This window comes from Carya illinoinensis, chromosome 11, assembly GCF_018687715.1.
Source record: "Carya illinoinensis cultivar Pawnee chromosome 11, C.illinoinensisPawnee_v1, whole genome shotgun sequence".
NCBI classification, from domain to species: domain Eukaryota; kingdom Viridiplantae; phylum Streptophyta; class Magnoliopsida; order Fagales; family Juglandaceae; genus Carya; species Carya illinoinensis.
Window position 1 is genome coordinate 31,678,216 of NC_056762.1, and position 72,089 is coordinate 31,750,304.

Here is a 72,089-nt window from a genome sequence, read left to right on the forward strand (position 1 = left end):
TATAAGCCTGATATATAGAGGTTCTAGTCAGTGGGATTCCCAAGGTGTAACTCATCATTGATTTTACTCACAGGCAAAAGAGTTCTGGTGGTGAAGGTGAACGTCTCTAGGAAGCTACTAATATTAATAAATCTCTTTCGACATAGGGGTGTGTTGTTGCCAGTTTCATCTATAGTTCAGATTTTTTTTCATCAATGGTTGTTTAGAAGCCGGTTATTACAATTTGTTCATTATCTACAGGCTTGTGATCATGAACCTAGTGAATTTATCTAATGGAAAGTCTCTCCAGTCCATGTTCCTTACCGGGATTCTAAGCTAACTCTTTGGCTTCAGGTAGGTGGTGAAACCTTTGAGATGATAATTTAAGATGTTCTGCTACTGTTTTTGATAATTACCAAGAGTCATGCCTCTAACTTCTGTTTGGATTTTCTTTTAGACTCATTAATGAAAAGCTAAAGTATTTTTCAAACTGAATTATAAAAACTTGCCCCGAGGTTGAAAAAACTTGCCTATATAATTCAAGTGAGCAAAACACCAATATGAGGCACACCCAGGACCTTAAATTTGCCATATATTGTCTCAAAGGTCATGCCAGGCTGGTATTTATAGGACTTTCTAGTGTTTTTGTCTTCAACCAAATTATTGCAACTCATAATTAAAAACAATCCCAAATCAAAAATCAAAGCAACCCAGCAACTCATAATTAGTCAAAGCAACCCAGCAACATAGAAATCACCCAAGCATTCATGAACCAAACTAAACAAGTTAGAAATGAAAAAATAGCACATCATTCAAAACTCTAGTCCGTAATCTAGAGTTCCCATCATGTAAAAGCAGTATGAAAACATTTTTAAAAGAAAATGCTGAAATATCAGTTCCCTTAAACTTCACAGAACCATTCTAAATCTAATGGTTTTCACGCCCTTTGGATACGAGTAGCAGTAAGTTTTGTCAAGATTTGAGCCACTGCACTTGACACAGAAAGCCATAACCCTGCTCTCAATCTTTCTATTTCAGCAGCATCAATAGCAAAAAAATATAGTGACAACTACAGAGTAGCTCATTGGTAATCTAATGTATGTAATCTAATTATATGCTGCTGAATAATTAAGAACAGTACCACTAGTACCGATTTTAAAATTCAAACTTCGATTTAAAAAGAAAACTAATATGCAGGAGATCAAAAGGATGGAAATAACGCATGAAACCCAGATTGAAGTCATAATGCAGGACTTTCCCATGAAACCCATAATGCAGGAAGTTCTAGTGTTTCCTAATGCAGGACTTTCCCGATAGAAGTCAGTCAGTAACGCATGAAACCCAGAACCCATGAAACCCAATGAGTTAGCTGCCTTCCCATGAAAACCAGATCCCATCTTGACCCAAGAGAGCCTAGTGCAGTAAACATAACTCAAAGAAAAGCATCCTAACAAAGCGAAAATACACGTACGAAAATCACAATAACAAAACAAGAGAAAGAGAGAGAGAGAGAGAGAGAGAGTAATACCTATAGATTATTCCGAAAATCAGGTGTAGACTTGAGGGAGACCTTCTGACTCAGAGCAACGCCGATGGAGAGAATCACAGATTCACAACTATGGAAATGTCGAACCGAGCAACGCGAGCTGCACTGCACATTTTGGGTGGAAAACGGGTTACGGGTATTACCCGATAAAATGGAAACGGTTACGGTATAACCCGTTTCCGATTCTGCTTGTAAACGGGTAGATTTTACGGTTCGGATCAGGTCAAAAAACGGACGGGCCGGCCAGCCGGTTTATTTGTACAGCCCTAGATAGTACGGAGTCATATTGAAACTTCCAGTCTTCCAGTATTTTTTTCATCTTTTTTATCGGCTCAAACTTGCGTCATGGAGTAATTATTTAATTGAATAATGATATATGTCTTCTCATTTTGACTGTGTTATATGCTGTTATAAGCAGTAGTAGGAAGAAGAATTAAGAGAAGGAAGTCTGGAAGCAAAAGCAGCAACTGTGAAGAACTGGAGCAGTTAAGGCACGTGATAGCACATGATTCATTAAGAAGATAGAATTACAATTGTAGCCTTAAAGTGTTAACTAAATGTACAAGAATGCCCTCCCCTCAATAACAGAATTAGCGTCCTATTGTGTATAAAAAGGAGTCGAGCTCCTGATGTAATGCATTGAGAAAAGCAAATAGAATTCATTTTTTGGAGGAACTGATCCCTCGAAAATCAGATATTCAGTCAAACTCTCGAGTAGTTGTTACAATTGGTATCATAGCAGGTTCAATTTTCTGGAATTTTTTTTTTTTCAAATGGCAGAAGGAACTCGTTATAAAGAATTGGAGAAGGTGGTGGTTGGTTTGCGACAGAGCCAAGATCAGCAAGGGAAGAGTCTTGAAGATCACCAAGGAGCATTAGAATCCTTGAATTCGAAGTTGGATATGCTGCTTGAGGCTGTGAATGCTAATGGGAGCAGGTTGGGTCATCAGAATTCAGGGGGCAGACCAGATGGAGCAAATCCAGAACAAAGAGGTATGCAATTTCGTGCTATTAAGATAGACTTTCCAAAGTTTGACGGGGATAATCCTATTGGGTGGGTTTATAAAGCAAATCATTATTTTGCTTTGTATCCTATGCCGGATGGACAAAAGATTTGGATGGCATCTTTGTATATGGAAAGAATTGCTTTAATTTGGTTCCAAGGTGCTGAAGAAACTGGTCTTTTTGTTTCTTGGAATGCTTTTGTTGATGCCTTACAATTGAGATTTGGGAATTCATCATATGATGATCCTATGGAAGCTTTGAAACGTTTAAAACAAACTTCTACAGTTACTGTATACAAAACTCAGTTTGAAGAAATCTCTAATAGGTTGACAAGATTGTCTGAAGATTATAAACTGAGCTTGTTTTTAAGTGGATTAAGGGATGAAATAAGATTGCCTGTGAGGATGCTGCATCCTCAGTCTCTTAACTCAGCTTTTCGTCTTGCTAAGATGCAAGAAGAGTACATCCACAGTATTCGTGGTAACTTTAGAGGGGGGAATTATCAAAATTCCTTTGCACCATTTTCTGTTGGAGGAAATGGATTTACTAATAATTTAACAAGGAAAGAAAACACTCTTGTAGAAAAGAATAACAGTTTCAAACCCTCTTTGCCAATACAAAAAGTTACCCCAACCGAAATGAAGGAAAGAAGAGATAAAGGGTTGTGTTATTTTTGTGATGAGAAATGGAACCCCAGTCATAAATGTGAGAGGAAAAAGGCTAAGTTCTTTGTCATGGAAGGGATGGAGTTATTTCGAGATGATGACAAGCAAGATTGTGAGATGGAAGGAAATCAGGATGTGGATAAGATTCTGATTCCACAAGGTGAAGCTCCTGAGATATCTCTTAATGCTATAGCAGGGTATTTGAGTCCAAGAACTATGAGAATTCATGGTAAAGTTCAGGACTGTCCTGTTGTAATTCTTGTAGACACAGGTAGCATGCACAACTTTCTTGATCCCATGATTGCTGGGAAAGTGGGGTTAGGAATTAATATTGCTGAGCAGGTGGAAGTACATGTAGCTAATGGAGAGAAGATGAGAAGTGAAGGGTTGATAGAACAGATGCAGTTTCAGATGCAAGGCAATCAGTTTAACACTGATTTTTTCTTATTGCCTCTTGGTGGTTGTGATGTTGTAGTAGGAATGAAGTGGTTGAGAACCTTGGGTCCTGTATTGTGGGACTTTAATGGTTTAACTATGTCTTTCCAGCACAACAACAAGACAGTGACAATTAGAGGCATGAATGCTACTAAACCTGAATTGGTTGAGGATATTCAGATTTGTCAGTTGACTACAATTGAAAGAAAAGGAATGTGGTTACAGTTAGTTCAGCTACAACAGCCTGTTAGCAAAGAACCGATAGACAGTGAAGTTGAGGAGGTCTTAAAAAAGTTTGCTGTAGTTTTTGATGAACCGAAGGGCTTACCTCCAAAAAGAAGCCACGATCACAAGATTTATCTTAAAGAGGGTACAATGCCTATTTTTGTTAGGCCATATAGGTATCCCTTTGTACAAAAAGCTGAGATTGAAAAGATAGTTCAAGAATTGCTTGAAGCTGGAGTTATAACATGCAGTCAATCTCCTTTTTCATCTCCGGTGATTCTTGTGAGGAAAGCTGATGGATCTTGGCGTATGTGTATAGACTACAGGGCTTTGAATAGAGAAACTATTAAAGACAAGTTTCCTATTCCTGTGGTAGATGAACTTCTAGATGAATTATGTGGGGCTACAGTTTTTTCCAAGCTAGACCTCAGATCTGGCTATCATCAGATTCGGGTGAAGGAGTCAGATATTGAGAAGACAGCATTTCGCACACATCAAGGCCATTATGAGTTTTTGGTTATGCCTTTTGGCTTAACCAATGCTCCTGCTACCTTCCAGTCATTGATGAATGAAGTGTTTCAACCATTTTTAAGAAAATTTGTTATAGTTTTCTTTGATGACATTTTAATATACAGTAAGAATAAGGAAGATCATGTGCAGCATTTAACCTTAGTGTTAGAAGTATTAGCAAAGCATACATTATTTGCTAAGAGAAGTAAATGCAGGTTTGCCTCTAAGCAAATAGACTATCTTGGACATTTGGTGTCTGCTAAGGGAGTGCAGGCTGATCCATCCAAGATAAAGGCCATGGTGGAATGGCCTTTGCCCAAATCCATCAAGTCCTTAAGGGAATTTCTTGGCTTAACTGGCTATTACAGGAAATTTGTAAGACATTATGGATTCATTGTTGGGCCTCTCACTGATTTGCTTAAAAAAGATTCATTCCATTGGAGTAATGCAGCTGCACAAGCTTTTTAAGCATTAAAGAAGGCTATTTCTCAACCACCTGTTTTAGCTTTACCTGATTTTACTAAGCCATTTTTAATTGAATGTGATGCATCAGGTCGAGGAGTAGGAGCTGTGTTAATGCAGAATAACAGGCCTTTGGCTTTCCTTAGCCAAACTTTGAAAGGAAAAGCATTGGATCTTTCTGCATATGAGAAAGAATTCTTGGCATTAGTAGTGGCTGTTAAGAAGTGGAGGCCTTACCTTGTGGGCTCTCAGTTTGTCATCAAAACTGACCAACAAAGCCTAAAGTTTTTACTAGAACAGAAGATAGGTACACCTTCACAACAAAAGTGGATTAGTAAGCTCATTGGTTATGACTTCAGAATTGAGTATAAAAAAGGCAAGGAGAATGTGGCTGCAGATGCTCTTTCCAGGAGAGATGATTCAGTAGGCAAAGAAGTATTGCTATCTGCCATAACTGTTTTGGATCCAATGTGGTTGCAGCAGTTGAAGGACTCTTATTTGCATGATGAAGAGATCTCGACTATATGTCAGAAATTGCAGAAAGGGGAATTAATGAATCAGTCCTTTACCTTACAGAATGGGTTTTTGCTGAAGAAAGGTAGAGTATTTTTATCTTCCAAGTCCCCTTTAAAACAGCAAGTACTGGAATTTATACATAGTAGTGCTTTTGGAGGCCTCTGGTTACCAAAAGTCCTTACACAGAGCGAAAGCAGATTTTATTTGGCTGGACATGAGGAAGGACATTAAGAATTTCATTAAAGAATGTGAAGTATGTCAGAAATGCAAAGTAGACAATCTATTACCAGCAGGGTTATTGCAGCCATTACCTATTCCTATGAAGTCATGGAGTGATATCTCTATGGACTTTATTGATGCACTTCCTAATTCAAAGGGATTTTCTGTCATTTTAGTGGTTGTGGACAGACTCACTAAGTATGCCCATTTCTTACCACTGTCTCATCCTTACACTGCAGTTTCTATGGCAAAGCTTTTTCTTTCACAAATTTTCAAGTTACATGGTATGCCTGCAACAATTGTTACTGATCGAGATGCAACTTTCACAAGTGGATTTTGGAAAGAGCTCTTCAGGTTGCAAGGTACAAAGCTTCATTACAGTTCTGCTTACCACCCATAATCGGATGGACAAACAGAAATTGTGAACAAGTGTGTGCAACAGTACTTGAGGTGTTTTGTTTCTGAGAGACCAAAACAATGGAGTTATTGGCTGCCTTGGGCAGAATGGTGGTACAACACCTCTTTGCATGCAGCAACTAAAATGACACCATTTGAGGCTTTGTATGGTGTACCTCCTCCCACCTTGTTACAATATGCAGCAGGTACAACTCAGAATGAAGCAGTAGATTCAGAATTAAGATCTCGAGAGGAGATTTTGTCCTTATTGAGGAAAAATTTGCTGGCAGCACAATCTACCATGAAACAACAGTATGATAAGAAGCATGTTTATAGGCAATTTCAAGTTAGTGACATGGTTTACTTGAAGTTACAGAAGTACAAGCAACACACTGTGGGAGCTGTTGTTAATCCTAAGTTGGCAGCACGATATTGTGGCCCCTTTAAGGTGTTGGAGTGTATTGGGACAGTAGCATATAGACTGGAATTACCACCAACTTCAGCTATACATCCAGTGTTTCATGTGTCCAGATTAAAGAAGCATGTGGGACCTTTGAAGATTGTTTCCTCAGCATTACCATTACAAGATTCACATGGTGCAATTAGGACTGAGCCTGAGAAAGTTCTGCAAAGAAGAATGACTCCTGTGGACAACAAACCATTTATTGAGTTGTTGATTAAATGGCGTGGGGCCTCTGAGGCAGATGCTACATGGGTTCCTGTTGAGCAATTACGATTGCAATACCCTGACCTTGTGGGCAAGGTCTTTTGAAGGGGGGGTGAATTGTTATATGCTGTTATAAGCAGTAGTAGGAAGAAGAATTAAGAGAAGGAAGTCTGGAAGCAAGGAAGCAGCGACTGTGAAGAACTGGAGCAGTTAAGGCACGTGATAGCACATGATTCATTAAGAAGATAGAATTACAATTGTAGCCTTAAAGTGTTAACTAAATGTACAAGAATGCCCTCCCCTCAATAACAGAATTAGCGTCCTATTGTGTATAAAAAGGAGTCGAGCTCCTGATGTAATGCATTGAGAAAAGCAAATAGAATTCATTTTTTGGAGGAACTGATCCCTCGAAGATCAGATATGCAGTCAAACTCTCGAGTAGTTGTTACAGACTGTTCGTGTATTTATTTAATTTTTTTTACTAATTAAAGAAATAATTATTAATATATTGATATTTTTTATTTTTTAAAAATATTTTAAAAAAATACAATTTATACTGAGGACACACCAAGTGGAGGGAACATAATAACGCTACCCTATTTAATTTGGACGCTTGGTTGATGGAAGGCTTGACATTAACGAAATCCACTAGTTGATGCTATTAACTTCACGTCACGTGGAAATGACAGTACGGAGTGCGTATTCAAACTTGGAGTAATTAGTTTGAATGCTGGGTTAATAAAAGGGCAAACATTAACATGAGATAAAGAGTAAAGAGGTTTCTTTTTATTAACACTGTACAGATATTAGTATTATCTTCCCTTTTGTTATTGGTAAGAAAATTAGTATAAATGTCATAGGATGATGGATTCTGCATCTTATGTTGTGGAGATCAATGTGCCAGCAATGAACCAACTTGTTCTAATTGCAAGTGGGGAAACATGCATTAGAAAAGAATATCGTGTGTACGGTCTTTTAATATCATGACCATGCAACTTCCATTCTTTGTCTAGATTCAAATTTCATTGGTGAGTTTCCACGCTACTTCTTTCCAACCAATTGCAAACTAGTCTAAACTGCAAAATATCTTCTGGATGTTGGCTTTTTGAAACCCAAAAAATATCATTATCCTGACTTGTTTTTGTGAAGTTTGGAATAATAACTAGAAACCCCCAGCATCAACATCAAAAGAAATTAAAACATGGTGACCAAGACAGATGAACTGAACCTGCTTGCCTCGAATTTTTGGGGTTTAGTGGGCTCATTAGTCTTCTATATCGACAAGTCTCTCATCACCAGCTTCTGAGGTACTGGCTCGCACACGCATGTTTTGAAGAATTCCAAGGAATAAGTCTCGCAATGCTTGATGTTGGAGTACTTACGCGGCGAAAGTACTTGCGACCTTTGTGCACAAAGAAATAAGATTTTTTCCAAACTCGACCAAACCCTTTTTCAGTTTGCTCCGCAAGATGTTAGATTTGCATTAAAAAATAGAATGCAGGCACACCATAGTAGGAAGAAAAGAACCCAATTTACGGTTAGCAAAGTTATGCTGAATTAGTAATCACGGTAACAAAAAAGCAGAGGAAACTGTCTCATTCTAAGAAACCTCGTTCTTAGTTGGAGAAGGCAACGCAGTCCAGTTAATTCTTCCACAAAACGTACGTGGGTGTATTACATACATGCTCAAACATATACGCTTCCATCACCCACTGAATTGTATAAGTATCGACTCTTTAACTCTTAAGGCAACCGTGTTTCGGCCTATATGAATTATTATAACGTTTATAGTTTATACCTTATTTATTTATTGCAAATAATCTCCCAATTAAATCGAGTTATTGGGTAGACTTTTCTAACATTTATTATTATTATTATTTATCTTGGAAAACCTCTTAAAAGCAGGCCACTTGGGACCCACCCTTGCAGGGTAAACACTAGGGGTGGGCAGATTTCCGAAATTTCCGACTCCAGCCGACCTCCGCTCCGATTCCGACTACATCGGAGTCGGAGTTTCGAAAATCGGAGTCGAAAATCGGAGGGGGTTCCTCTAGTTGAGCGGAATTCGGAGTCGGAGTCGGATCCAAACGTGGTTCCGAGTTCCGAACTCCGAACTCCGAAGTTTTTTTTAAATAATTACACAGATGCAAAACGACGTCGTTTTGCATCTGTGTTTAATGTTTACTATCTTAAATGACGCCGTTCCAATTAAATAGGAACGACATCATTTTGCTCTGTGACGGCCATACCTCTTGAGTTACAAACTTACAAGTACTTCTTACATCCGTCTCGGACCACAGTCCACACTCACCACAGTCCACAGTCTCATAGTCCACGACTCCACAGTCCACACTCTCGGCACTCTCTTCGTCTCTCCCACACAACGTCGCTGACTTGCACGGCTCACGGCGCACCATCGTAGGCTCGCACGCCTAACGGCCCAAAAGCTTAACCAGGTTTCTGTCGTCACGGACTCACGCTGCCCAATTCTTGCCGTCATCAACGGGTAAGTTTTGGGATTTAAATTCATGCCTTTTAGTAAACAATTTGTGATTGTGGATTTATAATCTGTGAATCTGTAATGGCTATTGATTTTGGATTGTGTAGATTCTAGGAAATTAGAAATATGTTTGTATCATGGTATGAATATGTGTTAAATTTTATCATGGTGTTTGTATCTAGAGCAGTGAACAGTGAACGGAATGTGTTTGTGAAAATGTCCCTATGAATATGTGTTAGATTCATGCTTATAGTAAACCCCCCTTAGTGAACGGAATGTGTTTGTGAAAATGTCCCTATGAATATATGTTAGATTCATGGTGTTTGTATCTAGAGCAGTTGACCCGTAACTTGTGTTTGCAACTTCTTTACGTTGTGAAAGCCGAAAGTCATCCATTTCAGCTCTCATTTTATTGCAATAATATTACCGTCTGCAAACTGATTTTAGAAAGTTTTTTAATAGACCTCAGAAATATAATATGACCAGTGATGGGGTGAAGGGACCGGACCGGCGCATGCATAAAGGAAAGTCAGTGATCGATTGTTAGGAGGATTCTCAGAACTTTCTCTGCTTTCACTTTCTGGACAAACACATCATTAGTCCATAATTCAGTTTTCCACTGTCCATACCAAGTTTTCCAGCATGGTAAAGTCCACTCTATGTATATTCTATACAAAGTACAATTGGAAAAAATAATTATAGAAACTGTTGGCCCACTTAAACCATGGGACCAACATTGTGTAATGATCGGATGGCTTTGAGAAGGGAAAAAGGAAACTAGCATAGCTAAGTAAGTTCTGTAATATTTATAATATTTAATTTTGTCTGAAAAATTCATAATAAAGTAACAGATATTGTAGAACCTAAGTGTGTTTATTTTTTACACTTAAATACTTCAAATTTTTTAATATATGTGAATAATAATGAAATAAATTGAGTTAAGATATTTATTAGATTTTGGAAAATGAGAAAAAAGACTGAATAAAAATATTATAAAATTAAAAAATATATATTTGAATATAATTTTTTAATATAATTTTAAAAAAATTAAAAATTTTGTATTACTTTTTATGTTTTGTTTGGGAGTTCAAAAAAATTATAATGATTACATGAATAAATTGTAAACTTGAAATTAAAAAATGTTTTGTGTTTAATGATATTTGTGAATGAAATATTTGAGAATGAGAGGTTTTACAAACACCGAGTCGGGACCTAGAGAAGTGTATTTCATTTTTTTACATGCCTTTTTTCAACATCATCAATGTTTTTAAAAAAATTATAATATTATTAAAAACATAAGGGTAAATGATGCCACGATGTTATAGATTATATATATATATATATATATATATATTAAAATATATATTAATGTTCTCTCTCGGGCTAGGACTTCTCTTAGGTAGTTGGTGCATGGTTATTATCATATATTTATATATCATATAAATAAACTTTATATATTTATATATCATATATAATTCTATATATATGTATGTGTGTTAATTAATAGGCCAAACTTTATATATTGTACATATGCAATCTATATACTTACTTGCTCTAATATCATATATACTTATTTGCTCTAATTTTATTTTATTTACAGTATTTACATTTTTTATTTTAGCAACTAACTTCCTGCTTTTAATTTAATTTTTCAGGTTCTTTGATCTCAAATAGTATGGATTCTACTGCTAGTAGAAGTAGAGATTGTGGAGACAAGGCCAGTGATCCTGCACCGGCGGAGGCTTCCACCCCGACGATGGCATGTACTTCCACTCCTAGAGCCCCATCTAAGGCTGCATCTAGACCAGCATCTAGAGCAGCTACTTCCTGTGCATCCAGTCGACTCCCAGTAGATATAGAAGGAGAAGATGAAGATATGTTCAATGAAGAGGAGGAGATGGCAGATGTGCCCATTGAGCAAGATCGACCACCACAGCCTTCTAAAAAACGGTAGTGGACATGGGAACATTTCACTAAAATTCATGGTGATAATATGAACCCTCAAGCAAGATGTAACCACTGTGGGCAACTTTGTGGTTGCCATTCGAAGAAACAAGGCACCAGTGTATTGATAGCACATCTTACCGGTTGCCAGCGGTATAAGATTGCGAAGGGATTGGCGGTCACTGGAACTGATCAAACCAAGCTGAGTTACGAAACTCAAATGGCAACTGATGCTGGCGGATCACATGTTAAGAAGCTTATAATCCCTCAATATAGTGAGAAGATGTTGCGGAATTTACTTGCAGAGATGATCATTACCGATGAGATGCCTTTTACCACAGTCGACAAGAAAGGCTTCAACAAATTTGTGCGCTGTCTTGAGCCACGTTTTCTCATGCCTTCACGGTATACAGTTATGCGTGATTGTTTAAAGAGGCATTTGAAGGAGAAGACGGAAATGAAGGAGATGTTTTCTCGGACTGGCCAGAGAGTGTCATTCACCACTGATACATGGACGTCCATACAAAATGTGGGCTACATGTGTATCACAGCCCACTTTATTGACAGTGAGTGGACACTGTACAAACGGATAATTGGATTTAAAGAGATTATTGATCACAAGGGTGCATCCATTGGTGCAATGATGGATGATTGTATTCAAGACTGGGGAATTAAAAAAGTCCTTTATATCATAGTTGACAATGCTAGTGCCAATGATACTGCAATTGAGTGGTTCAAGAGAAATACAACGGTAAAAAAAGATATCATTCGTGGACACGAGTTTATACATGTCCGATGTTGTGCTCATATCATCAACCTCATTATTTCAGAGGGGTTGAAGGAGGTTGATGATTCAATTACCAAAGTCCGCAACATTGTGAGATATGTGAGGGCTTCCCCCCAAAGGCTTGGCAAGTTTAAGGCGATAGCAAAACAATTTCAAATTCCATGTTCTGCTATGTTGTGCTTGGACGTTCCGACTCAATGGAACTCCACATATATGATGTTGGCGGTGGCGCAGAAGTACGAAAGGGCATTCCAGCGAATGGAGGTCGAGGATGGGGGTCTGAGGTATGCTTTGATGGAGTCTACTGGGGGGAGAAGGGGACTCGGTGCGCTGGATGCAGTTGATTGGGATCGTGTGAAGTCTTTCGTTGATTTTTTGAAGTTATTTTATGATACAACTATGCGAATATCTGGATCCAAATATTGTACTGCGAACTTGTACTTCGACGAGCTTTCGAGGATTCATGATCACTTGCAACAAAATTATGGTAATAGCGAGGGATTGTTATTTGCTACGGCTATGAGGATGAAATCAAAATATGAAAAATATTGGGGGATATTGTGAAGATAAATAGATTATTACTTGTAGCTACAATCCTTGACTCCCGATATAAGTTGGAAATTATACAATTTTTCTTTATTGACATCCTTGGGGAAGAGAAGGCTGAAGAGTTTATTAGAGAGCTGAGAAAGGATATTGATGACTTATATGGCCACTACAACAATAATAGTCATCCTACTCCAGCAAGTGGTAGCCGTAGCTCCTCACACCTGACCAGTTCGACATCTTCCGGTGATTACACTGCTTCTGCTGCATCTCTTTCATCACCATTGGTGCAGCGATATCATCAAAGACATGCATCGAGGAATATTATGCAGTGTAGATCTGAGGTTGAACGCTATTTGATGGAAGATGTCGAGGCACCTAGTGATGCATTTCAGTTATTAACTTGGTGGAAGGTTCATTCCACCAAGTTTCCTATTCTTTCCCGAATAGCCCGTGATTTGTTGGCTATTCCTATTACTACGGTTGCCTCTGAGTCGGCGTTTAGCACTGGAGGTCGTGTGTTGGATGCTTATCGGAGTTCATTATCAGCTTCAACTGTGGAGGCCCTCATTTGTACACAGAATTGGCTATGTGAAATGCCCATTGGAGTAGATATCATTGATCCCGAAAACTATAGGCTTGAATCAGGTAAATTTATAGTTTATATGCTTTTAAATGATAATTTAAATATTTATTATGTTTTAATTATTCAACTTCTAATTTTTATGATTTTGTAGACCTACTCGTGAACCCTAGCATAGTTGCAGATGAGTGATAATTGTGGATGAGTTACAAGTACATGGATGAGTGATGCTATTCAGGTACTAGATTAGTATTTTTAAATCATTTAAAAAATTATTGACAATTTCATAATTCATAATTTCATACTATATTTTTTTAAAATATTTTCATATGTATTATTTTGCAGATAAAACATTATGAGAATGAATACCAAATGGTAGTGGCTACTGGCTTAAACTTCAAGAATCAAGACTTTTTTCCTTTCTCGATATTCTTGAATCAAGACTTTGTTATTGTTTAATTACTAATTTACTACTATTTGGTTGTGTAACGTATGACTGTTTAATCAATGTCATTTGTATTTATGTTATTTAGGTAGTTGGGCCTAGTATTAAGTATGGACCTTCGTAGGTGGGCCTTCGAAGTCGGAGGTGGGCCAAAGCCCAAATATACTCAGAGTTCGGACTCCGTCTCCGATCGGAATTCCGACATCCGATAGGAATTCTGAATTCCGATCGGAATTCCGACCTCCGTTCGGAGTAGGAGTCGGAAAAAAATTTTCCTCCGACTCCTCTCGGAGTCGGAGTCAGAGTTGGAGCCCACCCTTAGTAAACACCAGTATTGTGCACCACACCCTCAAAAGTTTCGCTGGAGTTTTCTAATGTGTTAAAGACCATAATACGTGAAATGATGGTTCTTTATTTTTATTTTTATTTTGGGGGAGAGAAGAAATGCAAAGCCAATTTAACAGCCTGATTAAAGGGTCACATAGCAAATAGATATATATAAACCAGTGAAAGAAAGTTGTAGCATTACAGCAACTGCCAAATGAAACAGTAAGTTTCGAAGTAGTGTTAATAAGAAATCATATAAAATTACTCATTTAATACATCGTTTTCAAGGAGACGAAAAAGAATTAAATATGATTTGGAATAGCCGACATCATACGGCATGTTCAACAAATACCAACTCCGTAAAGAGGATCCAGGAAAACAATGTGTACGGTTCATCTTACAGATTATGCTAAGATAAATGAAATAACTTTGTATATTTCATCTTGCTGTTTACAATGAGGCTTGCCTCTTTTATACACGAGTTGCAGGTGCTGCACGTAATGCATGTGAAGGCAACTGAGTGCTGCAGCTAGTGGAGCAAGTGCTGCGCAGGTGCTGCATGTGATGCTGGTCTACTCATGTGCAGGCAACTGAGTGCTGCATGTGCAGGGATCGTTGCTTTGCTGCAGCTAGTGGAGCAAGTGCTGCGCAGGTGCTGCATGTGATGTTGGTCTACTCATGTGCAGGCAACTGAGTGCTGGATGTGCAGGGATCGTTGCTTTAACAGACCCCCTCAAGTCAAGCGGGAGATCTCTTAAGCACAGACTTGAACAGAGATGGTGAAAACGTGCAGCTGGAAGTGGTTTTGTAAGCACATCGGCTAACTGATCTTTGCCCGAGATGAACGACACAATGAGAGAATTATTTAGGACCCGATCCCTGACAAAATGAAAGTCAATTTCCACATGCTTAGTTCTAGCATGGAACACTGGGTTTGATGAGAGATATGTTGTGCCTAAGTTATCACAGTAGAGAGTGGGAGCAGTGCTGAGAGTTAGACCAAGGTCTCGGTACAGATGTTGTAGCCATATGAGCTAGGCAGTGGCATTTGCAATGGCTTTAAACTCAGCTTCGGTGGATGACCTTGCAATTGTTGGCTGCTTCTTAGAGGACCAGGAGATGAGGTTTGGTCCAGAATATATGAGGTATGCACTGGTAGAGCATCTGTCGTCTATACATCCTGCCCAGTCGGCATCTGTGAATGCACTTAGGTTCATGGTTGCTGATTTAGAGAAGAGTAAACCAGTGTGAGGAGTATGCTTGAGATACCTCAAAATTCTTTTCACAGCTTTCCAGTGGGGTATTCTTGGTGTATGCATGTACTGGCATACTTTGCTTGTGGCAAAGGCAAGATCGGGTCCAGTGAATGAGAGATACTGTAATGAGCCGACAATACTTCTATAAAGAGATGGATCATCAAATAAGTTTCCCTCATGCATACTTAATTTTTCGGATGCTGCCATAGGGGTCTTTACTGATTTTGCTGATTCCATTTTGGTTCTTTTGAGTAAGTCTGCAACATATTTGGCTTGAGAGAGCAGTAGACCATCACGTGTATAAGTAGCTTCGATCCCTAAGAAAAAGTTGAGTCTGCTGAGATCAGTGATTGGAAACTCAAGTCGCAAGGTTTGTACAAGGTCAGTAATAAGTTTCATGTCAGCTCCTGTGATGAGTAAATCATCAACATACACAAGAACATAGATGGGCTTATGGCAGGAGATGCGAATAAATAGAGAGGAATCAGCAGAGGAGATGGTGAAACCAAGATCCACTAATTTTTGACTGAGCCGAGAATACCAAGCACGTGGAGACTGTTTCAAGCCATAAATGGCTTTCCGAAGCTTGCATACATGGTTTGAAAACTGAGGATTAGTAAATCCGGGAGGCTGTGCCATGAAGACAGTTTCAGATAATGGTCCGTGAAGAAATGCATTTTGAACATCATATTGATGGATAGGCCACTCATTTGACACGGCAGTAGCAAGGACTAGGCGAATGGTTGTGGCTTTGACGACAGGGCTGAAAGTTTCGTCATAGTCGATGCCCGATTGTTGCAAGAAGCCCTTAGCAACTAATCGTGCTTTCCGTCGCTCGATTGTTCCATCAGCAAACTTCTTAGTGCGGAAAACCCATTTGCATGAAATTATGTTCGTAGCTTGAGCGGCTGGAACTAAGGACCATGTGGAATTAGCAATGAGTGCATTAAATTCTTGGGACATTGCAGTCCGCCATGCAGCATACTTGTGGGCGATGGAGAAGCAAGAGGGATTTTCAGGAATTTCAAGGGTAGTAGTGAGGTGGTCTCGAGGTGGCAGCCAAGAGATTGTACCATCAGTAAACTGTCTGGGACGGCTTGAACCAGTCTGTGAACGTGTCATCATCGGTCTTGCATGCTGCAAAACAGGAGGTGATGAAGATAATACGGGAGGAGACGAGTTAAAGGATGGTAAGGAGGATGGAATGGGACCAAGAATTGATGAAGACGGAATGGGGTGACTCATATCAGATGAGAGTGTAGGAAGTTGAACATGGGTTGGTTCGGTGTTGGAAATGGGTTTAGACAGATGTGCAAAGGGAAAATGTGACTCGTTGAACCTGACATCTTTGGAGATGTAAATTCGTTGGGTTGATATATGGTAACAAATGGATCCATGATGAGATGGACTTTGGCCTAAGTAAACACATTCCATTGCTCGATAACTAAATTTGCGTGGATTGAAGGATCGGGTAAGGGGCCAACAAGCGGAGCCGAAAACATGTAGAATCTTTAAGTTGGGTTCAATTTTGTGAAGTGTGTAGAAGGGAGAGACATGTGCAAGTGATGTGGAGGGAAGGAGATTTATAAGTTTTACTGCATGTTGAAAAGCATAAGGCCAAAATAGGAGAGGAACTGAGGCGTGAGCTAGCAAAGCTAAGCCAGAGTCCACTATATGGCGATGCTTCCTTTCAACGACACCGTTTTGAGTGTGTGCATGCGGACAGGTTATTCTATGGTTTATTCCTGAGGTGGAGAGAAGGTCAGAGAATGACCTAAATTCCTCTCCCCAGTCGGTTTGCAACTGTTTTAGTTTTGCATTAAATTGTAATTCAATGTAGGCCTTAAATTTGATAAAGGTGGAAAGTGCATCAGATTTGTTTTGCAAAGGAAATAACCAAGTGTATCTAGAAAAGTCATCGACAAATGATATGTAATAACGAAAGCCTTCATTAGAAACATAAGGAGAGGGACCCCACAAATCACTAAAAACAAGTTCAAATGGTTGTGTAGAACGATGGATTCGGGTAGGAGCTGGTATGCGATGGTGTTTAGCCATGGCACACGCATTACAAAAGGGAGGTAATGAGAGTGGATCAAACGGGATGCCGTGTTGTTGAAGTGTAGATTGGACGATTTTGAAAGAGGGGTGACCAAGTCTTGAGTGCCACAGAGGAATGGAGGAGTTACCATGAGCTAAAGTGCTTGAATGAGCTTGAGGTGAGGTCGGTGTGAAGGTGTAGAGACCATTACTGGTTCGGCCTTGAAGAAGAAGGCTCCCCGTGTTGCAATCCTTAACATGAAAATAATCGGAGTGAAATTGAAAGTAAACGTTATTGTCGAGACAAAATTGTCTTACTGAAATGAGGTTTTTAGTAAAAGAAGGTGCACATAACAGCCTGTTTAAAATAAAAGGAGATGATGAGAATGGAAATCGAGCAGAACCAGAGTGGGAAACAGGGACTTGAGAGCCATCACCAACTCGAATATGATCATCTCCAAAGTGTTCTGCAGCATGCAAGTTTAGATTGGCAAGTTCACTAGTGACATGGTTAGTTGTTGCCGTATCAGGGTACCACGTGCAGTCAGTCAACTGATTTGAGGAGCTGTAGTTGGCGCTGTAGTTGCCGAAAGGTGCAATTGGTGCTGTGTAAGCTTGATTGAATCGGTAGAGGCAAGAAAGTGCTATGTGTCCAACTCTGTTGCATACTTGGCAAATGGGACGAGCATCAGTAGAAGAAGATGAAGAAGAGTTGAATGTATTACCTAAATACCCAGAGGAACCACGAGACCGATTTGGAGGATATCTGCCTCCACGCCCACGAGTGCCATTGTTACGGCCACGGCCATTGTTGCGACCACGTCCATTGTTGAAAGAACGGGCCGAAAAGTTTGCAGACATCTCCTGGGAAGAAAATAGAGAGAGATTGGCTGCATGGTGTTGAAGTCTTGCTTCATGAGCAAGAAGATGGCTGAAGAGTTCCTCTGTTGAAATGGGATCTATGCGAGTAGTGACAGAGGAGACTATAGCATCATAGTCTGGACCAAGTCCAGCTAGGAGATAGGGAACGAATTCAGAGGAGGGTAGAGGACGTCCTAATGCTGCCATGGTGTCTGCAAGATTTTTCGCACGATGAAAATAGACTGGAATGGAATCAACTCCCTTCTTAAGCGATGCTAGCTGAAACTGTGTCTGAACAACACGGGCTTGAGAGGTGGAAGCATATGATTTTTCAAGAGAGATCCAAACTTCTCGTGTAGAGATGCAGCCCACTACCTGAGCTATAACAGATTCAGATAGTGAGGAGATTAATGCAGACATGACCATTTGGTCATGTTGCACCCACATATCATATTCTGGATTAGGGGAGTCATTGGGCAGTTTGGGTAAGGGAGCTAGATGAGTGCCATCTACAAACTTAAATAATCTTTGGCCTTTTAGATATGGAATGATTTGAACCTTCCACAAAAGGTAGTTTTCGGGAGTAAGCTTGACAGCGATAATGTGAGACAGATTTGGTGAGGAGAGGGAGGGAGAAGGAGAAGGAGAAGGAGAAAGGGGATTAGAATCACTCATGGTGGACAATTAGTCCTGGTATAGCTCTGATACCATGCTAAGATAAATGAAATAACTTTGTATATTTCATCTTGCTGTTTACAATGAGGCTTGCCTCTTTTATACACGAGTTGCAGGTGCTGCACGTAATGCATGTGCAGGCAACTGAGTGCTGCAGCTAGTGGAGCAAGTGTTGCGCAGGTGCTGCATGTGATGCTGGTCTACTCATGTGCAGGCAACTGAGTGCTGCATGTGCAGGGATCGTTGCTTTGCTGCAGCTAGTGGAGCAAGTGCTGCGCAGGTGCTGCATGTGATGTTGGTCTACTCATGTGCAGGCAACTGAGTGCTGGATGTGCAGGGATCGTTACTTTAACAGATTACAATGGCAAAAATATTCCAAGGAAAATGATGGCACTAGCGTTGCAGAGGACGGAGGGCAATTGGTATTCAACAATCAGCTGTAAATCTTTTGATCCCTACCTAAGAAGAAACGCATTTAGATTACCACATGATTCAATCTTCGTCGTCCGAGTTGTCAAATGTGATCTTTTTAGACTTGGGAGCATTTATAGGAATTTCCTTGAAGTAAGCCCCGTAGAGCTTGGACTCCTCCAATGCAACAGTCCGTACTTAAAATTATTTGAAGTCGTATGAAGAACTGAACAGTGAACAGTAAGCACAAAAACCTAATCATGGAGAGGAAAATGATACAAGGAATCAACGCACACCTTCTTCTTTACATGAGTGCAAAATTTTTAAGGGCATCTGGCACAATTTGCCCAGCTTCTCTGAGAACATTCACCAGCTCCCCAGCAAGTCCCTGAAATAGTTTTGAGAAAATGAAAAATAAAAGAATTGGATAATGAATGATGCTCCCTCTGTTATTGAACTACCACCCAGAGAGAATTTACCTTGTTCTGCTGCATGAAGAATGTATGGGCAACACCCTTCTTCCCAGCTCATCCAGTCCGCCCAATTCTGTGGACATAGTCTTCTGTGGTGAGAGGAAAGCTACAGTTGATCACTACTTAAACATCTGGAATATCCAATCCCCGAGCAGCCACGTCAGTAGCTACCTGCACATATACGGTGTTGGATAAATGCTACAATAAGTTGCCAACAAAGCCCAAGTACACAGGAATTTCTCCTCTAATCTTTTGATTTGTTGATAAAGCCATTTCATTTTCTCCCCTCCCTCATCACACAAATTAAATGCAGCAAAGCTAAAAGTGGTCAAGATCGGCTCCACAAAATGAGATCTAATTGACCAAGTGAAGCAGCTCCCATCGCTGTACACTCTAGGACTCTCCATCATTCGCCCCCAAAATTTAAACCTTCACGCCACAACTCCACAACAAGGGATCTAGAACTGGAGTACTACTACCATGATCTGCACAATGCCATCATAATCCAGACCAGGTGTGTTATCTCCAGTAACATGTGCAAGGATCAAGCTTCACACATGGTCGCTCACAACAAACAAATGGTAGTAATAATTAGTATCCTAGGCTTCTAGCAAGAGAGCTATGGCCCTTAGTTACCTAGGACGTTGATCATTGTGAAATGCATAAAAGGGGAATGTTGTAATGGCTAGTCATTCATATGTTATGTAAAGGCAAAAATTGGCTAGAATTAGATGACTAAATGATAAAGTTTATCTTATCATTATTTAATTAAATTTAGATGAATGATAAGGTTTATCTTATCATTATTTGATTAAATTTGGATGAATGTAAAATAAGTATTTATTTGTATCTAAACAATGTTGAGTCTATCTAGAAGTCTTAGGTGTTGTTTAGATAAGTCATTGAGGTTAAAAGCGAGTTCTGGAAGATTTGTATTTATCCAGAAGAAAGCTGAACAGAATTTAGTCAATAACAGAAGATGTTATCGCGAAATGTTAGCAGTCCCTCGGAACACGTTTTCGTGACTGTTGCTAACCGTTAGCAGAATCCTACTGTGACTAGAACTCTTTCCAGACTTTCTATTTAAAGGTATTCGCTTTTATATCTTTTCAATGGTTTTGAGCCATGAATTTTAGAGAGTATATTCTGAGTTTTTATGAGAGAAAATTCACTTGAAAATTTTCATTCAATTTTTCATATCTTCTTGAGTGTGAAGGAACATCGATTGAATTTCAGCCTCTGGAGTTCTAGAATGGATGTCAACATTTGAAAATCACCAAAAGTTCTAGCTGCTACTGCGGTAAAAGACAAACGGGTCATTTGTCTAGACAAGTAAGAGAGTCGAATTGTAAAGGTTTTGTAATTGATTATTGCCTGTAATTGTTCTTCAAATAATAAGATTGATTTTCCTAAGTTTGGTTGCCCCATAGGGTTTTACCTTTAAAGAGTTCTTTAAAGGGTTTCCCTTCGTAACCAATCGTTATGTCTTGCAAGTTTGATTATTTATTTTAAAGTATTTGATTCGTTTCATAATCTTGATAATTAATATCTAACTTATTTGTTCCAGGAAATTGGTAGACAATTTTGTGGTTTTACAAGGGTACGTTAGGAATTTCAATTGGTATCAGAGTCAGATTCACTCATTTGAGTGTGATCTGTGCTCTTGTAGATCATGTCGACGTCATTATAAGTTCCACCATACTTCAATGAGGAAAACTATACTTATTGGAAAGTTCGTATAAAAGCTTTTCTCAAGTCTTTAGATGAACGTGTATAGCATTCGGTTGAACGATGATGGAGTAAACCCGAGACATCTATAGATGCTTGGACAAAAGATGAAATAAGCAATTGCAATTTGAATAGTAAAGGATTTAACGCTATTTTCATGGCGGTATCCTTCAAAAAATTTAAAATAATCTCCATGTGTGAGATTGTTAAAGAAGCTTGAGATATTTTGGAGGTTACATACGAAGGCACAAGAATAGAATAAAAAATTAGAAATTGCAGATGCTAACCTCAAAATTTGAAGAGATTAAAAAGTTAGAAGATAAAAATTTTAATGATTTTTATGCTAAACGGAATGATATTGTGAATTCCAGGTTTAATCTCGACGAGAAGGTAGAGGATTCAATGATCGTAAGGAAGATTTTGAGATTTCTACCAGAAAGATTTCGACCTAAGGTTACTGTCATTGAGGAAAGTAAGGATTTGGATACAATAAAGATTGAAGAGTTAGTCGGTTCCTTACAAACGTATGAATCCTCACTTCCTCAAACAAGAAAATGTAAGTCCATTACTCTCAAAACAGTAAAAGAGTATCAAGATGATTTTTCTGATGAAGAAAATCTTAACAATGAGGATATAGATCTCATAGTAAGAAAGTTCAGAAAATTCATATTTAATAAAAAGTATAGTGGAAAGAAAAAAAAAAGAGGTAAAGAATTTTCTGCAAAGAAAAATTATTTTGAAAAATGGAATAAAGAAAAATCTGATAAAGTAAAGTATCATGAATGTTCTAGTTATGGTCATATAAGAATTAAATGTCCAAATTTTATGAAAAATAAAGGAAAAACATTGAATGTCACATTTAGTGATAGTTCAGAATCTGAAATTTCAAGTTTATTATCTAATTATGATAATACTTTTGTGGCTTTTTCTACTGTTGTTAATGATTTTTCTGATATTGAACTAACAAAATCTGAAAGTGATGATGACAATAATGATTCGGGGGTTGCTTTAGTTGTGGATGAGTTGAATTTACAAGAAACTTATAATGATGTATGTGAAGAAGTGATCAAATTAAAAAAACTTAACAAGAAGCTGTACAAGAAATTCACTGATATGGAGAGTGAGAAAAATAACTTGTCTGATCCATTCAAAATTTCTAATATTGAAATAGTAAGATTAAGGAATCAAAAAATTGTACTAGAAAAAGTATTGAAAAAGGTTCAAGAAAAAACAGCAACACAAAAATTAAAAGAGATATTGAGTGTTTAAAAGATGAGTAGTTATAGAACTAGTCTAGGGTACATGGCTTCAAAGGAGAAAGAAAAATTGGTCTCATCATCCGCTGCTACTGTTGAACCCAAAATTTTAAGTTTTGTGTAATTATATATCTACACATGAATTTTGATGATAACAAATGAATTCAAACAATAAAGAAGTCTCAAACTTAAGTTGTCTACACAATAGAGTCAAGCACATCAAGGAAACAAGCATGAGTAAGAAGGGAACAAGTTCACATTAAAGTTATAGAGTAATGTTGTAAATCTCTTCAAAATTCGAAATTAGGATTAATACTCAAAATTAATATTTTATCATAAAACATTAAAATACATTTTCCACATGTGCATGAATATTTTTGAAAATTAAATTTGAAAATTTTGAAAGATGATTGATTGTCATCTTTTACATGTACATGCCTTGATTAAAGGGTTGAACTTTGAAAATATTAAAGATGATTGATTGTCATCTTTCACATCTGCATGCTTTATTTGAATATTTTTAAAAATGATTGATATCTTTTTTGACTTATGCAAAAGTTAGATGATTTTGTTTGAAATATTTGAAAAGTAAAGTGTGCTCCTTTTGTTATATGCAAAAAGTAAAAGATTGGGTTTGAATTTTTTGAAAGGTAAAGTGTGCTCCTTTTGTCATATGCAAAAAGTAAAAGATTAGATTTGATTTATTTGAAAAGAAAAGTGTGCTCCTTTTGTCATATGCCAAAAGTAAAAGATTGGGTTTGAAGTTTTTGAAAAATGAATGATGTTGTCTTTGACAATTGAAAAATAAGACATTTTATTTGAATTTTTTGAAAAAGTGAATGATGTTGTTTTTGACATGTGAATCTTTTTTAATTTGAATATGAAGTCTCATATGCCTATAAATAGATCATTTGAGAGTTTCACATTAACAATATCCAGAGCATACAACATTCATTCAAAACTTTCATTCTCTCTTCTCTAAGTATTGAACCTTAATCCTTGTTCATTTTGAGAGATATAGTTTGCGTTGTATTGTTCTTATTTCACTCATTGAGGAGTGTTTTCTGATAACCTACCCACTATCAGCTCTTGTATCAGAAAAATGGTGTGTATAACGCTTGTGCGTGTAAAAAGTGTTCTACACGGGGAATAGTTGAATCACCACATGTAAGGTGATTGCAAGTGTAGAGGATGTTCTACACGGATCCTTTGTAGCGGTGTTGTTCAAAGGTGTAATAGGTTTCTATCTCCACCTGAAGGAGGTTGAATAGTGAATTTGGAGATTCTCAAGGAGTAGCTTGATGCGAGGACGTAGGCAATGGGGCCGAACCTCGTTAACATACTGAGTTTGTTTCTCTCTTACCCTTACTCTTTATATTTATTACTGTTTCATATTTTATTTATATTTTATATTATATATTTGATTTATAATTGTTATTTTAAATACAACCCAATTCACCCTCCTTCTTGTGTTAGTCACCTGGGCAACAATTGGTATCAGAGCTAGTTGACATGTACTGTTCATACAGGCAGATCACTCATGGGAACTCTCGCTTGTGACTGTGTCACCGAAGCAAGACTCTCCGACCATAGGTGACGGTGCACCGGTAGAGATGGTGGCCGGCTAGTCTGGTAGGTACAATTGTTAGGTGACATAGGTGCGGCCTATAATCAGTAACAATTAGTATCAGAGCTAAGAGCTCTATTATAAGATTAACTATCTTTTGAGTTAAGATCTTATGGCTAATATTGCAGCTTCATTTGATGAAGATCAATCTAGCAGTCGGCCTCCACTCTTTTGTGGAGATAATTACTCATTCTGGAAAGTTAAAATGAGAATATTCCTTCAGGCTCAAGGTCGAAAAATCTGGAAATGTATTGTAAATGAACCTTATATTGCAACAAAAGTGGTTGATGGAGTAAAGGTCAAAAATGAAGAAGAAGAGTTTAATCGTGAAGACGATAGACTTTATACTTTGAATTTAACTGTTATGAATTTATTATTTAATGCTCTCAATGGAAATGAGTTTAATAGAATAATGACTTGTGCTACGGCAAAAGAAATTTGGGATAATTTGGAAGTTACTTATGAAAGAATTTCGCAAGTCAAGGAATAAAAAATTTATATCCTTACTCATGAATATGAAATGTTTAAGATGAATGGTGATGAATCTATTTCTAGTATGCACACTCATTTTATTAACATCATAAACAGTTTGACAGCTCTTGGCAAAATTTATTCCAAGGTGGAGATAGTAAGAAAAATTCTCAACTCTCTACCAAAACGCTGGGAATCAAAAGTGACAGCGATTCTTGAAGCTAGAGACCTCAAGAAGCTCGAAGTGAATAAACTCATCGGGTCACTTATCACCCATGAGTACACATTAAAAAGAGGAGAAGAAGAAGGAAAGCTAAAGAAGAGCTTGGCACTTAAAGTTGTTGCTCATGAAAGTAAAAGTGATGAAAATGAGGAAAATAAAGACAAAGATTAAGAAGTTGCGATGATAATAAAAAGAATTCAGAGGTTCTTAAAGAATAAAACTCCTCCAAGGAAATCTTTCAAAAAGTTTTCCAAGAAAAATTCAGGTAAAAATGACAATTTAATTTGTTATAAATGCAATATGCCTGGTCATATCAAACCAGATTGTCATCTACTAAAGAAAGATCGAAACAAGGGCAAGAAAGTAATGAAAGGTATATGGGATGATGATTCAAGTAGTTCAGATAGTGAAGCAAGTAATGAAAAATCAGCAAATTTTTGTCTTATAGCTAAAGATGACATTGAGGTAACAAATCTTGATAATATTGAAGATCTTTCATATGAAGAATTGTAAAATATTTTAGAAGAGGTATATGAGGAATTTGAAAAATTGGGTATCAAGTATATTGCTTTGAAAAAGAAAAATTTTTCTTTAACAAAAGAAATTAATATTTTAAGAAAAGAAAGTATCATTTTGAAAGATGAAAATCTTGAATTGAATAAGAAGAAAACCGATTTAGAAAATATTGTTGAAAACTTTACGAATAGAAAAAGAAATTTTGAAAAACTTCTTGGTAGTCAAAAATGTATTTTTGACAAGACAGATTTGGGATATATGCCAAAACAAAAATACAAAATTTATAAAAATTTCTTTGATAATCCTTCTACATCAAAGACTAATATTCAAAATTCTTTTCATAAAAATAATTTTATCAAAAAAAGATATTATTATAATCATTCAAACTTTTCATATATGTCACATACTATTTGCAATTTTTGTAATAGAAATGGTCATAATTATTATACTTGTCCTATTAGAAGAAATCATACAATGACTATTAGGGTCATATGGGTACCTAAAAATCTTGTTTCTTCTAATACTAATAAATAAAGGACCTAAAGAACTTGGATACCAAGAAAAATCATTTTAATTGTTTTTATAGATATGCATGAAGTCATCCACAAGCAAAAACAAGTAGTTTTTAGATAGTGGATGTTCAAGACACATGACGGGAGACAAAACTAAGTTCTTTGATCTTAGATCTAAAGAAGAAGGACACGTGACATTTGGAGATAACTAGAAGGGAAGATCGTGGGAATAGGTAAAATTGGTAATGAATCTTCTCTCATAATTGAAGATGTTATACTTGTTGAAGGTCTAAAACATAATCTTTTGAGTATAAGTCAATTATGTGATAAAAGATTTACAGTTACTTTCAAAATGGATAAGTGCATTATTTTGAATGATCATGATTGTAATATTTGTTTTATTACTTTTAGAAACAATAATGTTTATACAATCGATTTTGAAGAAATTACCTCACAAGATGCTATTTGCTTTTTAGCTCAAAATGAAACTAGTTGGCTATGGCATAAAAGATTAGGTCATGCCAACATGGAACTTATTTCCAAACTTTCAAAAAATGATCTTGTGAGAGGTTTACTAAAAGCAAATTTTCTTAAAGATAAAATTTGTGATACATACCAGTTTGGTAAACAAACAAAAACTTCTTTTAAAACCAAGAAACATATTTCCACTACTAGACCATTGCAACTGATACACATGGATCTTTTTGGACCAAATAGAGTTGCAAGTGTAGGAGGAAAATATTATGCATTTGTTATTGTTGATGATTTCTCTAGATATACTTGGGTCATCTTTCTTGCTCATAAAGATTTGGCACATAATGTCTTTACCAAGTTATGCAAGAGAATTCAAAATAAAAAGGGCTATACTATTTCAAATATCCGAAGTGATAGGGGAAAAGAGTTTGTTAATAAAAATATTGAAACATTTTGTGATGAAAATGGTTTTGTGCATAATTTTTCTGCTCCTCGAACTCCTCAATAAAATGGGGTAGTAGAGAGGAAAAATAGATCTCTTCAAGAGATGGCAAGAACAATGTTCAATGAGAACAACTTGCCCAGTTATTTTTGGGCCGAAGCGGTAAGTACTACATGTTATGTTATAAATAAAGTTATGCTAAGGTCTAAGTTAGATAAAACCCCCTATGAGCTTTGGAATGAGAAAAAACCCAATATTACTTCCCTTCATGTATTTGGATGCAAATGTTTTATTTTGAATGACAGAGATAATTTAGACAAGTTTGATGCAAAATCTGATGAAAGTATCTTTTTCAGGTATTCTATTAATAGTAAAGCTTATAGAGTATTCAATAAAAAGATTTTGACTGTACAAGAATCTATGCATGTAGTATTTGATGAATCTAATTCTCCACTCTCCAAGAAATCTATTGATGAAGAAACAGGAGGTATAAATAATACGGAAAGTCTCAATCTCAACAAAGAGAAAACAATAGAGGAAGTTCAACATGGAGCCATCAGGAAAGATAATCAAAATTTAATACAAGATGCAACCAAACAATGGAAATTTGTAAAAGATCATCCAGTGGAACAAATTTTAGGAGAACCTTCACGAGGTGTAAGTACTCGATTATCTCTTAGAAATATTTACAATCATACTGCTTTTCTATCTCAAATTGAACCCAAAAATATTGATGACGCACTTCTTGATGAATCTTGGATTCTAGCTATGCAAGAAGAGTTGAATCAATTTGAAAGAAATGATATTTGGACACTTGTTCCTAGACCCAAAAATCATACTATTATTGGAACAAAATGGATTTTTAGAAACAAGAAAGATGAGTCCGAAGTCATTACTAGAAATAAAGTTCGACTTGTAGCCCAAGATTTTAATCAAGAAGAAGGAATCGATTATGATGAGACATATGCACCAGTCGCAAGATTAGAAGCTATTCGAATGCTACTTGCATATGCTTGTTATAAAGATTTCAAACTTTTTCAAATGGATGTTAAAAATGCTTTCTTAAATGATTTTATAAATGAAGAGGTATATGTTGAGTAACTTCCAGGTTTTAAAAATCATATTTCTCTAAATCATGTTTTCAAACTCACAAAAGCACTATATGGACTTATACAAGCTCTAGTACGAGAGACTCAGTGGTTTCTTGATTGAAAAAGGTTTTTCAAGAGGAAAAATCGACACAACTCTTTTCATTAAATATGAAAATAATGATATTCTTTTGATTCAGATTTATGTTGATGATATAATATTCGGTGCTACTAATAAAAATATGTATCAAGTTTTTGCTAAGACTATGCAGGAAGAATTTGAGATGAGCATGATGGGAGAACTTACATTCTTTCTCGGATTGCAAATTAAGCAAGTAAAAAATGGGACATTCATCAATCAATCAAAATATATTAAGGAATTACTGAAAAAGTTTGGGATGGAAAGTGTTAAGGAAATTGGAACACCAATGAGTCTATCAACTAAACTTGATAAAGATGAATCTGGTAAGCCAGTTGACTCGAAAATATATCGAGGTATGATTGATAACTTATTATATTTAACAGTTAGTAGACCAAATATTATGTTTAGTGTGTGCTTATGTGCACGCTTTTAATCATCTCTAAAAGAATCACATTTAATTGCAGTTAAGCGCATTTTCAGATATCTTAGTGGTACAATTAACTTAGGGTTGTGGTACCCTAAGCACACATCTTTCAATCTAATCAGTTACACAGATGCAGATTATGCTGGCTGTAAAATAGATCGAAAAAGCACTAGTGGAGCATGTCATTTCTTAGGTCATGCACTAGTTTCCTGGTTTAGTAAAAAATAAAATTCTGTTGCACTATCTACTGCTGAGGCAGAATATGTTGTTGCGGGTAGTTGTTGTGCTCAAGTTCTCTACATGAAGCAACAATTTGAAAATTTTAAATTCATGTATAATCACATTCTAATCAAATGTGATAATACAAGTGTTATAAATCTTTCAAAGAACCCAATACAACATTCTAGAACTAAGCATATTGAAATAAGATATCATTTTCTTCGAAATCATATGCAGAAAGGTGATATAATACTAGAGTTCACAAACACACACGATCAGTTAGCAGATATTTTCACAAAACCTTTACCAGAATATAGATTATGTATGATCAGAAGATAAATAGGTATGATGCATGCTATGAATATCTCTTAAAAGTTAGACCAGAGTCAATAAAAATAGAGATAGATTTTTTAAATAATTTTACATAAACTTGAGATTATTAGCTTCATGTTTGAGACGCTCATTCTCTTCATAGAATATCATGTCATTCTTATCCATGGGAACCGGCAAGCGGAATAAAGAATCTAATAAAGATTTCAACTGTTTATTCTTCTACCGAATAATTCGTTCCTTTGTGTGAGACTCTTGAACAATTCATTGAAGTACAACAATTTGTTCTTTGAGCTTTTCAATTTCATAATTTTTGGCTTATAGCCGTTGGGAAAAAGCAACAATAGAGGAAAAGTAGCGAGTCCCAAGACTCACCAAGTCATAGATAGCATCAGAATCTGACTTATTAGCCAAATTATTATTTTCTTGCTGTAACATGGCACCAATGGCAGCTGCAGAAAGGACAGAAGGTTGAGGTGCAGAATGTCTCATGGATGGATCTAGATAAATGTTAGAAGAATGAGCCATTGAGAAAAGAATAGAAGGCTTAAAACGAGAATGTTGAAGGAATGCAGATAAGTTATAGAGATGAGAAGAAAACTTGATGCGGATTGGATGAACTTTAAGACTGATTTTATAGAGATAGCATAAAGAACCAGACGAGTTATCATCCAAGTCAAAGAACAATATGATTTTTTTCCCGATCGGTGAAAATGAAATTTTTTAGAAACTCGGAGCCTTCAATCTTGTTTGTCAACAACATCAAGCGATTTTTTCAAATCTCCAGTCACACTTGTCGGGTCACGGGCGTATCAAATTTATTTATTTATTTTTTTCAACAATCTACAGTGTCTACTAACGCACCGTTTTCTTCAGATCCATTTACTTGTTGCGAATCCCTTTTAATGATGCCAAAAGGGGGAGAAGTGTTAGAGTAGAATATTAACATTGTTTGAATTGCTAAACTTATTATATATGCTTTGAATTATATTTATACTTTTACTTGAAAAATTAACGCACATTCTCAGGGGGAGCTTAAGTATCAATGCAGGTTTCAGGTTCTATCAAGTATTTGTCACCATCAAAAAGGGGGAGATTGTTAAACCCAAAGTTTCAAGTTTTGTGTAATTATATATCTACACATGAATTTTGATGATAACAAATGAATTTAAAGAATAAAGAAGTCTCAAACTCACGTTGTCTACACAATGGAGTCAAGCACATTAAGGAAACAAGCATGAGTAAGAAGGGAATAAGTTCACATTAAAGTTATAGAGTAATGTTGTAAATCTCTTCAAAATTTGAAATTAGGATTAATACTCAAAATTAATATTTTATCATAAAGCATTAAAATACATTTTCCACATGTGCATGAATATTTTTGAAAATCAAATTTGAAAAGTTTGAAAGATGATTGATTGTCATCTTTTACATGTGCATGCCTTGATTAAAGGGTTGAACTTTGAAAATATTAAAAATGATTGATTGTCATATTTCACATGTGTATATTTTATTTGAATATTTTCAAAAGTGATTGATACTTTTTTTAACTTATGCAAAAGGTAGATGATTTTGTTTGAAATATTTGAAAAGTAAAGTGTACTCCTTTTGTCATATGCAAAAAGTAAAAGATTAGGTTTGAATTTTTTGAAAAATAAAGTGTGCTCCTTTTGTCATATGCAAAAAGTAAAAGATTAGGTTTGAATTTTTGGAAAAGTAAAGTGTACTTCTTTTGTCATATGCAAAAAGTAAAAGATTAAGTTTGATTTGTTTGAAAAGAAAAGTATGCTCCTTTTATCATATGCCAAAAGTAAAAGATTAGGTTTGAAGTTTTTGAAAAATGAATGATGTTGTCTTTGACGATTGAAAAAGAAGAACCTTTTATTTGAATTTTTTAAAAAAGTGAATGATGTTGTCTTTGACATGTGAATCTTTTTTAATTTGAATATGAAGTCTCATATACCTATAAATAGATCATTTGAGAGCTTCACATTAACAATATCCAGAGCATACAACATTCATTCAAAACTCTCATTCTCTCTTCTCTAAGCATTGAGCCTTAATCCTTGTTCATTTTGAAAGATATAGTTTGCGCTGTATTGTTCTTATTTCACTCATTGAGGAGTATTTTCTGATAACCTACCCACTATCAGCTCTTGTATCAGAAAAAGGGTGTGTATAACCCTTGTGTGTGTATAAAGTGTTCTATACGGGGAATAGTTGAATCACCACGTGTAACGTGATTGCAAGTGTAAAGGGTGTTCTACACGGATCCTTTGTAGCGGTGTTGTTCAAAAGTGTAATAGGTTTCTATCTCCACCTGAAGGAGGTTGAATAGTGAATTTGGGAATCCTCAAGGGGTAGCTTGAGGCGAGGACGTAGGCAATGGGGTCGAACCTCGTTAACATACTGAGTTTGCTTCTCTCTTACCCTTATTCTTTATATTTATTACTGTTTCATATTTTGTTTATATTTTATATTGTATATTTGATTTATAATTGTTATTTTAAATATAACTCAATTCACCCTCACTCTTGTGTTAGTCATCTGGGCAACAGCTATAACTTCCAAAGGTATTGTTTTTGTTAAAGGAAGTCAAGGTAAGAATTTTCAAAATTATGCTAAACCTAAGTCAGTTTATTCAAAAAATCTGCATGGTAGATTTATTCCTACTTGTCATTATTGTAGTGTTGTTGGTCATATAAGGCCAAATTACTTTAACTTGAATAAAGTGAAGAAAAGTGGATGTGAAAGAAATCCAAAAAGGAAAGGAAATAGTCTAGAAAATCAAGTTTGTGATATGAGTCAACAAATCAATTTTTTAAGTCTCAAAATTGGTGAACTAGCAGATTTTTACTTTCAAAATAAAGAAAAGATCATACAAAATGATGTTAATAAAAAGAATAGGCCAAAATTTAAAGCAAAGTGGGTGGTCAAAGAAGATGCCATGTCACATTAATTGATAGGACTACTTGCATGTTCTTGCATTCTTTATATTATTGCATTAGTCTAAGACATGCATTTTATTTTTCTGTTTTACTTTTATATTTTTGTTTTTCAGTTTTAAATAAGAAAAATATAATATATAAAAAAATCTGGTTTGATTCAAATCTTTTCTTTAAAGAAAATACATGTTTGATATATCAAAGTTTGAGCATTTGTGTTATCACTTAATAAATTCTTGAACCTATACATCTCTCTATTTTGTACGATTCACTTTGTGCATACTAACTCTATGGATTATCTTGGCAAAGTTCACTTTCAATGCATAGTGAGGAATTTATATGTATGTATTTTATAATTAAAGTTCACATTATTTAATGAGATGCTCATCAAAGAAGGAGTTCATGCCTTGAATTGACTAATACTAGTTGAACTTAGTACATCAATAAAGGGCTCTCCTCTTGCCAAACACAAAGAGTTGATCCATATAGAAAAAATCGGTGTTAATTCATTGCGAAAAAAGATAAACACCCTACACGGATCTATCACCTTAAGTTCTTACAGAAAAAATCATTGCTCTAATCATTATGGAAAAAGATGAGCAACAAACATGAACACAAAAAGGGGGTGTACAAACTAGTGTTTAAAGGAGATGCTCATGTATCTAGGCCTTAACATAAAGTTTGACTTTTAAGGTGAAGCAACAAACTCTTGTGAGCATCTATAAGAAGCAATCATTCATGAATAAAGGTATTAAAAATATATTGAAGAAAGAAGTTCATAAAAATGCTATGTTATAAGTATACTCATTCACACACTCACATGAACTTTGACATTGATGATCTTATGATAAGTGAATATCTATAGTGATTGTTGCAAATAAGAGGGTATACTCTATTGAATTTGTTTTGTGAGTTACACTATGTTTGAATTAAGATGCATCTAGGCATGTTACTTACCCTACTATTTTTTTTTTTAAATCAATTTTTTTGTTATTTTTTTTTTCTAATCTCTACTTTTTTTTTGTTTATATAAAATAAATACAAAAATAAAAATATAAAGTTTTTTTGTTATTTTTTTGGGTCAAGATGGGGTATTGTGTTTTTTTTTAAACAAAGTGTATGCGTCCCAGTGGGACTTTTTGGTCTAGCACGTGCACCAGAGAGTCAAGCCTTATAGAGTTAAAACCCATCTCTTGCCTCTTTCATTTGCTCCCAGCCCCGTAACTAAACACTTCTCTATACCTATTTTCACGGTCTCTTGGCTCCTTCATGCAAGACCCATTTCATGGTGTCCATTTCATTTTCCTCTCTTCATTTTCCATCATCAAGGTAAGTATACTCGAATTCACTAATTTTTTTTCTTTTTCCAGTTTCATGTTCGGCATATGGATAGATGAAGTATGTGTGGATGGTTTTGATTTTAAGAAGCATTGGGCTGTTTTGTTGAGCTGAGTTGCCAGTAAATGGGTTATTTTTGTTGTTATATCTACTCTATGCATGTATTGAGGACGTTTTTTGAGTGGGTTCTTGATCTTTATCATTCGATTTTCATGGTATGCCTACCAAGTGTTTGTTTTTTTGTCTCAACCAAATTGTCTCAATCTTTTGCTCATTATTTAACATACATTCATGCTCATACATCATATACATTTGATCCATAAAAAATTTAGACACATGGGAGTTGTTCATCATGTCTTTCTTAGTGTCTTCATCTTGGCACACATAAGTGATATTTACTCTATTTTGTATCTTGTCAGATTAGTGACAAAAAGGGAGAGTATTGGAAGAGCAAATTGGAATATTTTGATATTGTGAAATTTAGGGGGAGTTTGATTAAGTGGGCGTTTAATGAACTTGCTAAAAATAAAAAAGGGAAACAACAAAATATTGAGGAGGAGAATTATATACTTTAGGGGGAGCAGCAGAATATATAGGGGGAGTACTAAGTATTGAACATGGTTATTGATGATGACTAGAACACTTTCTTAGGTACATACTACATTCATCAAGTTGGTTTTGTGACCGATCCGCCAAATGGAAGATTGTATATGCAAGACATCATCAAGTTGGTTTTGTCACCAATCCGCCAAAATGAGAGATTGTAAAGGCAAAAATTAGTTAGAATTAGATGACTAAATAATAAGGTTTATCTTATCATTATTTGATTAAATTTGGATGAATGATAAAATTTATCTTATCATTATTTAATTAAATTTAGATGAATGTAAAATAAATATTGATTTGTATCTAAACAATGTTGAGTCTATCTAGAAGTTTTAGTTGTTGTTTAGATAAGTCATTGAGGTTAAAATCGAGTTCTAGAAGATTTGTATTTATCCAAAAGAAAGTTGAACAGAGTTTAGTCAATAACAGAATATGTTATCGCGAAATGTTAACAGTCCATCTGAACACGTTTTCGCAACTGTTGCTAACCGTCAGCAGAGTACTATTGTGACTAGAACTCTTTCCAGACTAAAGGGATTTGGTTTTATATCTTTTCAGGGGTTTTAAGCCACGAATTTTAGAGAGTATATTATGAGATTTTATGAGAGAAAATTCACTTGAGAATTTTCATTGAATTTTTCATATCTTCTTGAGTGTGATCATGCTTTGAGTGTGAAGGAACATCGATTGAATTTCAACCTCTGGAGTTCCAAAAGGGAAGTTAACATTTGAAGATCGCCAGAGGTTATGGCTGCTACTGCAGTAGAAGACAACAGTCATTTGTCTAGGCAAGTAAGATAATCGAATTGCAAAGGTTTTGTAATTGATTATTACTTGTAATTGTTCTTCAAATAATAAGATTGACTTTCCTGAGTTTAGTTGCCCCGTACGGTTTTACCTTTAAAAAGTTCTTTAAAGGGTTTTCCTTCATAACCAATCGTTGTGTCTTGCAAGTTTGATTATTTATTTTAAAGTATTTGATTCATTTCGTAATCTTGATAATTGAGATCTAACTTATCTATTCAAGAAAATTAATAGACAATTTCGTGATTTGACATGGATACGTTGGAAATTTCATATTAAATAGAGGTTAAAAAGCAAGTAGTGGGGAAAAAAAAAATTTATATAATTAAAATACAACCTTTTATCAATATTTTCCTGGAAAACTACTAGATATATGTGATTTTAATGACTAAATCTCAGTTTGCCATTGCAATTCTGGGTCTTACAATTTAAAAAGACCTAAATACAAAAATAAAAATGTTTCCTCGAAAAGTCACAAGTACAATTTTTTTTTTTTTTCCGCCTAATCCAGTCCACCTTGTCAAGCTTGAGCTCACTGTTTGCAATTTTTAATGATGCTCAAGAAAGTAGCTGGTCTCAAGTATCAGGAGTCCTAAAATTTCCAAGAGTCCGTTGTACATTCTTTACTCAAAGAAATGGTGACAAAGTTATTATATCATGAGTGGGTGTGCATGCATGACGAACACTAAAATGCAAGTACTTACCATTAAGGGGCAGCTGCCCTTCTTGAATAATGATAGTGCCTTTGTACGTTCATTCTGTGCTTTGTCACCATGTATTGAAACAACCTTCCAATTTCTAAAAACAACAGGCTCAAAATCATCAGTACAGTTTTATTTTATCTTCAGCAGCCTAGAGCCGCAGCAAGAATAGTCAACTTCGTTAAGTTAAAACTATAGCACCAAAGATGACAAGAATTTACGCCTCTTGCAGCATATTCTCAACGCGTTTTGTTTCCCACTTGTACAAGACAAAAACCAATACTCTATTCCTGAAAAGTAGAATACTCCGGGGTTCAAGTGACTCAGGCATGAATCCACAATTCAACAAATAAATTAATTTGTACAGGGAAAATATCTAACTGAATAGTAAAAAATACTTTTGGGATTTGTGGTATTTTTCTAGAAGAGCAACCAAACTCCAAAACCTATGCATGTTTATGAAAGTATGTTAATAGATTGAACTATATATGCCTGACATAGCTTATGAGGACACAGATCATTTATGCTATTGAGAATTTTTACCTCCACTATCTGCAGTACATCATGGTTTGCAGCTAAATCCCCTGAACCAACAACAACCTGAAACCAGGTTCACTGTTCAAGAGATTGTTATAGGAAACTGCAGAAAAAGTCATCATGTACAAAGATAAACCTTAATTGGATTGGGGTCCATGAACTCCTGTGCTAATTGATGAGCCAACAGGGGCCATGTAGCACTGAACATTACCATTTGGCGAGCTGCACACTTAATATCACTCTTCAGCAAAAGAAAAAGGCTAGAAAGTAATTCATAAGACTTGGAACAGATTCAAACTAATTCCACAAAAATACAGATCCAAAAACTTAATCAAATGCAAAGGCAAATCCAATTCCTTTAACTACAAACGTTTATTCTCACAAGAAAAATAGGCACAAATTGATTCATTAAACAGAGTAAGAAATAATAATTAAAATTCCCGTATTCTTATAAAAACCTTACCACAAAAGATACCCCTCCTTAAGGGAGCACACACCCATTTCCATCAGATCCGTTAAACGACCAGGTGTTCCAATGACAACGTCCTGAGTTTAATGAAGGAGGAGATAAATCAAATTACAAGAGAAAATAGCACCATATTATGTTTCCAAATAATACATAAAGGGAAGCGAGCAGCAGCTAAAACATATACCAAAAGGACAAAGAAAATTAAGAATGTGACTTCTACAATTGGCATATAATATAATCCTCATGCAATTAAAAAGAAGGAACAGAATATCTTACAACACCAGACTTCAAAGAAGATATTTGAGGTTGTTTAGAGGTTCCTCCATACAGACAAACTGATTTCACACCACAAGGTTTCCCAGCATCACACAGAACATATGAAATCTACCAAAAGAACATAAAGCCAACAGTTGGTAATGTTTCTAGAGATTAAAAATCAAATCAATGTTGCATAGATATGTTTGCAAACAGAAAAGGAAAGACAGTGGAATAACGAAATTAGCACAATATCAAAAAGTAGTCAGACATACAACAAGGACATGCTACCATCCGATAATCCAAATTATTTTTGCTGTAGCAACATTTTTCAATCTTTCTGTGGTTCAGGAGCTCTTTCTTCCTGGTAACCATCGGCTTAAATTTTTTTTTTTTTTTTTTTTTTTTTGGTCCCAATTTGGTGTTCCAATCTGAACATATGAGGAGCTGTGTTATTCTTGTTGATTCTTAGTCGGGAGTACAATAACTTTTCAAACAAAAGTTTCTTGTACATCCCCGAATACCTGATTGATGCCCCCTTCAATTTGTAAGTAAAATAAACTTATTTAGCAAAGAATTTTTTACAAGGAAAATGTAAAGTGATTCGATAAAAACTGTCATATGTTTTCAGTTCTTCTCATTGTATTTTATTCGCGAGTTAAGTAATTCGGGTAGGGGGGAAGACAAAATAGTGAATGGTTCTCTTGTTAGTTTGTTCAATATTCGCTTTCAATATAGTTTTGGAAAGGCTAACATGGCAGCAGATTTTTGGCGAAAGAAGACACGATGAGTAGATCTTTTGATTTTATTGGTGAGAATTTGGTGCAAGGAAGGCTTCGGGTTATTGTTCGACTAGACTTGTTGGTAATTCAATATATTCGTTATTGATGTATTTTTATGATGAAACGTTGTAATCACGGTTTTCCTCCGCCTTAGTGAGGGTATTTAATAATTAGATGCTTTTATTTAAAAAAGAAAAAAAAAACCCCACAACTAAAGCATAGGCTATAATTCAGTTTCGAAAGAAATTACTTGAGCAGGAGTTTAGAGTTGGAAAAACTGCAGGAGAGCCCAGCTCAAAGTATTTAGACCCAAGATTAACTGGGCGCGCGCACAATGAAAAAATCTTGCATTCATCAAAATGATTATGGTTATGTTCACTACCTAAAAGTTTTCATTCAGTCACCAAGATTGCATTTATCTAAACCTTACCGTTAAAAGTTTGAATTTATATAAATCTTTCCAGATTTATTTGGTAAGTTCTTCCCAGATTTATTGATATTTACAGTTTAAGGGGGATTTCTCCACAAAATTTCACAGAAACAAAAGTGTAGTTTAAAAAACTCACCAAAAAAGATCTTGTTGTCTCCTCACAGGAGCCAGGAGGAAGACTTGTCTTCTGAGAGAAGGTGAAATGCCAATGGTAGTAGGAGAAATTGAAGTTTATTGGGTTATGTTTTCTGACTGAAGCCCTGAAAGACATGCAGCAAAGAACAGAAATCCCTTGGGAAGAGTCAAGTTGAGATGGTTTATTCTGCTCGCAACTTTGCTTTTTCACTTGTGAACCTACTTGAATTATCAGCACACTCCCGTCAAGTTCCTCTCTTTTCAGTTGTAATCAGTCAGCCCGAAGACCATGTCATCGGCATGGGAACAAGAACAAAGATCGATTACGAATTACTAGTCACATTTACTCCGATAATCAAGTCACTAATAGACTGACCACATTACTTTTGTTTGAACAGTAGGGTTGGGAGCAAACTGCGAGATAAGTTCTAGCACTCTCACTGATGTCAAAAACTTCAATCAGTCCCTGTTATAGTCACTCTTTTATGTTGTGGTCAGCATTCCTAAGCTTTTTTTGCCGAGAGGTTTGCTACTCGTCATTTTACACACTATATTTATTTTTATTTATTTATTTTTTATTTTATTCCTACTAAACTAATTGAGTTCATCTACTCATCATTCTTACAATATATGTTTGTTAAGAGAAAAAAAATAAAAAATCATACGTGGTGTGTGATGTGATGTAGGAACAATGAGTAGAATTTTTCTAAAACAAAACTCGCAGCACAAATTCCCCTGCTTTGGAACGCATGTTGTTCACTACCAAAGTTTGGCAAAGTCCAATACCTGACAGACTGGGCAATGCATGAAGTAGATATTCGATTATATCAAGACTGGTAATTACTCCTCCTCCTCCTCCTCTTCTTCTTCTTCTTCTCCACTTCGAAACTAGTTCAAGATAAGTTAAATTCTTAACAACAGACACAGCAAAAGAAACGACAAAGTTTGCACAATAATGCAGCATTTTTTTTGTTTCTTTTGGTTGGGGGGTGATGTTTGTAACTAAATGTTGATTTCACATGTGGTGATCCATGTGTGCCTCAGCAGAACAGTATCTCCAGTTGAGAAAGTGCTCTATGCTTGGCAAACATGTGTAATATGATGCCGACATAGGTAAGATTCTTTCGATATCTATCAGGCTTGATCTGCAAAATTAAGAGGGCAAGTTTTTCCTGCAACTATGTTTTAGTCTGTTTTTTTAAAAGTGCACTTTGCGCCACAAACTATTAAAACCGATACATTGCATCTTCCAACTATAAAAAATTAACAGTTTGCATCCAAATTGAATTATGACTTTTGAGATGAAAGAAAAATACGAAACATGACACAATCTTGACAGTTTCATCTTAATGAATGATGTAGAATGTCAGTTTTTGGTAGTTCAAGGGTGCAAAGTGTATTTTTCCTTCTTTTGGGCATATATCAAACATGTTGGAAAAAAACTATGTAAATGTAAAACTCAGCTATTCGTTTGATACTGAAAACTAACAAATGCAGCTTCCAAGTACATTATTGGTCATCTGCACTCATCCATTTAATAATTATCTCGTATAGATAACAATCTATGCTCATTCTCTTAGACATTGCAATCTTTACTAGCCACCACACACTGAAAATTCAACGAAACGAGATCTTAATAAATCAGCACCGAATTCTTGTATCTCCAGTGTTAATAGATTATGAGTTCCTAGAAGCAAGATTGCGATTTCACCAGCAATGACATTCTTTCCTTTTTTCAATTGTCGAAAATCTGCACAGCTGGTATCGAGCTGCCCGGTTCCGCCATCGCATTCATTGACTGAAGGCTTTAAAAATTTAGAAGAAGCATATACAAACAGATGTTTGAAAAACAAGGATGTGACTTTCATTGAAAACATGAACTTGTAACAATCACTATTTAGTATCTGCTTACAAGGCACATAAAGCAGACTAGCTCAAATTGATTTGAGTTTGAGCTTTTATTGAGGTGGATTTACACCTAGTGTTCATGAACATTTTACGAGTACAACATAATGAAAAATGTCCTAAGTTAAGGAAACAAAAATCCTATTTCCAATACGAAGGAAGTTCAAGGCTCCTAGTTGGGGCTGGATTCTCACTATCAATTGATCTATATAATGAATAGACATCCCAACCTCCATCTCTCCAATAGTTAGTGTTGATTTCCGGCACATGTTCTACCTTCCAATAATCTCCACCTTCAATGTCTAGACGTATTGTCATGATTAACTCAGCAGGCATGTCCCAAAATTCCAGCAGTTTCAGCTTCCTAAGGTGTTCAATGCCTGATGGCAGGCTGTGCAGCAATTTGCAGCGCTGGAGGATTAGCTTTTCAAGTAAAGGCATGGCACCCACATCTACTATTACCGTCTTTAGCCCATCCATTTTATCAAGGCTTAAGATTTTAAGCTTCTGAAATCCTTCAGCCTTAAAATGCAACGTCTCACCCTCATAAACCTGCAGAAACTCAAGTTGTGCTAGATTCGGCAGGTCTTGAAGTGATTTAAGTGGATCATCTCTTAATTGACTCCACTTCAAAGACACCTTGGCCAAGCTATGGAGAGAAGATATCCAGTGGGGAAACTTCTCTAACTTTCCTGACAAATATAGCCGCTGAAGAAATCGAGGTGGGCATGATAGGCAATCAAGATTGATTATCTCATCCTCTTCTATTGAAGTTATCGACAAAGCTCGGAGGTTTTCAAGCTTGTCAATGGAAGAGCACAGAGCAACCCCATTTTCTGTTCTGAACTTTACGATTCCTAGCCTCCGCAGTTGAGTCAGACATCCTAGCTCCTTCATTATATCATTGCCACCATGATCCGCCTCTATGAAGCAGAGCTTTTGTAAGGACTGGAGACAAGTTATATGTGCCGTCGCCTTGAAACCATACTTGGAATTTATGTGTGCATAAGATTGTACTTCATACCGATACACCAAAAGGTGGCGAAGTTTCTGAAGTCGAGAGATCTCAGCAGGCAATGCAGTGACGCATGTGTTTTTAAGATCAAATGTCTCCAGGTTCTGAAGATTCCCAATTGAGCTAGGGATGATTTTTATCTTTGTGCTCCTCAAGCTTAGATATTTCAGATGGATCAGCCTGAATATCTCATTGGGGAATATCTCTAGAGGTGCACCTTCCAAATCTAACACCTTAAGTAGCTTGAGATCAAGAGGATGCAGAATCGGATAATACGACTTGGATTGTGAATCTACCCTCCGAAACATCAGCAAAGAACGAAGTCTAGACATTCTCTGCTTGTCATGTACATCCTGCATGCTTTTCTGTATTGATAAGCGACGTGCTTTTTCTGGCAACATCACGTTTTCTCGAACTATTGTCAGAAAGTTTTGGTCACTTGACTTCCGAATGATTATCTCTCGAAGCAGGTCGTGGATGCGGCATGTTTTGATCCTCCCTTCACCTGTTGTCCCTGCCACTTGGATCAGGCTTCTGTTCAAGAGCTCGTCGAAGTAAGCCTCTGCAACTTCTTCCAATGTCATTCCTTCTTTCGCTTTCACAAATCCTTCAGCTATCCATAATCGAATTAGTCTCATTTTGTCAATGGGATGATAGTCAGGAAAGATGCTCAAATACAGAAAACAAGACTTGAGATAGTACGGCAGATCATAGTAACTGAGAGACAATATTTTGTTAATACTTTTGAGTCTATCATTTTCTTCGAGCCCATCAGCCAGACTTCGTTGAATCATATCCCATTCGGCTATACTCTTTGTGGCCAAAACACCACTGATTGCCACAATTGCAAGCGGCAATCCTTCACACCTTCCAAGGATACTATCTGCCAGAGCCTTCCAATTCGAATCCGGAGCACATGTGTTTTTCTCAAAAGTCTTCCTGCAAAATAGAGTCCAGGATTCTTCAGGAGACAAAGGGTTCAAAGGATAGACCTTGGTCACGTCGCCATTGAAGTCCATGCAAGAGGCAGAGGCTACTTCAGCGTGACGTGTTGTGAGCATAACCCGACTGCTGCTGTTTTTTGGAAATGCAAGTTTAACAGCATCCCAATCTCCAATATGCCACACATCATCTAACACAATCAGATACTTCTTTTGTTGCAAAAAGCTATTGATTTTCGTTCTTAGCTGAGCCTCATTCATGCCTTCCACTTCTTGAGGAACTGGTTTCCTTTTCACCTTGTAGAGTTGCCGAACGAGGTCTTTTAGGAGCTCTTCCATATTAAAAGATGTAGATACAGTTATCCAAGCGCGGTACTTGAATTGTAGCTTCACTTCTGCATCATCATAGACTTTCTTCACCAGGGTGGTTTTCCCCAACCCTCCCATTCCAACCACCGAAACTACTTCACGTTCAGTATCACCTTGGAGTAGCCAGCCGATCAACTCCTTTTTAGGAATTTCTATGCCCACTAGATCGGCTTCTTCCAACAGGAGGGCGTCCTGTCGGCGTGTATCCCATGTCTTAGGAGCAATCTTGATATCAGCCATTGGATTTTCAGGCCGGAATCTGTCGTGCCCCTCGGCAATGCTTAGAACTCTGAATTTGATTCTCTGTATTTCAGTAGCAATCTGATGACGAGCTATTATTTTTTTGATGGAAGGAGTGATATTCCGAAGGGAAGCCAGCAAATCATCTCCAGGAGGACGGGTGACTCGAAGATTGTACTCGTCAAGAGCATCTTCAATATCATTCGCCACCTCTCTCACTAGCTTAACCCATGCGACCGCTTCATGACTCCTGTCTTCAATTTCATCAGCATCTCTCAGGAAGGCCTTGATGCGTTCTAGTTCATCTGCTATCATCTGAGCTTCGTCCTTGACCCCCCTGTGTAGTTGTATCTCATCTTGCAACATGGCTGTAAGCTTGTCGAGTACATAGTTTACAGCAATTTCAGCCATCGTTTCTTTGTTTCTCTTCAGCTATCCTTTGTGTTTGTGCTGGAATTTGTGTTTTTCAGAACCCCCCCAGTGCTTTTTTTCTTGGCTAAAGAAAGCCCTTCGGTTTTCTTTGTTCTTTTTCTTTGGTGGAGAGACAAGGAGCAATATGAGAGATAAGATGAGGCTTCTGTCTTGGAGTTGCTTTCCTTATATAACAATTCTAGGCTGCATTCTGCATCATATGTATTCAAGATCTACGAGCCAATGTCCTCAACCTGTTCAGGTTGCAAGTGGAGAAACGGTCAAGTTTCCCATCAAAACTATTTTGGTCCACTTGGTTTATCTTTTTCTTTTTTTTTTCTTTTTTTTTATCCATTTGAAAGAATTTTCCGAGTGCTATGTTGCTGAAACTATATACGGTAGATTTATTTTATTGGACTTGGATATTGAATTTGACTTGAATTTATTGGACTATCCAAATTTTAGGAAAAAAATATATATATAATAATATTTTTTTTATTATTTGGTCAAAAAAGATATAATCCAATGTAGAAATTTTTCTTTATCTTTAAAATTAATCTTCAAAAGATATGATTTAGAAGATGAAAATACATAAACCATTGCTAGTGCCCTAACCATTAAGACACTTCTGCATTTCACCATCATTCTGACTTTTTGAATTTGGATTGGAAAACAAGAAAAGAACGCGTTCAAAGTTGGTGTGGGGGAAAATACTTTTAAAACATGGTGTTGTCTTTTTCTAAGATATTCCGGAGCGAAGTACTAAAAATAAATAAATGAATGAATGAATTTTAAAGAAAGAACATGCCAATGATTGAATTCTGAAGAATGTGTAACAAATTGTCAAACATTCTCAATTATTGATCAGGATGGCTAACACTCAAATGATAATCACATTCGACAATTGATTTATCAGTTGAGTCCTGCCCATGATAATGAAAAGAACCTATTCATCAAGAAACATGCTGGAAAATTCTAGTCAATTAATCCTTAATGAAGGAGAAGAAAACAAGAGGGGGGGATTATACTTTAGGGAAGTTTCTCTCAATCACAACCTTAGTGCCATGCTCATGAGATAAAGAGTAAGAGGTTTCTTTTAATTAACACTGCACAGATATTAGTATTATCTTCCCTTTTGTTATTAGTAAGAAAATTAGTATAAATGTCATAGGATGATGGATTCTGCATCTTATGTTGTGGAGATCAATGTGCCAGCAATGACCCAACTTGTTCTAATTGCAAGTGGGGAAACATGCATTAGAAAAGAATATCATGTGTACGGTCTTTTAATATCACGACCACGCAACTTCCATTCTTTGTCTAGATTCAAATTTCATTGGTGAGTTTCCACGCTACTTCTTTCCAACCAATTGCAAACTAGTCTAAACTGCAAAATATCTTCTGGATGTTGACTTTTTGGAATTTTTGGGGTTTAGTGAGCTCGTAAGGTCTTCCATATCGACAAGACTATCATCGCCAACTTCTGAGGCACTGGCTCGCGCACGCATGTTTTGAACAATTCCAAGGAGTCTCGCAATACTTAATGTAGGTTTTTCAGTTTGCTACGCAAGATATTTGATTTGCATTAAAAAAAAAAAAAAAAAAAAAAAAAAAAAAAAAAAAAAAAAAAAAAATTAGAATGCAAGCACACCGGAATAGGAAGAAGAGAACCCAGTTTACGATCAGCAAAGTATATGCTGAATTAATCAAGGTAACAAGAAAACAGAGGAAACTGTCACATTCTAAGAAACCTCGTTCTTAGTTGGAGAAGGCAACGCAAGCCAGTTAATTCTTCCACAAAACGTACGAGGGTGTATTACATACATGGTCAAACATATACGCTTCCATCACCCACTGAATTGTACAAGTATTGACTCTTAACTCAAGGCAACCGTGTTTCGGCCTATATGAATTATTATAACGTTTATAGTTTATACCTTATTTATTTATTGCTAATAATCTCCCAATTAAATCGAGTTATTTGGTAGACTTTTCTAACAATTTTTATTTTTATTTTTTATTTTTTTATTTTTATGTTGGAAAACCTCTCAAAGGCAGGCCCTTCGAACCTACCTTATAGACTAAACACAAGTACCGTGCACCACACCCTCAAAGGCAGGCCCTTCGCTGGACAAAACTTTCTAACATGTTAAAGACCATAACATGTGAGCTGATGGTTCTATTTTTATTCATTTATTTTTATTTTGGGGGAGAGAAGAGATGCAAAGCCAATTTAACAGCCTGATTAAAGGGTCACATAGCAAATAGATATATATAAACCGGTGAAAGTTGTAGCATTACAGCAACTGCCAAATGAAACAGTAAGTTTCGAAGTAGTGTTAATAAGAAATCATATAAAATTACTCATTTAATACATCGTTTTCAAGGAGACGAAAAAGAATTAAATATGATTTGGAATAGCCGACATCATACGGCATGTTCAACAAATACCAACTCCGTAAAGAGGAGCCAGGAAAACAATGTGTACGGTTCATCTTACAGATTACAATGGCAAAAATATTCAAGGGAAAATGATGGCACTAGCGTTGCAGAGGACGGGGGGCAATTGGTATTCAACAATCAGCTGTAAATCTTTTGATCCCTACCTAAGAAGAAACGCATTTAGATTACCACATGATTCAATCTTCGTCGTCCGAGTTGTCAAATGTGATCTTTTTAGACTTGGGAGCATTTACGGGAATTTCCTTGAAGTGAGCCCCGTAGAGCTTGGACTCCTGCAATGCAACAGTCGGTACTTAAAATCATTTGAAGTCGTATGAAGAACTGAACAGTGAACAGTAAGCACAAAAACCTAATCATGGAGAGGAAAATGGTACAAGGAATCAATGCACACCTTCTTCTTTACATGAGTGCCAAAATTTTTAAGGGCATCTGGCACAATTTGCCCAGCTTCTCTGAGAACATTCACCAGCTCCCCAGCAAGTCCCTGAAATAGTTTTGAGAAAATGAAGAATAAAAGAATTGGATAATGAATGATGCTCCCTCTGTTATTGAACTACCACCCAGAGAGAATTTACCTTGTTCTGCTGCATGAAGAATGTATGGGCAACACCCTTCTTCCCAGCCCGTCCAGTCCGCCCAATTCTGTGGACATAGTCTTCTGTGGTGAGAGGAAAGCTATAGTTGATCACTACTTCAACATCTGGAATATCCAATCCCCGAGCAGCCACGTCAGTAGCTACCTGCACATATATGGTGTTGGATAAATGCTACAACAAGTTGCCAACAAAGCCCACGTACACAGGAATTTCTCCTCTAATCTTTTGATTTGTTGATGAAGCCATTTCATTTTCTCCCCTCCCTCATCACACAAATTAAATGCAGCAAAGCTAAAAATGGTCAAGATCGGCTCCACAAAATGAGATCTAATTGACCAAGTGAAGCAGCTCCCATCGCTGTACACTCTAGGACTCTCCATCATTCGCCCCCAAAATTTAAACCTTCACACCACAACTCCACAACAAGGTATCAAGAACTGTAGTACCACTACCATGATCTGCACAATGCCATCATAATCCAGACCAGGTGTGTTATCTCCAGTAACATGTGCAAGGATCAAGCTTCACACATGGTCGCTCACAACAAGCAAATAGTAGTAATAATTAGTATCCTAGGCTTCTAGCAAGAGAGCTAGTTACCTAGGACGTGGATCATTGTGAAATGCATAAAAGGGGAATGTGGTAATGGCTAGTCATTCATATGTTAAATAGAGGTTAAAAAGCAAGTAGTGGGAAACAAATTTTTTTTATATAATTAAAAAACAACCTTTTATCCATATTTTCCTGGAAAACTACTAGATATATGTGATTTTAATGACTAAATCTCAGTTTGCCATTGCAGTTCTGGGTCTTACAATTTAAAAAGACCTAAATACAAAAATAAAAATGTTTCCTTGAAAGGTCACAAGTACTTTTTTTTTTTTTTCGGCCTAATCCAGTCCACCTTGTCAAGCTTGAGCTCACTGTTTGCAATTTTTAATGATGCTCAAGACAGTAGCTGGTCTCAAGTATCAGGAGTCCTAAATTTCCAAGAGTCCGTTGTACATTCTTTACTCAAAGAAATGGTGGCAAAGTTATTATATCATGAGTGGGTGGGCATGCACAAATGCACAACGAACACTAGAATGCAAGTACTTACCATTAAGGGGCAGCTGCCCTTCTTGAATAATGATAGTGCCTTTGTACGTTCATTCTGTGCTTTGTCACCATGTATTGAAACAACCTTCCAATTTCTAAAAACAACAGGCTCAAAATCATCAGTACAGTTTTATTTTATCTTCAGCAGCCTAGAGCCACAGCAAGAATAGTCAACTTCATTAAGTTAAAACTATAGCACCAAAGATGACAGGAATTTACGCCTCTTGCAGCATATTCTCAACGCGTTTTGTTTCCCACTTGTACAAGACAAAAACCAATACTCTATTCCTGAAAAGTAGAATACTCCAGGGTTCAATTGACTCAGGCATGAATCCACAATTCAACAAATAAATTAATTTGTACAGGGAAAATATCTAACTGAATAGTAAAAAATACTTTTGGGATTTGTGGTATTTTTCTAGAAGAGCAACCAAACGCTGATCACGTGACCGATCATCCAAAACCTATGCATGTTTATGAAAGTATGTTAATAGATTGAACTATATATGCCTGACATAACTTATGAGGACACAGATCATTTATGCTATTGAGAATTTATACCTCCACTATCTGCAGTACATCATGGTTTGCAGCTAAATCCTCTGAACCTACAACAACCTGAAACCAGGTTCACTGTTCAAGAGATTGTTATAGGAAACTGCAGAAAAAGTCATCATGTACAAAGATAAACCTTAATTGGATTGGGGTCCATGAACTCCTGTGCTAATTGATGAACTAACAGGGGCCATGTAGCACTGAACATTACCATTTGGCGAGCTGCACACTTAATATCACTCTTCAGCAAAAGAAAAAGGCTAGAAAGTAATTCATAAGACTTGGAACAGATTCAAACAAATTCCAAAAAAATACAGATCCAAAAACTTAATCAAATGCATAAAAATGAGTGCAAAACATAGACTTCTGTTAATTTCATTTCCTTGGATGCCTATAAATAAAGGGACTAGTCTGTGTTAATTTGACTAACGCAAATACCCATTAAATGAAGGGAGTAGTCTTTGTTAATTTGATTTACATGGAGGCCCATTAAATGGAGAGACTCACCTACCATGTTCCACCAAGCCCAACATATATGAGAGGTAGATAGTCAAGTAAATAACCGGTTTAAAGCAGGGCCTATTATCCAAATTCATGTATTTCTGTGCTTCTTTCATATGACACATGTAAGTGCAGGCAGTTTATAACTCGATTTTTAACATTTGTTAACTTTCTTTAAAATCATAGACAAATCCAGTATACTTTCAAAAAGTCCCTTCATGTCTACAAAGTGATTTTTCTACACATGTTGTACAATTATGGTGTTCATGTATTATTATCGCTGAGGAAGGGATATCTTCAATTGGAGAAGGAAAAAAATACTTTGTTAATATGTTATGTACCAGAACAGGTCTGGCCCAATATTTGGCGAACTTCTTGCTCAAATCCCATGTCAAGCATTCGGTCAGCCTCATCAAGAACCTACAAAAAATCAATGCCCATTTGTGTAAAAAGACCTACTGAAACTAGTTGTATCCACACATAATATATATATAAAGAACTTGAGGCAGTACTTTTAAGATACTATTTCCTTCTTCTCAAAATATGGTTCTTGTGAACGGTGGACTTTATCCAGTTGATGTTCACTTTTAATTTCTACTTGTTTCGAAGCTGTCTCAGGTTTGAGAGTGAATCTTTCAAAGGCTGAATTGGTGCCAGTAGGGGTTGTCCCCAATGCAGTGAATCTAACCCGTCTCATGGGATGTAAGGTATCTTCTCTACCCATGAAGTATCTTGGATTATCATTGGGTGCTTCCATATGGAGAAGCTACAATGAGATTTCTTGTGGAGTGGGATGGGAGACGAGTTCAAATTTCATATGGTGAATTGGTCCATTGTTTGCACACCAATATTTGGGGGTGGATTTGAGGATCCATAACTTGATGAAGTTCAACCAAGCTCTTTTAGGTAAATGGTTGTGGTGGTACCAACAAGAAAGGGGGGCCCTATGGAAGACAGACATAGATTCGAAGTTTGGGGATGCTTGGGAGGATGGTGCTCGAATGAGGTTCGCAGTCCATATGGGGTGGGTTTGTGGAAAAACATTAGAAAGGCTGGGAGACTTTCCCAAGACATGCACGAATTGTGGTGGGTGACAGTTATCATGTCAAATTTTGTTACAATAAATGGTGTGGTAAATATAGCCTCAAAGACATTCCCTACAATTTTTGAGATTGTACAAGCAAAGGATGCAGTTGTAGTTGATCTCTTGGTCTTCTCTTAGAGCTACCTTCAATGGAATGTAGATTTCATTAGGGTGGCACAAGATTGGGAGTTATAGGACTTTTTTTTTTTTATTGGCACTGGGTGTCTAGGAACAGTGTCCCGACTAATCCTGGGGATACATAGGACCTCGGCAAGGAGTTTCCCACAAGTGCGCATCAGGTAATTCAAAGGAAAAATCTCCTAGTCCGATAGTCCCTAGAGATTGTTTGCACCCAAGGGGATTTGAACCTTAGACCTGGGGGAAGCATACACCCCAACTCAAGACCTTTACCACTTGAGCCAACCCCTAGGGGTTTGGGAGTTAGAGGATATTATCGAGTTCTTTGCTTTGCTATATTCCGTAAGAGTGACTAGGGTAGATTCATAGCCAGATCGTTCTACCAAGTTCTAACTAGCCATGGTATGACCACTTTCTATGGAGATATATATGGAAGATGAAAGCTCCTCTAAAAGTAGCTTTTTGGTTTGGACAGCTTCCTTGGGAAAGATTCTTACCATAGACAATATGAGAAAACGTCGTGTAACGGTGTTGGAATGGTGTTACATGCGTAAGAAAATGGGGAATCAATAGATCACCTGCTTTTACATTGTGAGGTGGCCAAGACTATGTGGGGTGATTTTTTGTGGGAATTAAATTATCATGTGTCAAGCCTCATAAGCTGGTGGATTTTCCAGCAAGCTGGATCTCCAAGGTAATCCACAAGTGGTAGCAATCTAGAAAATGGCTCCTATATGTGTAGGTGCATTTGGTGGAAGAGAAATGATGGAAGCTTTGAGGATCGCGAGAGGACAATGGATGAGCTTAAAGTTCTCCTTTCTGAAACCTTGTTCTTATGGGCGGGGGTCATTGATTTTAATGGACTAAATGTATACTTCTTTTTTACTTTCAGTTGTTAACCCTAGTTAGGTACTTCTCATGTATACTTCCTATGTTCTTAGGCTATGCCTTCTCTTCTTATGAATAAAATTTCTTGATTACCCCATCAAAAAAAATCCCTACGGTGCATGAGGATCCTCTAAAGTACTATAGATTACACTACAAATGAAACAAAAATGAACAAACATGTTTGGGGTTTATGAAAATGCTTTACTACTTTCTTCAAGCCCCGCACCCCCTTCCCTCCCTCCTCCTCCTCTTTTTCTCCTCCTTTTGAAATGAATTACCTTATGTAATAATTAAATTAAAACTTCATGTATAAAAGGAAAAGCTACTGGAGATTCATGATTATCGAGATTTGAAGTCTCAAGTTTACCATTCTCTTTGTGCACACTCATGTAGGAGCCACCTAACCTTTCCCACAGCACTAAATCAGACTACCGTGAGAGACTATCACCTTCTCCTCAAAAATCTGGCCTAGTCTTCAATGTTCGCCAGATATTTGCAAACATAACATATCTAGTGGTCAAAGGGCGGGTTCACTTCCCCGGGGTGGATTTGAAGAGTCACACCTTGGTGAGGTTCCGCATAAAAAATAATAATAATAATAATAAATTAAAAAATAAATAAATAAATAAAAAACCTCCTAGGATATGCCCTCTAAAAGTAGAGAGGAGATGTTGTCATATCTTCAAGTCCAAGAAATTTTGAGTTCTATTGTCTAGGTGGGTTTTGTGGTAGGCAAATTTTCTACCATGATCGTCTCGAAATCTCCCATGCCAACCAATGTTGCCAATTGGATGAAGTTCAATGACAAGATTACTTTTTTTTAATAACGTGTCAGCAACAAAATTATTTTTTGATGGCGAGGAATCTTAGAGACCATGCAAACACAACATATCTTTTATGCGGTTAAACCCCAGACTCGCCTAACACATTCCCATGACACAGACTAGGTAAATCATTGGCTTTTCACAGATGAAATGGAGCCCCTAGAAATTATTTACACCCAAAGGTTTGAACCTTAGAGCTGGAGCGAGCATACCACTAAGACCAAGGGCCTTACCACTTAAACCAACCCTGAGAATTAGGCCAGGAACAAAAGTATTACAATGGACATGTTTTGGAGGAATTGGATTTTCCCAAGAGATTGACGTGCAATTGAAAAGGCAAATCCAATTCCTCTAACTACAACCATTTATTCTCACTAGAAAAATAGGCACAAATTGATTCATTAAACAGAGTAAGAAATAATAATTAAAATTCCAGTATTCTTAAAAAAACCTTACCACAAAAGATACCTCCTTAAGGGAGCACACACCCATTTCCATCAAATCCTTTAAACGACCAGGTGTTCCAATGACAACATCCTGAGTTTAATGAAGGAGGAGATAAGTGATCAAATTATAAGAGAAAATAGCAACATATTATGTTTCCAAATAAATACATAATGGGAAGCAAGCAGCACATAAAACATACACTAAAAGGACAAAGAAAATTAAGAATGTGACTTCTACAATTGGCATATAATATAATCCTCATGCAATTAAAAAGAAGAAACAGAATATCTTACAACACCAGACTTCAAAGAAGATATTTGAGGTTGTTTAGAGGTTCCTCCATACAGACAAACTGATTTCACACCACAAGGCTTCCCAGCATCACATAGAACATCTGAAATCTAACAAAAGAACATAAAGCCAACAGTTGGTAATGTTTCTAGAGCTTAAAAATCAAATGAATGGTGCATAGATATGTTCGCAAAGAGAAGGAAAGACAGTGGAATAACAAAATTAGCACAATATCAAAAAGTAGTCAGACATACAACAAGGACATGCTACCATCTGATAATCCAAATTATTTTATTTTGCAATCTTTCTGTGGTTGAGGTGCTCCTTTTTCATGGCAACCATCAGCTTAAATTTTATTTTTTGTTCCAATTTGGTGTTCCAATCTGAACATATGAGGAACTTTGTTATTCATGTTGATTCTTAGTCATGGGAGTACAATAACTTCTCAAACAAAAGTTTTTTGTACATCCCTGAATACCTGATTGATGCCCCCTTCATTTTTTCTGTAAAATAATCTTATTTATCAAAAAAAAATTTAAGGAAATGTAAAGTGATTCAATTAAAACTGTCATATTTTTTCAGTTCTCATTGTATTTCAATTTCACAACATCATATTTGTTATTCGCAAGTAATTCCGGTGGGGGTGAAGACAAAGTAGTGAATGGATCACTCATAGCAATTAACCCACAACTAGAGCATAGGCTATAATTCAGTTTCCGAAGATATTACTTGAGCAGGAGTTTAGAGTTGGAAAAACTGCAAGACAGCCCAGCTAAAAGTATTTAGACCGAAGAGTAAATGGGCACACAATTTACATTTACCTAGGAAACTCAATTACCTAGTCCCGCATACAAGATTTCCTATGCCAATAGCATGCTCCTCCAAATTTGACCTATCCTCAATTTAGAACTAGGAAACCCATTACACAACACCCATCTTAGCATGCCATATTTTGATGACAAATATCAATCAATAATTTTCCATGCCATTGAACCCATTTGTTTAGCATTTTGACTCGTCCTTCAATCATCAATTTTTTTTGCAAGTAAAATGAAAAAAGCTTGCAATTATCAAAATGATTATCAAAAGTTTTCATTCAGTCACCAAGATTGCATTCATCTAAACCTCATCATTAAAAGTTTTGTATTTATATAAATCTTGCCAGATTTCTTTGATAAGTTCTTCCCAGATTTATTGATATACCTTGTTAAGGCCAACAAACGAAAAAAAAGTTACTACTATGTTGTAGTCATGATTTATCAAAGATCAGGCACATAATTTTTTTATCAGTAAAGGTCGAGCACATAAATGAATGATGATTCATGAAATTTATTTACAGTTGAAGGGGGACTTCTCCACAAGATTTCACAGAAACAAAAGTGTAGCTTAAAAAACTTATCAAAAAGCCTTTTAGTAAGGCAGAATCATGCTAAGTAGAAAACAATATCTTTGCTGCTGAAAGTGTAAACTACAGATTCATATACCGCAAGATGTAAAATTTTTTTTTTTTTTTATTGGCATCGGGTGTCCAGGAATAGCATCCTGACTAATCTCGAGGGTGCACAGGCCCTCGGGAAGGAGTTTCCCGCAAATGCACTTTGGTTAATTCAAAGTGAAAATCCCCCAGTTTGATGGCCCCTAGGCAGAATCATGCTAAGTAGAAAACAATATCTTTGCTGCTGAAAGTGTAAACTACAGATTCATATACCGCAAGATGTAAAATTTTTTTTTTTTTTTTTATTGGCATCGGGTGTCCAGGAATAGCATCCTGACTAATCTCGAGGGTGCACAGGCCCTCGGGAAGGAGTTTCCCGCAAATGCACTTTGGTTAATTCAAAGTGAAAATCCCCCAGTTTGATGGCCCCTAGAAATTGTTTGCACCTAAAGGGATTTGAACCTTAGACCTAGGGGGAGCATACCCCCAAGCCCAAGGCATTTGCCACTTGAGCCAACCCCTAGGGGTGAAATGTAAAATTTAATTGTGGCAAGGAATTATGCGAAAATTAAATGTAAAATGTATTTTGGAAGGTAAACTCAGAGCTCAAAAGTTTGATTTAGATTGTGTTTGGGTAGTGAGATGATCTCAGATATGCAATGAATAGTAGTGAAAATGTAGTAAGAATTTTATTCTTGCCATAAGTTTGAGCAGTCCCTAAATGCTACATTTATTGCAATCATTCCTAAGATAGCCGATGCCCATGAGCTGAAGGATTTTGGTCCTATTAGTTTGATAGGCGGGATTTATAAAATTACTTTGCAGGTGTTAGCTAATCGTATGAGTACGATGATGGCTAAAATCATTTCTAAACCTCAAAATGCTTTCATTAAGGGATGTCAAATTTTGGACTCAGTTCTAATGGCAAATGAGTGTTTGGACAACTGGATGAGGATAGGTATTCTAGGGGTTCTTTGCAGACATGGAAAATGAATAAGACCACGTGTGCTGGGATTTTCTTTTTTATATGCTAAGAAGATATGGCTTTGGGGATAGGTGGTGTGGATGGGTTAGACATTATATTTCGACTCAGTTCTCTATATTAGTTAATGGCAACTCTTGTGGTTTTTTCAGAGTTCGAGGGGCTTGAGACAAGGGGATCCGTTATCCCCCTTCCTTTTTGTTTTATTGACGAAGGCATTAAGTCGTATGGTGGAGGCTGTTGTGGGTTTTTTTTTTTTTTTTTTTTTTTGGGGGGGGGGGGGGGGGGGGTTCTCTATGCTTTCTCGGTGGGAAATAATAATGGTGCTATTTCAATTTTCCATTTATTATTTGCAGACGACACTCTTGTTTTTTGTGATGCTGATAGTGGACAGATTCAAGCTTTAAGGGATGTATTATTGTGCTTTGAAGCTGTCTCAGGCCTCAAGGTGAATTTGGGCAAATCGGAATTGGTACCGATGGGAAATGTGAGGAATATTAACCAATTAGCGGATTTGTTGGGCTGAAAAGTTGCTTCTCTTCCAATGAAATATCTTGGGCTTCTGTTGGGGGCGTCATTCAAAGTAAAGAATATTTGGAATGGTGTTGTCAAAAAGGTTGAGAAAAGATTGTCGAGTTGGAAGCGTCTATACCTATCTAAAGGGGGAAGATTAACCCTTATTAAAAGCACCATTTCCAATCTTCCCACTTATTATCTTTATTCCTATTACCAGTAGGTGTGGCAAACCGGTTGGGAACTTGTTTAGAGAATTTTTGTGGGGTGGCATGGGAGAGAAGAATAAATTCCATCTTGTGAGTTGGCATAGGGTGTGCTGTCCAAGTGTGAATGGAAGTTTAGGGGTGTGAATGGGGATTCGTTGCGGAGAGAGGTTATTGATCAAAATTATGAATGTGATTGGGGGGATGGTGCTCTAAGGAGGGTATGGGATCTTATGGTGTGTGCTTATGGAAATATATTAAAAAGGGGTGGGACAGTTTTGTAAAACATATTAGTTTGAGGTTGGAGAGGGTGCAAGAACTTGTTTTTGGTTCGATGAATGGTGTGGTGAGAGAGCTCTTCATTCTGTTTTCCCGGTTGTTTTCAGCTTGGTTGGAAAACAGCAGGCTGCTGTTTCAGAGGTGTTGAGTCGTGCTAATGGGATTGTGCATTGGAATTTTTCTTTCAATAGAAATGTACAGGATTGGGAACTTGATGAGATTGCAGATTTTTTCAGTTTCTTGTATTCTCCGAATGTAGGAGGAAATGAGAAAGATCAAATGCTGTGGAAACACACGGAGTAAAAATTTTTCAGTTAAATCTTATTATAAGGTGTTGTCTTCAGCAGCAATTCTCTTTTCCGTGGAAGAGTATTTGGAGGGCTTTTGTGCTATCTAAAGTTGCCTTTTCTACTTGGCCAGCCGCACTTGGGAAGATTTTGATGGTTAACAATTTGAGGAAACATGGCAAGATTGTAATGGAGTTGTCTTCATGTGTAAGAAAAATGGTGAATCAATTGATCATTTACTCTTACATTGTGAGGTGGCTAGGGAGTAATGGGTTGGTAGTAGAGCTAGGTTGAGTTGGGTTATGCCAATGAGAGTGGTGGATCTACTAGCATGTTGGAATAGGCAGCACAGTAGCTCTCAGTTGGCAGCAGGTGGAGGATGATTCCTTTGTGTATAATGTGGTGTTTATGGATGGAAAGGAATGAGAGGTGCTTCAACAACAAGGAGCGAACTGTTGAGGATATCTGGAAATTGTTTGACTTCTTTGCTGCAGTGGTTTTCGGCTATTATTCTTATGGGAGGGAATGCTCATGAGTTATTGTTTTCTTTTCAGGTTTCCAGAATGTAATTAGGTGCTTCTTTTGTATACCTCCTATGTACATGGGCTTCGCCTAGTTTCATTCAATAAAGTTTCTTACTTATTAAAAAAAAAAAAAGGAATTATGCAATCTCAGAAACATTATCCGAAGTAATATCTTCATAATACGGAAGTTCGAATGTATGAGCTGCATGGTACAAACAAATCGCATATACAAAACGAGGAAGATAAATACATTACGGGTCAATGACTCAATTGCAACATACTTGTTGAGCTAGCTCCCTTGTTGGTGAGAGCACAAGGCACAGTGGCCTGCGTCCGGCGGACATCTTCCCCTTCCGCTTGCTCAATACATGCATAACCGCTGGCACCCCAAATGCCAATGTCTTACCTACAAAAATAAAAAAAATAAAAAAATAAAAAAAGCAATTTGATAGATACGATATAAGTCCACAAGGCCAAACTCACATAAGAACATACCAAAAACCAAAGAAGCTACCTGAACCGGTAGCCGCAATTCCAATAAAATCGCGACCGTCCAATAAGAACGGCCACGCCCGCGACTGAATCAAAGAAGGGCTCTGAAAATTCTTGCAGCACTCCAAAACATCCTCGGGTAGCCCGGACTCGGCAAACGATCTCAGTGGCGAGTACTTGGATGCTTTTACATTCTTCCCAGTCACGACCACGAGTCCATCTCTCACCATTTCATCATCATCAACGTCACCGTTTCGCTCCGGTTCCTCTTTCCCTTGGTGGATTTTGCTTTCTGAATCGCCCCCTTTCGTTTTATCGCGCTTCTTCTTCTGGATTTCTAGGGGCTCGATTACTTCAAGCTTCCTCTTGGGATTGGCTTCGTCTTTGTTGTCTTTGTGCTTCTTCTTTTTCTTCTTCTCGGCTTTGAGTTCGGGATTATGAGAGGATTCTCGATCTGTCTCTGGTTCGCCATGAAGCACGGTGGTGCAGCTCTTTAGTTTTCGACCCATCGTCAGCAGCCGAAGGTAGCTGCTCTGCGGAAACACAAAATAGTTTTCAGGGGTTAGGGTTTTGACTTTCTTAGTTCGGGGTTTTTGACACTTTGATGCCCAGTTACCGTTTGATTTATTATTCAATTACGTCACGTTAGGGTAATAGGATGACGACAAATTTTCAAAAATAAAAAATAAAAAATTATTTTAAAAAATTAAAAAGAAAAAAAACAAATATTATGCATTGTTTGGATTGCATAATATGGCTTTAAGTTTTAGAATTTGTAGACGTAAGAGATTAAAGTAATAAGCTTTTTTATTAAAAGTTATTTAATTATTAATAATTATATATTTAAATCACTTTTAAATATTTGTTTGGAGATAATTTTAAAAAAATAATATAAAAGGGCATTTGATCTAATGTCATATCTATAATAAGATCACATGTCAAATTTGTAATTATTTAAAAATTGTATGGTGTATTTTTTTATCTTTTAACAGTATTTTTTTAAAATTAAAATTACGTTTTGTATTATTTGAAAAAACATGTTTGGGGGAAATAATTATTTTGATTTTTTTTTAAATGTACTTTTTATTTTTTATTTTTCTTTAGATTAAGGTTATGTTTGGGTAGTAGAGTGATCTGAGATCATTTTATTACTATTTAATATTTTATTATTACTTTTTCACTACTACTCACAGATAATATAAGATCACTTCACTACCCAAATGTAGTAATATAATTTTATTATTAAAGAGTTTTTAAAAACTATCTAATCATTTTTTACTCGCGGTATTTTTTTTATTTTGCTTTTTTTTATGTATTTTTTAATAGTTTTAAATATTTTTTAAAAAAATAAAAATATTATTAAAAAATAATTTCTTAATTATTAAATAAAATAAAATAGAAAAAAAACTGAAACACCCATATAGAAGAGTAGCATTTCTCTTTTGTATAACTAAAAGGGATTCCATAGGATACCACAAAAGGTGATGTGTTGACACAGTAGCACAACTTTAAAGTATATAATTATCATTTTATTACATTAAATTAGAATAAAACTCATAAATTAATATGTCTAGACGTTATATGTAGATATACTTTTTAATAAAAATGAGTTTTACAATCTTATATATAGCAACAAGCTACATTAGTGTGTGACTTTTATTTTATTTTATGAGATATTTTTAATGAACCAAGCATTTTTCTTTAAAGCTTTGTATAATTATTATTTTTAATTGCATAATAAAATGTGATACCAATAAGAAAACTACATGTGTTCATATTCTAGGATAATTTTATTGTCGGTAAAACTGTGAGTTCTAGTCTCACAGGCTTTGTTAGAGAAAGAAGACAAGACACCTATAATTTATCATTAATGATTATTGCTTAAAAAATAGATTGCAATGTAGGCATACCGTGAAACACGCCTTCCTCAATTTTATCTGATAAAGCCAGTTTTCTCTATTTGTAGTTAAAAAATATATCTAATTTTTTCTATTTTATCCTGCAACTCTTCAAAAATACTAGGCATTTTTATTTTTATTTTTGCATGTTTTCAAAATGATAATTACTAGTCACACCAATTCATAACAGTTGGTGTGATTAATAATAATAAAAATAAAATGAAAATTAATATTATTTTAAATAATTAGTTTTGTGTACGGAAACTTTCGAGAGTGTAGTACACGGGACCGGAACTTATTCTGTAGGATTGAGTCTAAATGACCCTGCCTTGAAGAGGTTCCCGACATCAAAATAATAATAATAATAATTAGTTCTCCAAAGTTAGTGGATATATATTTACCGATTATAAACCATGCATCTTCGAGTCGACTAAAGACAGTTTAGTTGTAATGTACACGCTAGCTACGAAAATATTGACCATCAAGATTATAGTATGTCATCGGTTTTCACTTATTTTTCATTCATTTTAACTTAGTTTTCATGAGTTTCCTTGTATCCATCACTTTTTCTAATTAGGTGCTTTCTCTTGTCTGGTCTTACGCTCATGGAGGTATAACATCAGGTTGATTTTACACAATCTCTAGGATTTTCAATTTGTTAAGGATGGGGTTTAGAAAGGCAGTTCTAATAGAATCAAAGGTGTTTGAGATTGAGTTTGCTGGAGGCATGCTCTTCGTATTATTGAGAGGGGAAGGAAGGTGACTAAGAAGGTTGTGTTCGAGCGAATGCCAAGAAGGATTTCATCAAAACTTTCAGTTATGGCAGTAGTGCATATATTGCTCAAAGGTCCTCCAATGATTTTGGTAGAAACTTGGCCTTTGTGGAATACAGAGGTGGTGGTAGGAGAAGCATTATCATTGTCCCAAAAGATGTTGGAGGACAAGGATAGAAAAAGGTTGGCTTTGGAGCTAAATGAGATGCGTGGTGGTGGGGTGAATGCGGCAGCAGAAAAGAATGGGAGGGGTGAGGCTCCCAACCATCGAGCTGTACAGATTACCACCACACTAAGTCTTATGCAGAGGTCATCGGTGGAGTTGTTCTATCCATGAGAGGAGCTGCTAGTGGACCAAATTTTGCATTGAAGGAGATGGGCAGAGAAGAAAGGCCAGTCAAAGGAACTTTCACTAACATGGGTGGAGGCTCTCTGATCAAGGGGGGAGTAACTGAGCAGACTTCCTTACTTAGGATAAAGAAGGAACTCATGGCTGAGAGGGAGAGGCTCACGAGGCTTATTGATAGTATAGACTTGTATCTAGATATGGGCATGTATCAGAGGCTTGAAGGACAAGCTGTGGGCAAGCGTGTGGCTGGGGTTATCCCCATAGGCCCACAAAAAGTCAAGGGAGCCCCAGAGCTGGTCAACGTGTAGGCCCAGCCCATGCTGGAAGGCGTGCTAATCAGGGTCTAGAAGGCCCTCGAAACAGGCCTAGAGATAGCGGGCCAAGGCCAAATTCTCAGGCCCATCAACGTATGAGGTGGGTTCTTCGTCCAACTCTTCTTCACCGGCGAGTGACAACCATTGGTCAAGACCACCATAGACTTGGTCAACGGGGCAGACAAATAGGTAGCTGATCTCCGGGAAGAGGGGGGCAATGGCAGCGCTGCCATCTGATTCATTTGTAACTGTAGTGGTTTTCAAGGCAGAAAAGGCCAGCGACTCTGGTCCAGTAGTCTCAGAACCACCCTAGACTGTGCCAGCGACTGAAATGAGGGACCTCTTGAGCTTGGAAAAGAAGCCTATCATGGAGAGGGGTGGTGAGTCATACAAGGAGGCATCAAGATGCCCTTTGGTGTTGGTTCCCTTTGTGCCTCTGGGACGAAGGGAGAGTTTGAGAGTGTGGGGATGACAAACTCAGTCCCCTCAGTGTGTGAAGACGTTTGCTGTTAGGAAAATCCACCCCTACTAGTTTCTCTACATCCCTTCAAGAACAATAATCATCATGTCTCTAATTGGGTATTGAACAAAGCAAAGGAGATGCAACTCGGTGTGGGGATACTATGCAATGGATATAAGGACCAGCTTATAGCCATCTTTGCAGCTATAGAAGCTAGAAAAAAAAGTTTGGGATCACCTAGGGAGGTCACATCAGCTAAGAAGCAAGCAAGAGAACTTCAAAGACTTGACTGGACAATAAATGATGTAGCAAGTGGAAAGAACACCAGCTAGAGAAGAGTGAGGGGAAGGGCGAAGGACGTGGATTTATGTTTATGAAACCAAAGATTGTTTCTTGGAACATAAGAGGGCTAAATGAGAAAGATAAATGTCTTACGTTAGAAATCAACTCCGTAAATGGAAGGTCGACGTTGTATGTTTGCAAGAAACAAAATTAATAGTTATTTCCCTTCGTATAATTAGAAGTTTGTGGGGTTGTAGTCAAGTGGGTTGGCATTATCTACCGTCCATTGGAGCATCCGATGGTATAATAATAATGTGGGACATGAGAGTGGTGAAAAAAATGGAAGATTTTCTGGGAGATTACGTGGCGACATGCTCATTTAAGAATGTAATGGATGGGTTTTTGCCGTAGTTTATGGGCCTAATCTTGATCAGTCTAGAAGTTTACTATGGGATGAGTTGGCCGGTATTGGCAGTGTATAGGACTTACCATGGTGTATCGAAGATGATTTCAATGTCACTCATTTTCCAAGTGAGAGATCGAGTGGTTCAGGTTTCAACCCACCTATGGTAGATTTCTCTAACTTTATCTCGGAACAAAATTTATAGGATATTCCTCTTGCAGGTGGCTCTTTCACTTGGTCTAGTCACCAGAATGGGAGGCTCATTATCCGAACCTCATTCAGAAGATATTACCCAAGTTACGTTCGGACCACTTTCCCATCATTTTGAACTGTGGAGGCATTCGAAGTAGGGCTGTGCAAATTTTTGACATTTCCGACTCCGCTCCGAATTCCGCTCCGAATTCGACTCTGACGGAGTCGGAGTTCTCGGAATTCGGAGTCGGACTCCGACTCTCATAGTCGGAGTCGGAATCGGAGTCCGGAGGCCTTGTTGACTCCGAACTCTGACTCCGAACTCCGACTATTTATACCTTATATATTATATATTGTATTATAAATATTATGTAGTCAGGTAGCTCAATGGTTGAGGTTCGGTTTTGTTTCTCCGGATCCTGTGTTCGAATCCCCTCATGCACCATTACACATTTTGCAACTATTTTTTTTAGGAAAACCTTAAACGACGCCGTTTTTAATAGGAGAACGTCACCCCTACTTCGATCTCGTCCTCCCAATCAACCCTCGCTGGAGATCTCGCTTCCGAGCAAAAGCAACGCCAAACACCAGCCCGATGCAAGAAGGAGAGGTCGACGGAAGGAGAGAAAACGACGGAAGGAGAGGTCGACGGAAGGAGAGAAAACGACGTCGTGAGGAGGAGGAAGTGAAGGTAGCGGTTGTCAAGAAGGAGAGGTCGACGGAATCGAAGGATACGACCGGTACTTCTTCCACGGATGTCCCATTAACGCCGTCTAGTTGGAAGGCGGTATGGGACGGTGATCTTCAAGGGATTTTTGGGACGGTGATCTTCGGAAGCCATCGGAATTCCGATCGGAGTTCCTAACTCCGAACTCCGATCGGAGTCGAACTCCGACTCCTCGTCGGAGTCGGAGTCGGAGTGAACTTCCAGTTCCGACTCCAATCGGAGTCGGAGGTCGGAAATGGCAATTCCGACTCCGTCGGAGTCGGAGCCCAGGCCTGATTCGACGAAGTCCAAGGTACTTCAAATTTGAGAACATGTGGCTGAAGTCCGATGGCTTGCAAATAGAACACGAGAATGGTAGCCTTCTTACCATTTCCTTGGCAATTTTAGTTATATTCTGGCTTCCAAATTAAAGTCTTTGAAAAAAGATTTGAAAGAGTGGAATGCGCAAGAGTTTGGTAATGTGGAAAGCTAAAAATATGTTCTCGTGGAGGAGCTTAAAGGTTTGGAGCGTGTGGAAGATGGAAGAGTACTATTTGAAACTAAGCGGGCTCGCAAAACTCAAGTGACTAGATACATTGAACTGATCTCTATTTTTGGAAGAAATCTCTTGATGACAAAAATCACGAGCTTTATTGTCGAAAGAATGGGATAGATGCACAAAGTTTTTCCATCAAGTGGCCAACTCACATAGGTGGAACAATGCTATAAAAACTCTAATGATAGATGAGGTGGACTCATCCAACCAAACCGAAATCTCATATTACATTGTCAATTATTACGAGTGTTGTTTTCAGAACAGTTTTGGTGGAGGCTGAAGCTTGATGGTCTGGTTTTTGATGTTATTGATTTGCAGGCTTTGAAGCAACTTGAAAGGTCGTTTGATGAGGTAGAGGTCAGATAGGTAGTTAAAGGTATGGCAGCCGATAAAGCTCCAGGCCCTGAAGGCTTTTCCATAGCTTTCTTTCAGGCTTGTTGGGATGTACTTAAAGAAGATATCATGGGGTCTTCCATGATATTCATGGAAGTGGACACTTCAAGAAAAGTCTCAATGCAACCTTTCTAGCACTCATTCCTAGAAAGCTTGGCGCGGTAAAGGTGAAACATTTACGTCCCATTATCCAAAGTATTGGCAAATAGTTTTGGGAAAAGTGATGGCAAGCTTGATTTCGAAACCACAAAATACATTTGTTCAAGGTAGGCAAATCCTGGACCCGGTTCTTATTGCCAATGAATGTCTGGAAAGTCGGATTAAGTCAGGAGAGCCGGAACTTTTATGAAAGTTGGATATGGAGAAAGCTTATGATCACGTCAATTAGGGATTCCTGCTTTATATCCTTCATAGATGTGGCTTTGGCACTAAATGGTGCACTTGGATCCATCACTGTATCTCTACAGCTTGTTTTATGGTATTGGTGAATGACATGTCAAAAGATTTTTTTTACAAGCTCACAAAGTTTGAGACAAGGGGATCCCCTTTCTCCACTTCTTTTTGTTTTTGTGATGGAAGCTTTTAGTAAGATGATTTCAGGGGTAATTGTGGGTGGATTCCTTTCAGGATTCTCTGTGGGTATGACAGCCTCAGGTTCGCTCAACATCTCTCATTTATTGTTTGCTGATGATACTCTTATCTTTTACGAGGCCAGACATGAGCAAATTCAAGCCTTGAGGGCTCTCTTATTATGCTTTGAGGCTGTGTCAGGGTTGCAGGTGAATTTGGCCAAATTTGAGGCAGTGCCAATGGGGTTCATACCCAATGTGGAGAGTTTGGTGTCCATCTTGGACTACAAGATATCTCAGCTGCCCATGAAACATCTTGGTCTCCCATTGGGTACGGCTTTCAAATCACAATCCATGTGGGATGATGTGTTAGAAAAAATGGAGAGGAAATTAGCCGGTTGGAAGCGGATGTACTTGTCCAAAAGGGGCCAGGTGACACTCATCAAGAGCATGTTTTCTATCTTACCAACGTACTTCCTCTCATTATTTCCACTCCTTGCCAAGGTGGTCATTGCATGGAAAAACTTTAACGTGATTTCCTATGGGGAGGGATAAAGAATGAGTTTAAATTTCACTTGATGAAATGGGCCACAATTTGTTCTCCCATCAATGAAGGAGGTTTGAGAATTCATAATTTGAAATCAACGCCTTGCTGGACAAATGGTTATAGAGATATCACCATGAACGGGAGGCCTTGTGGTGAACAATCATTACTTTAAAGCACAGAGAAGCATGGGGAGGATGGTGCTCCAATGAGGTAACGAGGCTTCACGGAGTTGAGCTTTGGAAACATATTAGAAGAGGTTGGGACCCATATGCAACACATACTTGTTTCAAAGTCAGAAATAGAATGAAGGTAAAATTTTGACATGATCTATGATGTGGTGATCAAGCTTTCAAGGAAGTTTTTCCTCATGTCTATGGTTTAGCTAGAAGGAAATAGGCATCAATAGCGGATGTCTTTATCATATCCAATGATCCTCCTCAATGGAACATTTCTTTCCTTAGAGATGCACAAGATTGAGAAATTGATGAATTTTCAGTGTTCTTTGACCAAGTGCACTCCACTCGTGTGTCAAAAGTAGGCAAAGACAAGATCTATTGGAGCCCTACAACGAAGGGAGTTTTCATAGCCCGTTCTTTCTACCACTCTTTGACCACACACAACTTAGATTTTTTCACATGGAAGAGCATCTGGAGGACAAAGGCACCTCTAAAGGCAACCTTTTTTGTTTGGACAGCCTCCTTGGAAAAGATTATGACTCTAAACAACTTAAAGAAACATGGCATCACAGTTATTAATTGATGTTATATGTGCAAGAAGAGTGGCGAGTCCACCATCTATTACTAAATTGTGAGATTACCACGACCTTGTGGACTAAAGTTTTTGCCTGATTGGGTTTAGCTTGAGTGATGCCAGAAAAGGTATACGACTTTCTAGCCTCTTGGAGAGGTATTTAGGGTAACCCTCAAATTGCATCCATATGAAAGGTAATACCTATTTATTTATGGTTAGGGCTGTACACCAAATCGAGGAACCGACTTCCACCGACGGAAACCGACCGCCAGACGCCGGAGTTGGCGAAGAAACGGTCGGCAGTCAAGGTAAATATATCAAAACCGACGTCGGCCGATTTAGTTTCAATTCTCCTGTGCGAAAAACTGCTGAACCGACCAACCGATTCGTATATTTTTTTTTTCCTTTATTACATACAGAAACAACGCCGTTTAACTCATGAAAAATTGAAACGGCGTCGTTTTATAGCCAAACAGCACCGTTCCAAGATGAGATTCTTCATCGTCCTAGCCCCTCCTTCTTCCTCCCATCTCCTTTTTTCAGCCTAGGTTTTCTACAACTGTCTTCCGAGAACTTTCATGGCAAACGACGATGTCGTTTCCCTCATTCGTCACAAAGACGCCGACGACAGACCGACCGCACCGACGCAATCGAGATAGATGACATCGATTTTCTCTCTCCCAGTCAATCAGTTTCGACCACTTGGAAGAACCCCTCTCCCACATCGGTGGGGTTTCGATTTGGCGTCAATTTACATCGGTTTACAGCCCTATCTATGGTGGTGCACTTGGAGGAAGCAAAATGCAAAAGACTATGAAGATCAAGAGTGATCGATGGAAGAGTTCAGAAATTTGTTTTTCAATACCTTGCTTCATTGATCGATTGTAATTGATTTCCATGACATGCCTTTTAATGATTTCCTTGTATCTCTAAATTAGCAAGGTTAGGCACTGCTCTTGTATAAGTTCCATATAATTGAGCTTTTATCTTCTTTTGATCAATAAAAATTTGTTTACCAATAAAAAAATTGTAGTTAGAATGAGCAATATGCCATTGGTTGTGGTCCATAATGCAAAATGTAAAACATACATTAGTTGAGTGGTGGAAAGTTGGAAACTGCTAATACATATCACTTGAGAAGTTGATAGGGCACAGAGATTTCTAATGGACATGCACTAGCAAAATTTAGGACAGGCAAGATTTATATGCATGCATTTTTATATAATACACCAATCTTTTGAAAAAGCAAAAGTAATTATGAACCCTAGGACAACGGGAAGGAAAATATAACTCTAAATAGATGCAAACTCTGCACCTACCATCTATTTAACATGCCAATCATTGAATTAACTCAGTCCAATCCTCACAAAGTAACAATCAATGTAACAGAAGAAATATGAATATAGCAAGAGCCGCCCTGAAAAGCAGGGATATATATTGTACAATACTACTAAATGGATCACTGCACCAGAATCACATCACTTGTTCCCCCTGAAATACATGTAAATTTTCTGCACAAACCAAAGAAAAACGGACAGAGTCAGAAAGAGAACAAAATTCTAAAAGCAATGTGTATAACAATTACCGTGTGTTTTCATTCCCAACTGATCCCCTAGGGTGCACATGCTCTCAGCAAGAAAAGATATACACAAACCAAAGTTGCCATTAGATATTTACGGTTCATGTGGAGAAAAAACCTTCACGGATTTCGCTTTCTATTTATTTGGAACCAGGTGAACAAATTCACAACTAATCCCAATGAAGTGCAAGAAAATATATTCACACAAGCCAAGGTTCATGTGGAGAAAAAACCCTCACGGATTTCTCAACCACCTTCCAAATGCTGATATTGCCTAAGGGGCTATAGGTGTTTGTTTCTAGTGAGGTACAGAATTTCAGGTAATATCTTTTCTCACCACACCCATTCCATGAGACCACATTTCTTTATTTGTGCTCTTCACCATTTCAGCTTAACCCCCGCGGGCCTTTCTCTCATCTCCCTTATCTTTTAATGCAAAAAGATGGCCAATCTGTACCATTAATAAGTGAATCCAATTCTTCTAATATTCAGAAAGGCACTTTCATTAACTGAGCTACCTTTTTTTTTTTTTTTGATTGGCACTGAGTGTTCAAGAACAGCATCTCAACTAATCCCAGGGGTGCACAGGCCCTCGGTAATGAGTTTCCTTGCAAGTGCACCTCGAGTAATTCAAGAGGTAAAATGCCCCAATCCGATGGCCCTTAGAGATTGTTTGCACCCAAGAGGATTCAAACCTTAGACCTTGGAAGGAGCATACTACCAAGACCAAGGCTTTACTTGAGCCAACCCCTAGGAAGCTACCTATTATACAAATTGATAGGAATATCCTTCGCTTTCTATCACAAGTTTCCCTATTATAACTTCAGCAGCAACTAAATTAGAGATTAAATATCTTTTTTTATAATCCTAGAATGGGATCCATCGGAAAAACCAAAGGGCTTGCATGCTGGGACTTGCATAAATCATTTTTCATTTTTTTTTACCGGTAAACACATTTGATAGATTAAATATAGCATAAACGTTTGATATGCATTGAAGAAAATGTCGACTATGCACAATGAAACTGTCTGAAAGAAACTATGATCAATTAAAAACCACAAACGAATGCTTCCTCTGAATTTTAATATGGTCTCCAATCGAATCTACCATAGTGGCAAAACCAAGAGCAAGGAGTACCCTTCAGTTTGCATTTCCTACTATGACACATTAAACGCTCACTTTTAAAAATATGTCACCAGAATCCAGATCCCAGATGCCAATCCCCAAGGAACTCTTAATACAATGTCGCTTTTGAAACCTCTCCATGCCCACTGTTCTACCAACTTACAACAGCAACCTCTGATCATTAAGAAATCCCTAAAAGGAATTCTCAACACAACTGCTCCAGATTTGGTAGCATCTATCATTCTGAAAGCCTTTTTACTCTATCAAAGTTTTAATCTATTCATCTCAAAAGCCAAACTGGAAAATAGACATCATCCACCATAAAAAATAGCCCTCACTACATCAAACTGAATCATCTAACTGACTAAAGTGACACTGGAAAAGATATATATTTTTAATTAGTCTGGAAAAGAAATATCATATACTATGAAAAAACACAAGACATGTCAAACTAAATCATCTATAACCGATGATGAAAAAAAAAAGCAGCACTAAATGCACATCCTTGGTGCATGCCCATTGCAGTTTAGATCTACTTGACGCTCTTACAATTTTGTCACTTAACCTACATTCATTTTTATGGTAACACGATTTTACTAGTATATCTTGGTCACAAAGAACTTTTTCTTTTTTGGTAGGTTCTTGGTCACAAAGAACTTGAAAAGAAGAAGAAGAAGAAGAAGAAGAAGACAGATTTTGTCAGCTAGGGGGGAAAAAGACACAACTAGCAACAGATGCCACCAATTTAAGTGCATGAATTTTATTGTACTTGAACCCAGAAGGAATAGAGGTAGATGGATCAGTTAATTGAATAAATGAGGCTCTACCATAATCATTCTTATGAATTTGGAAAAAGACAATGCATCTTTTCTGGTTCTAACCTGAAGTACCCATAAGCTTAGAAGTGACTCCAAGCAAAACAAGGCAAAGCCAACTAAGTAGAATATCTGCAGTAAAACCAAATGAAACATTAGTTAAACCCTAACGCCAAATCAAACGAGTTATAAAAACCTTGTACTAATATGTTGCACTTCCATGACGAAAAGTTAACATCAGATTCTCTTCCTAATACAATATTGGTCGTCACTGTTCAAGGCCCCAAAGTAAGCAGCATCAGGAAGCAAGCATTATGCGACAGGAAGCATATAACTTGTAATCGTAGTGCCTTATGACACATAGCAGAAGATGCCAGAAAGAAACAGTTTCTATTCAGAATAAAAATTTGGATGAGGGTTATTTTATACCCTAAAACATTGAGGGTAATTCAATCCAAAAAGAAAAAGATGATATTTTTAGGGAGAAAAAAAAAAGATTCAAAATTCAGTGATAACTTTCCATAAATCATGGGAACATCCTTGTGAGTTGTGCAATTTCAGTTTCAATGTACACAGATAATAAGACCTCAATGCAGGCATTGACCAACTTACCCCAACCATTACATGGCCATCAAAAACATCAATCGCGGCAAGGATTCCCCTGAATTAGAAAAAAAAAAAGTTAAGGCTTGTTTTTAATTATTACATGAAAACAACATCATACAGTTATTGCAAGCCTCAAGGTTCATCAACAAGCCTGGATCGCTTTTACAAAGATACAACAGAGAAGTAAAAAGCAAATTATATATTGTGCTCTAAACACTGTAATTTCTGAATGATTGAAATTAAGTTCACTGAAGCACCAAATAAAATAACCCATTTCCTTTACAATACAGAAAAAGGTTAAAAAAGAGAAGTTTCAGTGAGGAAAATTCTACAAAAAGAAATAACGACCAAGTCCCTTAAAACTCCATTAATTTGTTCGATATATACTTCACTGAATCTTCATTTTTTAGGATATTGTATTCAGCAAGGACTAGTTCATACTTTTGACCAACGTTAGACATAAATTATAAAACTATATCATTAACTAAAACTGTTCATAAACATACCAGTCGCTGGACAAGTTCTAAACAGCAACTAAGAACTTGAGGAATCTTTTATCAAGTTGTGACACCTCAGATTTAGTATGATAGAGTGGGCAGTTCAACACTAACTGAGAGGGAAAAGGTTTTGCAGTTCATAATGACTCCAAAGGGATCAGATTGAAACAATGATTAGTCTTTTTGGAGTAAAAACCCAGATGTGGTTTGGCCTTTGCTTGGATTTAAGACAAGGTCCTTTCACAAGATAGTTTCACTACAAATATATTTGTGCAATATATTAGAATGGGAATCACGACCATTTCAAGCTTAGTTCATACAGCGGAGAAAAAAATAACTTACGTCAATGACTTCCCATGAAAGACAACTGGAGGTGCAATAGCAGCGAATATACAAAACCCAATGTGAATCTGCATTATGTCAAATTGATTAATGGACGGAAAAATATGCCGCCCATTCATGAGGAGAATAACTAGCATGATATTAAATATGGCACGTACCAAGTAGAATAGGAAAAACCAACTGAACTTCAGGGCACTATCTGTCCTGCATTGCAGACAAAACCGTTTGCAACAACCATCAGCACTCTCAATGTCATACTTATATAAAGCTTTAATAAAATTGGGGAACCGTCAACATCTTTGAAGAAAAATGTCACGCTTCTATGCAATGACTCTAGAAATTCTTCAACTTCAAATAAAAAAATATTAAATGTGTTTTCACTAACTAGGTTCATATCACTGACATCAAATATAGGTGCTTTCTCTCCCCAGTTGAACACAAAAATGATACCATTGCCACCTAACCAACCACAAAAGCCACAGAATATACAATACCCAAACACAAAAACACGAGAGAGAGAGAGAGAGAGAGAGAGAGAGAGAGAGAGAGAGAGAGAGAAGGGGGGGGGGGGGGGGGGATTCCAAAATTGCTAAACTTTGTTGCGAAAGAATATCAAAACTTTTAGCAAAAAACACCCCTAAGTTACAACACAAGATTCCTAAGACAAGTATTATAAAAAACAAACAAAAGATCAATCCGTCAAGTGCAAAACATTTTGAGATGCTTAAATAAGCTATAATCAGAAACCTTAGCATGGAATCTTCAGGAAGAGATTTTACATTGTAAACGATAACATGGTAAATGTCGCCCAAAAATTTATCTTTTTTTTAGTAAGAATAAAGTTTTATTAATTGGAGGGAGGCATAGCCCATGTACACAAAAAGTAAACACGGATTACACCTAGCATCATCTAGGAACTAGAAATGGTGTAAAACAAATTGTCAAAACTAGCCCCATTATTATCAATAACAGAAGCACAAGAAAAAAGAGCGTTGAAGAATTTTTTCAATTCATCCCAGGAACGCATGTTGTCTTTGAAACACCTCTTTTTATCGGTAAGCAAAATTTTATTAATCATAAGAATAGGCAAAGGCCCAGGTATATGGGACATATACAAGAGCGCTGTCTGAGCGTGCTAGTCCAGCAATACAAGAAGTTCATGGAAACTCAGTCCATTGAAATCAATTACAACTGATCAATGAAGTAAAGTATTGAAAAACAATTTTCTAAGCTCTTCCATTGATGGCTCTCAGTCTTTGAAGCTTCTGTCATTCCTTTCCCTCCAAATGCACTACCATAAGCATATTGGGACCATCTTCCATATTGCTGCAATAAGAGAGTTACCCTGAAGGCCTCTCTAAGAAGATAAGAGATCGATTACCCTTCTCGGCATCAACCAAGCTAGTCCCACCCGAGTGAAGAAGTCTTACCATAATGTCGTGGCAATCTTACAGTGAAGTAATAAATGATCAACAGACTCCCCACTCTTTTTGCACATACAACACCACTCCATGACATTGAATCGATGTTTCCTTAAATTGTCAATTGCAAGTTCCCCAATGAAGCTGTTCATAAAAAGAAGAGTGCCTTTAAGGGTGCCCTTGTCTTCCAAATACTCTTCCATGGGAATGGGTTTGTTGATGTGTGTTCATGGCTCGACAGAGAGTGAACAGTGAACTTCCCTTTCTTGTAGTGACACTAGAAAATCTTGTCAACAACTTCCCTCCTCATGCGAGTGGAATAAATGAGATCATAAAACTCCAATATTGTGTCAACTTCCCAATCATGTGCATTTCTAAAGAAATTGACATTCCATTGAAAAGCACCATTTGATGTAACCAACAAGTCCGCAATGGAAGCTTCTTTCATTCTTGGTATGCCATAGACTTCTGGATAAGCTTTTTTTAGTGTCATGTCGCCACACCATATGTCAAGCCAAAATTTAATTTTAAGTCCGTCACCCACCTCAAACTAGGTATTTCTATAGCATGCATCCCATCCTCTTCTTATGTGCTTCCAAACCCCAACCCATATGGCCCACTTACCTCATTTGAACACCAACCTCCCCATGCTTCACCGTACTTCAATTCTATTATATTTCTCCACAAGGTCCCCCATTCTTGATGGTATCTCCCCAACCACTTGCTCAATAAAAGCCTTGTTAAAAACATGTAGACTCCTGATACCCAAATCTCCTTATGAAATGAGGGAGCATATTGTGGCCCATTTTACCAAGTGAAACTTAAACTCATCATACATCCCCCCATAAGAAATCTCGTTGAAGTTTCTCCATGTGTTGGGCCACCTTGGTAGGAAGTGGGATAATGATAATAAATAAGTTGGCAAATTGGACAAAGTACTTTTAATTAAAGTAACCCTACCACCTTTGGATAGGCACATCCTCTTCTAGCTAGCTAGTTTCCACTCCATTTTCTCTAATACATCATCCCAATTTATTTTCGAATTAAATGGCGTACCCAAGGGGAGGACAATGTGATATCTTACATCCCAATATGGAAGCC

The 72,089-nt window shown here is 37.0% G+C and overlaps 4 protein-coding genes and 1 long non-coding RNA gene across 7 annotated transcripts in view; 1 reads left to right on the forward strand and 4 right to left on the reverse strand.

The window, feature by feature from the left end:
• Positions 1-6,103: 6,103 nt before the first annotated feature.
• On the forward strand, positions 6,104-11,079 carry LOC122282393. Its single transcript, XM_043094345.1, has 2 exons — positions 6,104-6,716; positions 10,781-11,079. Exons 1-2 carry the CDS (start codon positions 6,104-6,106, stop codon positions 11,077-11,079), a joined length of 912 nt encoding a protein of 303 aa, XP_042950279.1.
• Positions 11,080-18,948: 7,869 nt separating this feature from the next.
• LOC122281976 lies at positions 18,949-35,757 on the reverse strand. Of its 3 annotated transcripts, none has more exons than XR_006230356.1 (6): positions 35,718-35,757; positions 35,541-35,609; positions 35,323-35,416; positions 19,480-19,644; positions 19,297-19,388; positions 18,949-19,177 (listed from the first exon to the last, which is right to left on the reverse strand). It is a non-coding gene; the product is annotated as an uncharacterized LOC122281976 (long non-coding RNA). The 3 variants fall into 3 exon arrangements; XR_006230355.1 differs by lacking the exon at positions 18,949-19,177 and adding an exon at positions 19,196-19,226; XR_006230354.1 differs by lacking the exon at positions 18,949-19,177 and having other exon boundaries at positions 19,196-19,388.
• A 4,011-nt stretch (positions 35,758-39,768) lies between these two features.
• On the reverse strand, positions 39,769-43,014 carry LOC122281973 (disease resistance protein RPM1-like). The gene has a single exon (XM_043093864.1). It carries the CDS (start codon positions 42,806-42,808, stop codon positions 39,974-39,976), a length of 2,835 nt encoding a protein of 944 aa, XP_042949798.1. The 5' UTR covers positions 42,809-43,014; the 3' UTR covers positions 39,769-39,973.
• A 2,128-nt stretch (positions 43,015-45,142) lies between these two features.
• Positions 45,143-57,016, reverse strand: LOC122281975 (DEAD-box ATP-dependent RNA helicase 5). Its single transcript, XM_043093867.1, has 13 exons — positions 56,434-57,016; positions 56,201-56,325; positions 51,696-51,803; positions 51,412-51,492; positions 48,363-48,441; positions 47,657-47,742; positions 47,527-47,583; positions 47,362-47,429; positions 47,185-47,253; positions 46,967-47,060; positions 45,847-46,011; positions 45,663-45,755; positions 45,143-45,543 (listed from the first exon to the last, which is right to left on the reverse strand). The coding sequence occupies exons 1-13, from the start codon at positions 56,918-56,920 to the stop codon at positions 45,448-45,450; spliced, it is 1,608 nt and encodes a 535-aa protein (XP_042949801.1). The 5' UTR covers positions 56,921-57,016; the 3' UTR covers positions 45,143-45,447.
• An 8,787-nt stretch (positions 57,017-65,803) lies between these two features.
• LOC122281511 (secretory carrier-associated membrane protein 4) overlaps positions 65,804-72,089 on the reverse strand; it is a 13,274-nt gene continuing 6,988 nt past the window's right edge. The window contains exons 8-12 of the mRNA XM_043093041.1: positions 69,726-69,771; positions 69,568-69,635; positions 68,735-68,783; positions 68,189-68,254; positions 65,804-66,114 (exon numbers count right to left, since the gene is read on the reverse strand). Coding sequence (XP_042948975.1) covers positions 66,082-66,114; positions 68,189-68,254; positions 68,735-68,783; positions 69,568-69,635; positions 69,726-69,771 — 262 coding nt within the window. The 3' untranslated portion in view covers positions 65,804-66,081. The remainder of the gene's footprint in view (positions 66,115-68,188; positions 68,255-68,734; positions 68,784-69,567; positions 69,636-69,725; positions 69,772-72,089) is intronic.

Bases quoted from the DNA above. Each gene is read 5' to 3' on its own strand.
- LOC122281973 (XM_043093864.1), bottom strand. From the start codon at position 42,808: ATGGCTGAAATTGCTGTAAACTATGTACTCGACAAGCTTACAGCCATG.
- LOC122282393 (XM_043094345.1), top strand. From the start codon at position 6,104: ATGACACCATTTGAGGCTTTGTATGGTGTACCTCCTCCCACCTTGTTA. The intron at 6,717-10,780 runs GCAAGGTCTTTT...TTAATTTTTCAG, and splicing joins GCAATACCCTGACCTTGTGG to GTTCTTTGATCTCAAATAGT.
- LOC122281975 (XM_043093867.1), bottom strand. From the start codon at position 56,920: ATGGGTCGAAAACTAAAGAGCTGCACCACCGTGCTTCATGGCGAACCA. The intron at 51,493-51,695 runs GTAAGATATTCT...CATTAAACTCAG, and splicing joins CTTCTTTGAAGTCTGGTGTT to GATGTTGTCATTGGAACACC. The intron at 47,743-48,362 runs GTACATAACATA...TTAAGTGTGCAG, and splicing joins ATTGGGCCAGACCTGTTCTG to CTCGCCAAATGGTAATGTTC.